This window comes from Corylus avellana, chromosome 6, assembly GCF_965113065.1.
Source record: "Corylus avellana chromosome 6, dhCorAvel1.hap1.2, whole genome shotgun sequence".
NCBI classification, from domain to species: Eukaryota; Viridiplantae; Streptophyta; class Magnoliopsida; order Fagales; family Betulaceae; genus Corylus; species Corylus avellana.
Genome location: NC_142495.1, coordinates 15,979,421 through 16,051,509, shown reverse-complemented (window position 1 = coordinate 16,051,509; position 72,089 = coordinate 15,979,421). Strand labels below are relative to the sequence as shown.

At 37.0% G+C, this 72,089-nt stretch overlaps 3 protein-coding genes and 1 pseudogene across 3 annotated transcripts; 3 read left to right on the top strand and 1 right to left on the bottom strand.

The window, feature by feature from the left end:
• Positions 1 to 14,026: 14,026 nt before the first annotated feature.
• On the top strand, positions 14,027 to 14,817 carry LOC148584939 (uncharacterized). The gene is made up of 2 exons (XM_088517093.1): positions 14,027 to 14,495; positions 14,780 to 14,817. Exons 1-2 carry the CDS (start codon positions 14,027 to 14,029, stop codon positions 14,815 to 14,817), a joined length of 507 nt encoding a protein of 168 aa, XP_088373219.1.
• A 10,200-nt stretch (positions 14,818 to 25,017) lies between these two features.
• MNS1 (alpha-mannosidase 1) lies at positions 25,018 to 48,540 on the bottom strand. The gene is made up of 14 exons (XM_059600735.2): positions 48,016 to 48,540; positions 42,884 to 42,931; positions 42,381 to 42,536; positions 34,757 to 34,869; positions 34,605 to 34,670; positions 34,285 to 34,456; positions 33,530 to 33,619; positions 33,007 to 33,131; positions 32,779 to 32,844; positions 32,542 to 32,650; positions 32,301 to 32,399; positions 29,598 to 29,678; positions 29,354 to 29,524; positions 25,018 to 25,742 (listed from the first exon to the last, which is right to left on the bottom strand). The coding sequence occupies exons 1-14, from the start codon at positions 48,175 to 48,177 to the stop codon at positions 25,503 to 25,505; spliced, it is 1,698 nt and encodes a 565-aa protein (XP_059456718.1). The 5' UTR covers positions 48,178 to 48,540; the 3' UTR covers positions 25,018 to 25,502.
• Positions 48,541 to 50,159: 1,619 nt separating this feature from the next.
• On the top strand, positions 50,160 to 50,696 carry LOC148584938 (protein FAR1-RELATED SEQUENCE 5-like). Its single transcript, XM_088517600.1, has one exon. The coding sequence runs from the start codon at positions 50,160 to 50,162 to the stop codon at positions 50,694 to 50,696; it is 537 nt and encodes a 178-aa protein (XP_088373726.1).
• A 20,071-nt stretch (positions 50,697 to 70,767) lies between these two features.
• The window catches only part of LOC132185016 (uncharacterized), a 2,760-nt pseudogene continuing 1,438 nt past the window's right edge, over positions 70,768 to 72,089 (top strand).

Below are 72,089 nucleotides of genomic sequence, written 5' to 3'. Positions count from 1 at the left end.
GTTTGCTAAGAAGTTTAGGAAATTCTTTAGACCCAAGAATGGAAATTTCAGAAATAGCAATTCACAATTTTCTAAGAAATCAAAAATTGAGAATGTTGAGAAAGATAAGTCACCTAGAGGTCGCAAGTGTCATGAATGTGGAGGGCATGGGCACATTTGTGCTGACTGTGCTAACTTGAGAAAGTCAAATGGCAAGGCATTTAACGTGACTTAAAGTGATGAGTCAGACAAGGATGATGCTGAACACGGAGTTAATTACTCAGCATTTAGGGTTAGTTATGAGAGTGAGCATGAGGCTAGTGAGTCTAATTCTCAAAACAAACAAGATGTGTCCGATAATGAATTGGAAGAGGAAGATGATATGCAAAATGCTTATAATAATCTCTTTGTGGAATGCACTAAACTGAAAAAGTTGAATAAGTAGCACTTGAAGAAACTCAAAGAGGTTAATCTTGAAAATGATCAACTTTATGTTTCCTTAACTGATTCTCTTGCTACTCATAATACTATGATGTTTGAAAATCACAAGCTAATTGCCAAAGTGAAATCCTAAGAGAATGATCTAAATGAATCAAGAAATTTTTTTAAAAAAAAAAATAGTGAAAAGCTAAATCAAATGCTACATAATTAGAAACATTCATTTGATAGAACTGGATTAGGTTTTGATAAATCTGCTTTTTTTTTTCCTACTAATATTGCTTCTTCTTCAAAGATGGAGGCTGGCTGAAAAGAAGGCAATTTCTCCTCCAATTTCCAGAGGTGAGAAAGGAAAGGGAACTTTAACTGATTCCTATGTGTCTCGTTCTAAGTTGAGAAGTGTGCATATGTTAAGGAACCAACCGTCTCAAAGGTTTATTCCTACCTATCATAATTGTGGTAAAATTGGACATATCCGTCCTAAGTATTTTCAGTTGAATAGTCATGAGCCTAAAAGAGAATATTTCCATTCTAGAAATAGTTATGAGAAATTATTCAACATGATGAGGGGAGTAGTAACACGGTTAGATGTCTTGGACAAGAGTCACACATTTGTCCCTGATGTGAAGAAAGTTTGGGTCAAGAAGATTAATACCATTCACCCGTTGAGGGGAAGTGGTAGTGGACTCACCTAGATTAAGTGGGCACATGACATGCCTAGAATTCATGCATATTTCATTACTCTTTGGTATTCTAGGGCTTTTTTATTTATTTATTTATTGTTTTTGTGTGTCTTTGGTGTGATTTTTTTTTTTTTTTTTCCTTTTTCTCTTTTCCTTGTTCAATGTTCATTGTCTCGTGTATTGTTAATAAATGCATATCCTGCATGTGTGTGGGGTCAACACTTCTGCAACTTACATATGATGATTCATATGTTTATGATCTGCCTTGTTCTTTTGGATACTATTGAGGGAGTAAGAGTCATTCTACTCATGATCGAATTTGTGCACTCTATGCGCCTATGAAGTTTGTATTTTTGATATGTTTTTGGGAGTTCTAATAAGACATTTTTGTTAAGGAAGATAGGCAGTGTCAGTTCAATCAACTTGATCAACTCGTTAGGTGAACCTAGCTCCTAAACATTCCAGCATTTTCTCATATGTGCTAAAAGCATAAATATGCGCATTCAATAATAAAAAAAAAAAAAATTTCAAGATGCTAAAAGCATAAATGTGATCAATGACTTATGTTTGCTTCAGTGTGTCCCTATAGAAAGAATTAGTTAGGGATGAAAAGGCGGTTGCGGTTAGCAATTTGTGGCTAAAACCACTAATCACAACTGCCTAAGTGGTTAGTAAATTTTACTAATCGCCTCCGCTAACCGCTAGGCAATTAACCGCCCGGTTAGCGGTTAGCAGATAAATAATTGCCTCCACTTTTAATATAATAATAATAATAATAATAATAATAATAATAATAATAATAATACTGAAACCCAGCTTGCGCACCTATGACGCGCCAAAAAAAAAAAATTGCACTAAAACCCCGCTTGTGCACCTACGGCGCGCCAGACTTGGGCTTGGCCAAGCTTCCTTGGTCTTAGTGAGGTTGGTCTTAGCCAGGTAGTGAAGGGCTGCTTTATATAGATGAGTGAAAGTGGAATAAGTTGGTTTGTTTTCGATGTGGGACAAACAAGAAGAGTCTGAAGAGAGGTAGACTTGAAAACATAAAGTCTACCAACTACCACAGTTGTCGGTGTGGGACAAGTGTGGACAAAAAAAAAAATATAAACCATATGCCCTTGTGGACAATATATATATATATATATATATATATATATATATATATATATATATATATATATATATTATCTAACATACAAACAATATATTTATATTAGAATCAAAAGACTAAGGGGGGAGTTGGTATTATTATTATTATTATTATTATTATTCTTATATATGTAAAATTATAATTTATAACATATATTGGAACTAAGTCTCTAGGTACATAATTAATAATTATTGTATTAGTATGAATTTGTATACTTATGTCATGTTATATATGTATAATTTGTTATTATCTAACCATATGATTTAATGATCAATTGATCATGTGATTAAGTATTTGAACTATCATTGAATCACATGATTAAATATTGATCTTATACATTTATATTATTCAATATGCATATATGTATAATTATAATTTATAATATATTAACATACGTTGGATTATCATACATGTATCATTTGTTATTATATAATCATATGATTTAATCATCAATTGATCATGTGATATAATCATATAAATTATAGTAATAATACATTAATACTTAAATTGTGATTTAATGATCAATTGATCATGTTATAAGTATAAATATTATTATTATTATATAAATATATATATTTAAGAAAAGCGGTTAGCTGTTAACAAACCGGTTAGCGGTTCTAGATTTTCAACCCTAGAATCAGTGACCAAGTCATTGAGGAAACAGATGGTCACTAAAGGACATGGTGAAAAGCAAATGATATGTCTCAAGGGGAGTGTATCGAATGAAGGAATCTAGGCCCAAGCATGATAATGTTTGACTATGATTAATTCAGACTGTTTGTCTTTCCTATACAAATTGTTTGTCTATACTCTTTTCAATTGATGAAATCTTATTTAATGGGAGTTCTCACGCACTACACCCTTCTCATGAGTTTACTTAGTTCTTGCTTACTTTGCTGCATTCGCGAAACAGGTTGCTTCATACATGTGTTGAATCTTTGGTGTTTGTGTAGTATGTTGATCACTCCATTTTGCTAGGGTGTTCATAAGGACACGCATGAGGTGTTAGGCATCTATACAAGTTTTTATGTTCAATTTTTTTGTCTTTTTTCAAATTTTTTTTAAATTTAATTTTTTTTTGTTTTTGGTTTTAGTTTGAGGGGGGGGGGGGGGGGTACGTGGCATGTCCGAACACGTCACTTAGCTGTCCAGACAAGCGTGTTTCAGCAGCCTCTTCGCAAGTTTTTTTTTTTTTAAAAAAAAAAAACCCTCATTTTTTTCCCTTCTCACACCGATAGTCTTTCTTCTCTTCCAATATTTTTTTTGTGTGTCATTTTGATTGTTGGTGCCGTGTGGTGTTTTGATTTCTTGGCAAGTGATTCTCTCAACCTCAAGGTATGTTCTCTAAGCTTCAATCTTCCCTCTTGTTGTATTTTCTAGAAGACTTGAAACCTAGGTTTTCAAGGTTGGGCTTGTGTTTTTGGTTCAAAATTTATGCATTTTTTTGTCAGAATGATACCCATTTGTTGTTGTTATGCCTTAGCTACTGTCTGGGTTGTACTTAGGCAAGGTATTTCCATTGTTCATGAAGTATTTTTCCCAAGTCTATATTCAATGCATACCACATGTTCGATAAATTGCCTAAATGAAGTTTTTGCACTTGTTTTTCAATTATCCTCTTGAAATGATTCATTTGTGGTGTTTTTATGCTTTAGCCTTTCTTTATGGTGTATGTAAGCATGCTTGTTCTTTAGCCTCATCTCATTGTTAACATGCTTCATTTTCATATCCTCCATGTGTTTGACAAAATGCCTAGTCCAGTTTAACTCTTGTTCTTGTTTGGCAATTTATTATGTCTTAATCATTGGGGTTTGATGATCATCTGTGCACGCATATATGTTGTTCTTCTTGATGAGTGCAGATCATGGTATATCCAATTTTGGAGTCCACACTTCGAAGGAAGTGCACTCGCGAGGAAAAATCTATTTTGCAAGACAAAATTCAGACTCGCAACATTGTGATTAAGCGTGGAGTGATGCAGATTGATCTTTGATAAGTGCCAAATATTGCATATTTGGACCCTTTTATTAACATTAATTAATCATTTAGTTGTGTCGTTATTTAATGTTTTGTGTTAGTTTTGTATTTTTCGTATTTTGTTGGTCGTTGAAGAAAAACTACAGCTTTAAAGGAAAAAAAATGCAAAGTTTGGAAAAAAGCATACTTTGAGAAGACCTATAGATGATGTGGTTAAGTTTAACTAAATCCAAGAAAAATGTTAAATTGGATTAAAGATCAGATTGGATTAAATTTCAGATTGAATAAGATTTCGGATTGGATTCACATTCAGATTTTGTATATGTCTCAGTATTTGGACTATAACTTTCCGCTCAAATATCAGCTTGAAGTGATTCAAGCGGCATTGGAAAGCTAATTCAAAATAATACAATTCATTGGGAAATAGGATTTTCCTAATTCAGACGGTTACTATGCCAAAATCGCCCCGCAATAAAAGGACACAAATCTAGACGAATCCTAATCCGATTTTAGACTTCTATTTTAACTGGGAGACAGACCTCCGAATTATCTAGGTTTAATAGGGCTAATAGGACTTCCCTAAGCCTATAAATAGACATCTTTGCATTCAAGAAAAGATATATAATTTTAGAGACTAGTTTTGGGATACAATTTTGGAGATAAAATGTAATCCACAGCTTTTCTTTTAGTTTAGTTTTTCTTTAGGTTTAGGTTTAGGTTTTAGTTTCGTAGTCATATGGAGCTAAATTATCAACTAAGGTTGGGGATAAAGTCTCACCGATGAAGAACAACATCGCTTTATTGTAAGTTTTTATTATTTCGATTTTATTGATTTATTATTTCAATTATTTTATTTCTTCTCAATATGTGGCATGATGTTTGGATATCTTGTTGTGATTCAAGGATACACTTGATGATTTAGGATAATTTCACATAATTGATTGCTTGGTTTTTAACTCATAAAAATTAGATATCCCTTATGATTTGTTCTACGGATACATTTGGTGTTTCAATTAAATTTGGATTCCTTTTGTGATTTGGTTAATGAATGGATACATGAGATGATTTTGATTAATTCTTTGAAGGATAGTAAAACATACATAAGATTTAAATTGTGAGAACTTCGGATTAATATTGATGAATATAAAATATGTTGTTATGATTTGGTGAGTATAGATTCCACATCCTTAGTGCATTTATCTATTGATTTACTTAGTTTATTTAGTTTATGTTTTGTCTTTTAATTTTCAAAATCAAAATCAAAACCCTTTCTGAACTAGGTTAGGGTAAAATTAGTTTAGATATAAGTTGATCTTTTAAAAAAACAATTCTCTGTGGGTTCGACCTTGCACTTGCAATCCATTAAACTACAATCGATTCGTGCACTTGCGAGTTAAATAAATTTGCACAACAAGTTTTTGGTGCCGTTGCTGGGAATTGTTCAATTTTTTAAACTAATTTATTTCTAAATTAGTTTTATTTTTCTACTAGTTATTATTAGGATTTTATTTTTCTGCAATTTGTTTTGTTTTATTCATGTTACTAATAAAAATAAAAAAGATTTTTCTTGTTGTTTTTTGTTTTGTTTTGTTTTGTTTTGGCTTGTTTTACAGTTCTGCCACAGCACCGTCCACACACCCCTGTTAGCGCGATCGATCGCAGCTCTACTACGATCGAGCACACTCGGGGCCAAGATAGCAAGCTCAAGCACACCTGCGCTCGTTAACTGCCGCGCAATCAGGCGCACATCAGCGTGATCGAGCGCACTCACAGCAAAGGTAGCAACTGCAGCAGTTCCGTAGATTTTCGCCAAAAATTTATTTTTGGTCATTTTTGTGAGTTTCTAAATTTTAGTTTTATTTTATTTTTTGTTAGTTAGTCATTTTTTTTTTTTAGTTTTTATTTTATTTTAAAAATATATAAAAAAAAAATGGTTAATGTTTTATGTAGGATATTTGCATGCTAAAAAATGAGGGGGGAGCATGAATTTTCATTTTAATGATTTTAATGCATCTCCTAGTTATAGGACACCAGCTCCTACTAACTACCCTTAAAATTTTTACCCACATAAGCCATGATCATACTACTCTAATCCTTATCATCATTATAGTGATTGTCCATCATTGGGACAAGTTTTTAATTTTCCATATGAGCAAATGAACACCAGTTTCTCCAGTCCAGGGTTTGATTCAAATTCCAATTATTACAACCCGAACTGGAGCAACCAATCTAATTTCTCATGGTCAGCTCAGGCTACAGGAAATTATGCTCACCAATTTGATGAAGTACACCACTCAGACTATATGCAGTTCGATCATCAAACTCAACCTCCTGCTTATCAATTTACCACTCAAGTGCCACAGCTTGCACCACAATCATCACTGGAAGACATGATGAAAACATTAATAGAAAAAGTCGACCAGTCCAACATGGCTAAAAACAGAGCTATACAAGAGCTCAAAGATGAACTGCATCAATTCAATCAAGAGCTCAAAGATGCCAATGCTCAAGCTACCGCAGGGATGGAAGAATGGATTGGCAAGAGTGATAATGAACATCCATTTGAACATCAACCTGACCCAATGACTCAATATTGCGACAACGAGAGCATAGATGATAACAATGAGGAAGAAGAGCTTCAAGGTCAGCTAATGGCTAAAGGACACTACATAATTGATGAGGATGAGTCCGAAAATTCTTATCATGAGCATGTCCAAGCCACTTCCAACTTTGAAAGAGAGGAAAGTGTTATAAGAAATTATCTTCCTAAAGATGAGGTATTTCAATTTTGTCCAACTGCTCACATTGATGATTTAAAAAGGAGAATAGCGGAACTCAAGGCAGTTAGGTCGGCCTATATCATAACTATAAATAAGTGGGGACAATCTCTATTTTGTGAATATTGTTATAATCCTACTCACCACCAAAGCGAATGTCCATTCATTTTACACTACATGGTTGATAAGAAGGAAATTGTGGATAACAAAGACGAGCACGCAGAGCAAGTTGAGCATGCTCAAGTCACCACCACACTTGAGAGTGAGAAAATTGTTGATAACATTGAGGAGGAAGAAAAAGAAGAAGAAGATGAGCACCTTGAGCAAGTTGAGCACCATGAGAACAGTGAGCCCCCCAACAAATCATGATCTGCCCAGTGACATGGAAATGAGTACTGAAGCCGATGCCAGCATCACTGTCCCTCTTGAGACACATCAAGAATCCACAGCTTCATCGCCTGAATGTCTCAAAGAGCCATCTTATGTCAAGATACCCAAGGACTTGTGCACACAAGCACACAAATCTAGGAACCACTTTCCTAAGAAGATCCTTCGAAGCAAGCAATTCTACATAAGATGGCGAAATATCCTTCTAGAGGGGTATGAAGTTTTGAAGAAGAATGGGTGAAAGGGATTGGTTGGACATCCACATGATCGGGGAAAGCGTTGTAAAGTTTTCTCCTCAAGTTTATTTTCTACACTTCACTCCACAAATTATTTCTTTCCTTTTTCATTACATTTTATTTTTATTTGTTTTTGTTTCTAACAACAATTAATCCTTTGAGTTTCGTTTCTATAAAAAATAAATAAATAAATAAAAATTGCTGTTAGTTTTGATGACAGGTGTTTTGGTGTTTGAGTTTGGAGGATGCCCTGCCCATTTTCACACCTTGATGTTTCCTTACTTCCTGTAATGTATTTCTATAATACATATTGAGAGCAATGTGTAATTCAAGTTTGAGGGTACGGAAAAACACTTTGTCTATTTATTTTTATTTTTATTTGTTTATTTAAAAAAAAAAATTGTGCTATGTTGTTGTCATGTTAAAGTTAAACTGTAATTGTGATTTGCATTTCATTAGCTTGCTTAAAGGGTTGAACACATCATTATGTCATTAAGAGTCTGTGTCCTTTGACTTATTTTTGGGTAAAAGAGATTTCACTTGTTTTGAGATAAATTTTTTCAAGCACATTAGCATGTTTTGTGTGAGGTATGATGTTTTTGAGCTTAAGCTTGTTTTCTTTGAGATTTGTTGGATGACCTATTGATGAATAACCATTGGCTTGCAAGATATAATAAAAAAAAAAAAAAAAAAAAAAAAAAAAAAAAAAAAGAGAAGGAAAAAGAACAGAAAGAACATGTTCAGTTTTTCGCTGAGTAACCAGACCTTTTGCCTCATTAAGCATTGAGTGTTCGCATCAAAATGTGTGAAATTCAGTGTTAATTTAAGATATGGCTAGTCTGGCTTCGTAGCCTTTTTGAATTGAGTTACTAAGCCCTTAGGGATGTTCTACATCTAATGCCCAAAAGCCACCTGGCTTGGGAGTCATTGGCCTAACACTTGTTACATGGGTCAATTAGAAAGCTTAAGGGAGTTAGACATTGTAGAGCCTGTAAAAAAAAATGCATATCTTGCCTTGGTTGTTTCATTTGATAGAGATTTTTACAAATTTTATGGAACTTGTCTTGAGTTTAAACTGAAAGCTTCATGATTGTATGCTAATTACACTTTACACTTTTCAGAACATATGAGGTCTAAATTGTCCATTTATGAGTGAATTGATTTTGGATTTCCTATTGACTATGATGAAGGTGTTTGTCTTTTTAAGCTTGCTCATAAATAAGAACCATGGTTTGCATGAAAATTCTTTCTTGTTAACAACATAGTGCACAATATTTGTGGGTATCATTCCTGTTAAGCCCTCACGAGACTTCACTCGTCCACTAAGGATGCGTAGGGGTTTAAAAGGCTTGTTGCATATGCTAAATGCAATCGTCTCTCCCACAAAAGAGGATTTAGGTTTCTTGCTTTCATTGTATTTTTTGTTTTGTTTTGCTAAAGGACAAGCAAAATGTAAGTTTGGGGGTGTTTGATAAGTGTCAAATATTGCATCTTTGAACCCCCTTTATTTACATTAATTAATCCTTTAGTTGTGTCGTTATTTAATGTTTTGTGTTAGTTTTGTATTTTTAGTATTTTGTATGTCGTTGAAGAAAAATTACAGCTTTAAAGGAAAAATGCAAAGTTTGGAAGAAAGTATATTTTGAGAAGACCTAGATGATGTGGTTAAGTCTAACAAAATCCAAGAAAAATGTTAAATTAGATTAAAGATCAGATTGGATTAAATTTCAGATTGGATAAGATTTCGAATTGGATTCAAATTCAGATTCTGTACACGTCTAAATTTTTTGACCATAACTTTCTGCTCAAATATCGGATTGAATTGATTCAAGTGGCATTGGAAAGCTAACTCAAAATACTACAATTTGTTATGAAATAGTATTTTCCTAATTAGGACGGTTACTATGACAAAATCGCCCCACAATAAAAGGACACAAATGTGGACGAATTCTATTCCGATTTCATACTTTTATTTTGACTAGGAGACAGACCTCTAAATTATCTAGGTTTAATAGGGCCTCTAGGACTTTCCTAAGCCTATAAATAGACCTCTTTGCATTCAAGAAAAGATATAGAATTTCAGAGACTAGTTTTGGGATACAATTTTCGAGACAGAATGTAATCAATAGTGTTGTGCAAAAATATATCTAAATTAATAGGTAAATAATTGTACGTTTTACCTGCAAGTGCACAAGGTCAACATGGTAGTATAGGGTGCAAGTACAAGATCATTCCCACGAGGATTGCTGAATTTATGTTTAAAAATAGATTCCTTAAGCAAAAGCAAGTTAAAGATTGATTGTTGATGTGATGATAACAAAGGGTAGGGCTTTGATATCCACCACTAATTATGTTAAACTAGTATATCAATATGCCAATGCTTTGATCAAGTTATGGATATTTAATGTTTGCCAACCTAAGGGTTAAACTCTAACTCCTTAAGCTATTGATTTCCCTAAGCAACGAGTTAGGTATGGGTGTATACTCTAACTCTTTTCTTTCCTAAAGGATTTAGCATGGTATATACTAAGTTGTTCTTTAGAAAAGCATATGTTCTATGGAAATTGACAAACACACAGGGCCTAGGGCATGGGTACATACTCCTAATTCCCTATGTTGATTAACCCAAGAATCGCGGTGTTGATTCTTTTACTACTTAAGTTAAACCCAGGACTCGGCCATCCAAATTGATCTAACTAACAAGTTCATACCACATGCACATGTTGATCAGGCATACACATATGAGGAATTCATGCAAGCAGGTATTAATCAAGTTAAATAGCACAACATGATCATCACAAGGCGCCAATATTGAAATATTAATTTAACATAACTAGGGCTTCAATCTAGCCCTACTAAATAAATTAGCTACACATAGAGTTGATGTTAAACATCTTCATAAAATAAAAGAAAAGAAAGAAGAAACCCGAGACTTGAACTTGAGAGCTCCTATCCCTCTCCCTTCTCCAAGCTTACCTATTCTAAAGGCTTAGGAGTCTATTTATAGGCTTTAGAAGTCCTTGGAAAAGTAGTAAACACTAGGGTTTTCGCAGGGTTTCAGTCCTATTACAATTTGGAGTTTGAAAAACCCTAATATGGAAATAGGGACATTGTAGCCGCCACTTGGAATGCCTCCTGCGCACGGGTGAGCTCGATCGCAGCCCGTGTGCGCTCGATCACATGTCTGCGATCGATCCTTCTTTTGCCTGCGCTCGATCGCTCCTGGCCTGGCTCGTGCAACATCTTCTCTGGTATTGCGCTCGATCGCAGGTACCCTGCGATTGATCGCAGTACCAGGGAGCTCCAATTTTTTCATATTCTCTTTTTGAGCCTAAATTACCCAGTTTTATTTCACTTTCTTCCAAAAGCTTGTAAAAACATCAAAAACACAAAAAGAAATTAAAATGGCCTAATTAATTACAACCAAAGGATTAAAACATGTAAGATAAGGGCTGAAAATATGAATATTTTAGCGCTTATCAAATAGCTTTTCTTTTAGTTTAGTTTTTCTTTAGGTTTAGGTTTAGGTTTTAGTTTCATAGTCATGTGGAGCTAAATTCTCAACGAAGGTTGGGGATGAAGCCTCACCAATGAAGAACAACATCGCGTTACTGTAAGTTTTTATTATTCCGATTTTATTGGTTTATGATTTCAATTGTTTTACTTCTTTACAATCTGTGGCATGATTCTTGGATATCTTGTTGTGATTCAATGATACACTTGATGATTTAGGATAATTTCATATAATTGATTGCTTGGTTTTTAACTCATAAAAGTTGGATATCCCTTGTGATTTGTTCTACGGATACATCTGGTGTTTCAATTAAATTTGGATTCCGCTTATGATTTGGTCAATGAATGGATACATGGGATGATTTTGATTAATTCTTTAAAGCATAGTAAAACATACATAAGATTTAAATTGTGAGAACTTCGGATTAATATTGATGAATATAAAATATGTTGTTATGATTTGGTGAATGTAGATTCCACATCCTTAGTGCCTTTACCTATTGATTTACTTAGTTTATTTAGTTTATGTTTAGTCTTTTAATTTTCAAAATCAAAATCAAAACCCTTTTGGAACTAGGTTAGGGTAAAATTAGTTTAGATATAAGTTGATATTTCAAAAATACAATTCTCTGTGGGTTTGACCTCGCACTTCCAATCCATTAAACTACAATCGATTCGTGCACTTACGAGTTAAATAAATTTGCACAACAATCTTCTCGTTGAACCTTTCCGGTTCATTTATGAAATCTTCTGCGACAACCAATGGACATCATTGTTCACACCTTTGAATGCATACACTCGGTTAGTTCGGGAATTTTATTACGACATTAAGAATATTCATTTGGTTGGTGCTCCGTCGTTCAAGACCAAGGTTATAAGGAAAACTCTTACCATCACTCCAAGGTTGATAAGTGAAGTCACTGGGATTCCCTTAACGAATGGAATTCCCTTAATGAGTGGAAAGCCAACTCCATTTCTGGAAACGGAGCCACAACCATCTATAGCTGACATTATGGCAGTTCTTAATCCTGGTTGGGAGCTCAAATGGGATGACAACAAGACAAAAATTCTTATTGGCTATGTGCAGGAGCTAATGTGCGGGCTCCAGAGCGGCTGTTGACTCGGATTGTGCTGCAATAAAATATCTGGCCCATCTCTCGCAACAGTCATGTGACCCATGACCGAGCTATCATGATTTATGGCATCATTCGGTGTGTTCAATTTTGCTTGTGTACTCATATGTTGCTGACCATGCTTGAGCTTCATGAGGATCATTCTATTGCATTACCATATGGTGGCCTCATTGTCAGTCAGATACGTCTATATATATCATTATACATTTAGCCATAATTAGTCTTTCTAGTTATGGCATGTTCTTGTATTATAGCTATAGTATATTGTAATTAATAGGTAGATTTTAGTTACCTTATTTGTTTCCCTAGATTGCTCTAATCGCTGAGATACAGCCTGTAATTACCTAGACAATTTCTATATAATACGAGCAACCCTCACATTGAGAGGTATTTAATACAATTGACATGGTATCAGAGCCATCATCTAAATTAGGGTTGCTTTTAGTTACCTGTTGAGGGGCGTAGGAATTGTCAAGCTTGGGGTGGGACTGGGTTGTTGTTTTTTGTGGCAGTAGATAACTTCAGGGGAGTTGTCGATAATTCTGGTGGGTTATAAATTGCTATTCGGCAGTTTTTTGGTTTGTGGAGAATCCTTGGAGGCTGTCGACAAGGTCTGTGGTGGTTGTCGGCAGGGTCTGTGCAGTCTTGGAGGGTTCCCGGCGATCTATGGTGGTTGTCGGTAGATTCTGTGCAGACGTGGGCTTTCGGTAATCTGTGGAGTTAACGGCGTGGTGCGGTGAGCGTGGATTTTCCGGCGAGTTGGGCTTTCGGCAATCTGTGGTGTTATCGGCGTGGTGCTGTCAGCGTGGTGTTTCCGGCGAGTTGGGCTATCGGCGATTTAGGTTGTCGGCGTGGTACAGTCAGTATGGTGTTCTCGGCGATTTGGGCTGTCGGGATTTCTGTTTGTGGTGTTGTTGGTTTGGGTTGCTGAAATTGTGCAATTTGGGTTGTCGGGTTTTCTGTTTGTGGTGCTGTTGGTTTGGGTTGATGTTTGGTTTGGGTTGCTGAAATTGTGTTTTTGGGCTTGGGCTTTGTTGGACTTGGACTTGCTGGGCTGGCTAGTTTGAACTTGCTGTTTGGGGTTGCTGATTGCTGTTTGCTGGGCTTGGACTTGCTGAGTTGCTGGTAACTTTGGGCTTGCTGGGCTTGGGCTTTGTTGCTGTTTGGGGTTGCTAATTGGTGTTTGACTTGTGTGGACTTGGGCTTGCTGTCCAACAGATCTGGTGGCCTGTTACTCCTTTATCAGGTGTTTTAATTTTTAATTTTCTTATTTCATTACGTCTTCTAGCGAGGCTTTTGGGGTTCGTTTTACTGGAAAAAATTATTCTGCTTGGGAATTCCAGTTTCAATTATTTGTTACGTGAAAAGAGTTGTGGGGCCATATTGACGGTAGTGATCCAGCTCCTACGGAAACTACGGAGTTGGCTAAGTGGAAGGTCAAGGATGCACGTGTGATGTCTTGGATCATAGGGTCTGTTGATCCTCTTATTGTGCTCAATCTGAGGCCCTATAAGACTGCGAAGACTATGTGGGAGTATTTGTTGAAAGTTTATCATTAGGACAATACCGCACGCCATTTTCAGCTAGAATATGAGATCGCTAGTTACACTCAAGGCAATCTCTCCATTCCGAAGTATTTTTCTGGTTTTCAAAATTTGTGGGGAGAATTTTCTGATATGGTTTATGCGAAGGTACCTGTTGCATCTCTCTCTGCTGTTCAGGCGGTTCATGAGCAAAGCAAGAGAAATTCCTAATGAAATTGCGCTCTGAATTTGAGGTTATTCGCTCAAATTTAATGAATCGGGATCCTTCTCCATCTTTCAATGTTTGTTTTGGAGAGTTACTTCGTGAGGAGCAGCGTCTTCTCACACAGGCTACGTTCCAGCAAGATTCCAACCCGAATCTAGTAGCCTATGCAGCCCATGGGAAAGGGAAGGGTAAGGATATGCGCAAGGTCCAGTGTTTCAGCTGCAAGGAGTATGGTCATATTGTTGCCAACTGTGCAAAGAAATCTTGCAACTACTGTAAGAAACAGGGCCACTTTATCAAAGAATGTCCCATTGGACCTGATAATCGTCAAGCTACTGCCTATCAGGCTGCAATGAACACCTCTTCTGCTCCAGTGATGTCCTCAGCTTCTTCTGGGGCCGGATCAGTTGTTCTTACTCCTGAAATGGTCCAGCAAATGATTATGTCAGCCTTTTCAGCCTTAGGGCTCCAAGGTAATGGTACTATTTTTTCTAAGTATTGGCTTATTGATTCTGCTGCATCCAATCATATGAACAGATCGTCCGATACTCTTTGCAATGTTCATCCATATCATGGTTCATCCCATATTCAAGTAGCTAATGGGAGTCATTTAGCTATTACTGAAGTAGGAGATATCAATCCTTCATTCAGAGATATTTATGTATCTCCTAGACTTTCTAGTAGTCTTATTTCAGTTGGCCAGTTAGTTGAAAAAAACTGTGATGTCCATTTCTCTCGTGATGGTTGTCTTGGGCAGGATCAGGTGTCGGGGAAGATACTCGCGAAAGGGCCTAAAGTTGGCAGACTATTTCCACTGCACTTTTCAATTCCTAGTTGTTTATCTTTGGCTTGTATGATAGTTAACACTCCGAATGAAGTATGGCACAAACGTTTGGGTCATCCAAACTCTGTTATTCTGTCTCATATGTTAAATTCTGGTTTGTTAGGCAATAAAGAACGTGTTTCTAAAAATTTGTCATTTGACTGTTCTATATGCAAACTTGGTAAGAGTAAAACTCTTTCGTTTTCTTCTCATGGTAGTCGTGCTGCAAAATGCTTTGATATTGTGCATAGTGATGTATGGGGCATTTCTACTGTAATTTCTCATGCTCGATATAAATATTTTGTGACATTCATAGATGATTTCAGTCGGTATACTTGGGTCTATTTTCTTCGGGCCAAATCTGAGGTCCTGTCTGTTTTTCAGACCTTTGTAGCGTATATTGAGAACCAATTTTCTACAGGTATTAAGATTTTGAGGTCTGATTCTGGTGGAGAATACATGTCTCGCGAGTTTCATGATTTCTTACACCACAAAGGAATTGTCTCTCAGCGCTCTTGTACTTATACTCCGCAGCAAAATGGGGTGGCGGAACGAAAGAACCGACATCTCTTGGACATTGTTTGCACCTTATTGCTTGAGTCCTCTGTTCCTTTTAAATTCTTGGTTAAGGCATTATCTACCGCAGTTTACTTAATTAATAGACTGCCCTCTCAGGTCTTGAATTTTGATTCTCCTTATTATCAATTGCATCGTCAGCATCCTAGCTATCTTAATTTGCATACTTTTGGATGTGTTTATTTTGTTCATTTACCTCCTCATGAACGTCACAAACTTTCTGCTCAGTCTGTTAAATGTGCCTCTATGGGTTATAGTATTTCTCACAAAGGTTATGTTTGCTATGATCCTTGTTCTAACAAAATTCGTATATCTCGTAATGTTGTTTTCTTTGAGAATCAATGTTTCTTTTCTACACATGTTGAATCATTGCCTGAGATTAGTATTCTACCTTGTTTTGATGAATTGCCGCTTTTGCCTGAGCGGTTCAAACCTAAAATTGTGTATACTCAACGTCTACCAACTTTGCCCCTTCCCGAGACTGACCCTTCATCTGAAATTGTTCCGACAACTCCTCCAATTGACACGCCATCTGAGACAGTTCCTGAGTCTGGTCCTCGACACTCTACTAGGGTATCACGTCCTTCTGATAGGTATGGTTTTTCCCACACTTCCTTTAATGCTACTTTAGGTATGGCTGTTACATATGAATGTTGGCGGAAAGCGATGGATGAGGAACTTCGGGCTCTCCAGGACAATCATACATGGGATGTGGTTCCTTGCCCTTCTCATGTTAAAGCCATTGGTTGTAAATGGGTTTACTTGATTAAGCTTCGCTCTGATGGGACTCTGGATCGGTATAAGGCCCTAGTTGCTCTTGGGAACAAGAAAGAATATGGGGTGGACTACGAGGAGACATTTGCTCCGGTCGCGAAGATGACCACAGTACGTACAATAATTTCTATTGCCGCCTCCCAAGGCTGGCCACTTCACCAGATGGATGTCAAAAATGCTTTTCTTCATGGTGATCTCAAAAAGGATATTTACATGACTCCTCCTCCGGGTTTGTTTTCTTCTCCATCTGCCGTTGTGTGTAAGTTAAAGCGGTTTCTCTATGGCTTAAAACAGGCTCCCCAAGAATGGTTTGAAAAATTCAGGTCTACTCTGCTTCGCTTGTCCTTTGTCCAAAGCCAATATGATTCTTCTTTGTTCCTTTGCAAGACTCCGACTGGTCTCGTTCTTTTACTTGTGTATGTGGATGATATTGTCATTACGGGCACCGACTCTAGTTTGATTGCACATCTCAAGCGGAATCTTCAAGACTCTTTTCATATGAAAGACCTTGGTCCTCTTACGTATTTTTTGGGGTTGGACGTGCACACTGATTCTTCTTGTATATTCTTGAATCAACACAAATATACCCAGGACTTGATTAGCCTGGCTGGTCTTCAGGATTCTTCTTCGGTGGATACTCCTATGGAGGTTAATGTGAAATATCAAAGTGAGGAGGGTGATCTTCTCTCTAATCCTACTGTGTTCTGACAGTTGGTAGGCAGCTTGAACTATTTGACTATTACTCGGCCCGATATTTCCTTCGCTGTCTAGCAGGTTAGCCAGTTCATGCAAACTCCACGCTATCTTCATTTAGCTACTGTTCGACGTATCATTCGATATCTTCAGGGGTCCCCTGGCCGTGGGTTGTTCGTTCCAACCGGCTCTCCTCTTCGCCTTGTTGCTTATAGTGATGCGGATTGGGCAAGATGTCCTGACACTCGGCGGTTTGTCACAGGTTGGTGCATGTTTCTTGGTGATTCTTTGATTTCTTGGAAGAGTAAGAAGCAAGCTCGCGTTTCTAAATCATCTACTGAATCCGAATACAGGGCAATGTCTGCTGCTTGTTCTGAGATTGTCTGGCTTTGTGGGCTTTTGGCTGAGCTTGGTTTTTCTCAAACTGATTCTACTCCTCTTCATGCTGATAATACTAGTGCCATTCAAATAGCTACTAATCCTGTTTACCATGAACGTACGAAGCATATTGAGGTAGACTGTCATTCTATTCGGGAAGCCTTAGACACTCGTGTTATCTCTCTTCCTCATGTTTCCACAGATCTCCAAATAGCTAATGTCTTCACGAAGGCTATGACACGACAGCGTCATCAGTTCCTTGTGGGCAAATTGACGCTTCTTGATCGACCAGCATCAATTTGAGGGGGGATGTCAGTCAGATACGTCTATATATATCATTATATATTTAGCCATAATTAGTCTTTCTAGTTATGACATGTTCTTGTATTATAGCTATAGTATATTGTAATCAATAGGTAGATTTTAGTTACCTTATTTGTTTCCCTAGATTGTTGTAATCGCTAAGATACAGCCTGTAATTACCTAGACAATTTCTATATAATACGAGCAACCCTCACATTGAGAGGTACTCAGTACAATTGACACTCATCACTAAGATATTGAAAGCTACGGTGTCTAACATCGCTACAAATGAACATGTGGAATTTCCTGAAGGAAATTTTGGCAAAGGAACGGTAATGAAATCAAATGCTCAACTTCAAAGGTTCCAACCTCAAGGAGATCCTACTCCTCTAGTTATTCCCAACCCACAAGTAGCGTCTTCCTCGGGGTCATCAGATGTTTCAAGTCAATTGAATATAATCATTGGGTTACTTCAATCTCAAGGCCTTAGTAGCAAAGTTATCAACAAACGGCTTGGGGACATGGAGAAAGATGTAGAGCAAGTTAAGATCAATGTCGGGATTGCACTCCACCACATTCTTCCTGAAGATCAACGGGATTTGCTTCCGTGATTTTTTTTCTCCTTTATTAACTCTACTTATTTAGGGTTTATGGGTTGTTTATTTTTTGAACTCTAGATTCAGGTGAATTATTTTGTGCTTCCTTTTGTCCTTCTATGACAAAAGGGGGAGTTTATGTCTGTCTCATTTTCATGTTATGTTTTGTCCCCAAATGGCCAAAGAGGGAGTTTGTTAGTTTATTTTTTGGCACATTCGTTGGTTTACATGTAATCAGAAGAAAATGAGTATCCTGTTCAGATAGCCAGAAGCAGTGTCTGGACAGCCTGAAGCCATGTCCGGACATCATTTCCAGAAAGTTTATTTCGAAGACCTATCCGGACAGCCATAAGCTATGTCCGAACAACATTTATAGAAAGTTCAACTGTTCACTTCGAAGACATGTCCAGACACTGGGTTTGGCTGTCCAGACATTGAGAGTTTACGCATATGTAATCCTAGCCACGTACGGACACGACCGCTTAATTGTTGTGCGAATTTCTTTTTAAACGAGATATATGCACATTCTTATGTATGTATTCAGAGAGCGAATACAGTGAGCTAAGAGAGAGTGATAGAGATATCGAACTGGAGCGTTTAGATCTCTTTTAGAGTAAAGGTGAGAAATCTCATCCGCGTTTCTATGATCAACACTTGAAGTCAATCGGAGTTACGGTGAAGGAAATCACATAGAAGAAACCCCGAGAGGTTCTAGAAGAACTACTGCCGTAGTGGACAAGTGGATCATTTGTCTAGTACACTGGATTGTCACGATCAAAGGCTTTGTAAGTTGACATTGTGTAATTTCTTGTTTCTTTTATACTTGAGTTCTCTAAATAATTTCCTCTTCGTAACCAGATACTTGTGTTCTTTATTGTTCATTACATGTTTGTATTTGGTTGATTATTTTGTGTTAGGTTTGATCTATTTCTGCACAATATTTTTGTAAAACACCTATACAATCTGAATAGGTATTAATTGGAGTCAATTAGGTTTTTTCATTCTAGTTAGTTGCTCCGTGTCTTTAATTTGAGGATTTACTTGTCCCTATAATGATTGATAGACTTCTCAAATTTGTTTCACCTTTCTATGCATTAGCTCTGATGATGCTTAGAGGGGCGATTCCCCATTTAGCCACCAATTGGTTAAACTGGGGTAATTGCCAGTAATCCTGCCAGGCCAGTCAAGGCCAATTTTTGGGGGCATTACAACCAGGTTTGATTAGATTGACTATGTTAATTAGTAGCTTCAAGTCTGTGCTCGATGTAAATACATGTACACATTATGATTATTAGACATCTAAAATCTATCATTTTCACCTTTTACTACATTTACTTTGAGTATGCTAGATGGACAATTCCTTCAGTTAGTTATTAATTAACTCAATTAGATGAATTGGCAATAACCCTACCATAATGGTCAAGGCCAATTTTGGGGGCGTTACATTTATGGCCAGCACCAGTAGTCCAACAGTGGTATCTAGTACATGGAAAACGCATCGAAGATTCACCAAATTTTTAGGAGAAGAACGAGAACTCCACATACTACCGCCAAAATGAGCAATGTCAAAAAAAAGGGTTAAAGCTTTAAGAAGGAATGTGAACTATCAACAAAAAATCAAAAAAAAAAAAAAAAAAAAAATCAAAGCTTTAAGCACAAAAGGAGCGAAACTTTGAGGAAGAACCAAAGCTTTAGCCCCTTAATTTATGTATATTAATCCTTTAGTTGTTCTATTTCATCTTGTTTTATTTCCTTTTTATGTTTTTGTTTGTTTTTAGGTATTTGAAGGAAAATGAAGCGTTTCTAGACAGTTTCAAGCATAAAGGACAAATTTGGGAAATCTGGAGCATGGGATCAATCGCACCAAAAGCAAGCTTGAGCACATCAGCGCTCGAGTGCAAAAGAGCTAGGATTGAGCGTAGGCTTGCGCTCGAGTGCACAACCTTAGGATCAAGCGCACTTGCACGGCCCAAAAACGGAAAGACCTCTTTTCCAAGTTAACCTAGGTTCTAGAAGTCCTAATTGGACTAGGAGGCTATCATACAATTTTATTAGGTTTTCTAGAGGCTCTAGGGTTTTCCTAGGCCTATAAATAAGACCTTTTAGCCTTTTAGAAAAATACACAATTCCAAAGAGAGAAATTGGAGGATACTTCAAGAAGCGATTTCCGGTTTCTTCTTTCCCTTTTCTTTTTAGTTTTAGTTTAATTATGTGTAACTAAACTATTTGTTAGGACTAGATTGAAGCCCTAATCATGTCTTTTTAATTTAATACTAGTGTCTTGTTTCAATCATATTGTGGTTTATTTTAATTGATTATGTCTATGTGATTGCATTCCTTATATTTTATGGTATGGATTTGTTAATTAAGTCAATTTAGATGACCGAATCTTGGGCTTAATAAAGTGACAAAAGAACCTCATCATGGGTTCTTTGCTTAATCAACATGGGAACTAGGAGTAGATACCATGCCCTAGAACTCATGTGTTTGTCGATCTCCATAGAATTATGTTTCCCTAAAGAACAACTTAGTAGATACCATGCTAAATCCTTTAGGGAAGAAACAAATTAGAGTTGAGACCATGCTTAATTCATTACTTAGGGAGATCAATAACTTAAGGTGTAGATACCATGCTTAATTCATTACTTAGGGAGATCAATAACTTAAGGTGTAGATACCATACTCTTAGGTTGACAAACATTAATTATACCACATGATTGGAATATTGGCCTAGTATTTTCTTAATTAGTCGTATTAGTGGTGGATATCAAAACCCTAACCTTTTCATTGTCTTTATCTATTTTCAACATTGCAAATTTGTGTCAATTTAGCAATTTAATTTGAAAATCAATTCTAAGTAAAAACAACATTCCTCGTGGGAATGATCTCGTACTTGCACTCTATACTCACGTTTTGATCTCGTGCACTTGCGAATAAAACGTACCAAGTTTTGCCTATTAATTTAGGTGGGTATTTGGCACAACAAGCAGTAGTTTTGACCAAGAAAAATAAAAACTTTTGTGTAGTTGTACGAACAATCACCATTGGAGACCAAAAGACCAAAACTTTAGGCGCTATGAAGAATGAAAACAGAAGAAATCTCTAAAGAAACGATGCGACGCCAAAGGTAGCAACTAGTAACTGAAATAAGAAAAGGTAATTGTCATATGCAGCAACTACGAGAAGTGCTAAGCGGGAAGAACTAGAAGCAGAAGAAAGAGAAAGCTAAAGCCTTACTAAAAAAACCCCATTGTAATTTTAAAAGACCACCCAAACTCCCCTTCGCATTCAATAACTTCATACCACGTTGCCTACCTGCTAATACGCACATTCAATACTACCATAAAATATCCAGCCATCTATCATATCCCCAAAGATGAATGTTTGGAAAGCCTCTCGAAGGCACATATGCCAAGGACAAATAGCCGACGATTCTTACTTATAAGGAATAAACCCTTAGGATCAGTGAAAAAAACTCTTCAAATTCCAATAATTTGATCAGCACACTTATCAACTAAAGGAATCAAATGACTATAGACGGCCCAACTACCAACAACTCCCTACCTCCAAAAGATGCTCCACTGGGATCAATGAAGAACATTTTAGATTCCTATGGTTTGATTAGCATACAAATCAACCAAAGGAATTGAGGTCCCAACTACCGAAGGCTCCTTACCTTCGAAAGATGTCCACTGGGATCAATGAGCAACACTTTCAGATTCCTGTGAATTGATTAGAACACTAATCAACCAAAGGAATCGAGGGACTACTGGAGGGCTCAATTACCAACAGCCCTTTAGAAAAGGTCGTCCACTAGAACAGATCGAAAGCCCATCAGCCTATGTGCAATAGTTTTACGGGCGGCAACCCATGATCAAAATCCAGAAGGCCTGCACCCAACAAGTCTTCAAGGGTGGCCCTTGATAAGTGTTAAAATGGTCATATTTTAACCCCTTAATTTACACTTGTTAATTTCTTAGTCTTGTTATTTTGTACTATGTTATTTCCTTTTTATGTTTTTTGTGTTTTTGTAGGTCATGGAAGAAAAGGAAACATTTCTGAAAATCTCTGGCTTAAAGGGCAATTTGGGAAAAAGCTAGAAGTTTAGGATCAAGCACAAGCATCTAGGTGCAGTGCGATCGAGCGCAAGAAGAAGACTCGAGTGTATATGCGCTCGAGCGCCCAACACAGAAGATCGGCCGCACAACTGCAATCGAGCGCCCAACCCTACGATCGAGCGCACTCGAGGAGCCCAAATGTGGCCAGACTCCTTTTTCACCCCAAAATTAGGTTTTTCCTAATCCTATTTGGACTAGGAAAGTTAGACCTCTGATTTTACTAGGTTTACTAGGGTTTTTAGGTCTTTCCTACCTATAAATAGACCTCTAAGCCACACAATTCCAAACAACACAATTCCAGAGACAATTTCGGAGAGAGGAATTGGAGGCTACTTTCTAGGAGTCATTTTCGGTTCTTTCTTTTCTTTTTATTTTAATTATGTGTAACTAACTCTTTAGCTAGGGGCTAGATTGAAGCCCTAATCATGTCTTTTTAAGATTTCAATATTGGCACCTTTGTTACAATCATATTTTGGTATTTTTAAATTGATTATTTTCTGGTTAATTGAATTCCTCATATGAATGTGTCTGATCAATATATGCATTGGGTATAGATTTGTTATTTAAGTCAATTTGGATGATCGAGTCATGGGCTTAATAAAGTGACAAAAGAATCTCTTCTAGAAATCACCAAGAAATGCCAACAGCCCATGAGCCGAAAGGCTATTACGTCCAACTATCGACGGTTCCTTACCTCCAGAAGATGCTCCACCGAGATCAGTGAAGAACACTTTGGATTAATCAACCAAAGAAATCAAGCCACTATTGGAGGGCCCAACTACCAACAATCCCTTTAGAAGGGGCTGTCCACCAAAACAGACCGAAAGGCCAGCGTCCTATGGAGCAATAGTCTTGATGGCTAGTGGCCCATGATCAAAATATAGAAGGCCCGCGCCCAACAAGCCTTAAGGGCAAGCCTTCCATCGAAAATCATCAAGAAAAGTCAGCGACTCACGAGCCAAAGGCCTGCCAAGTCGTGGCCTGTAGTCAGATTGTGAGGAGGGCCTACATGACCCAATCAAAATATGTTATATAGGTTTCTGAAGATGAAAGCTTGTAATTCTTATTTGAATTTGTAGGATGTGATTATTTTTTCGGTATTCTCTTTGACAGTATGTTTTGAATCATTTAAATGCGCAGGTGGGGGATTAGGAGTCTTGATATATTTCATGCTGCAACGGTGAAATGCCATTTGGGTCATGGAGAGAAAGTGGACTTGATTCATTTGCCAAGTTTGCTAGCCCTGAAGCTATTGATCTCACCAAGGTATCACTGGGACTATTTAGTCATTTCCTTTTTTTCTTTTCCACTCTTAATTAAATTTTTTTTTCACTTGCTTGGTTCTGACAAATAATTTGTTCAATTACTTGAAGTTAATCAAAATACAAGACTTGGAGTTATATATATATATATATATATATATATATATATGAAGGATCTAATCAGGTCATATTATGGAGCCGCTATTGCCTATTAGATTCTACTTGGGGAAGTTGTGGTAGTTGTTGTCTTTTTTTCTATTCCTAAAGAGAAGATCATTTGAATTTTATGTATTGCCTAATCTTGCTTAGGCAATATTGCCTAATATATGCTGCTTTACATTGAATATATGTACAGCTTTGTTTGTTCTAGGGTCAATGATGATAATTTAGTGTATTGTTGTCTACTTGAAATGGTGATAGGTGCCAATTTTGTTGGTAACGTTTTTGTTCTTATGATTTTTTACTAGACAAAAACAATTCAGTGTTTGCTACCATACTGAATATTTGATTATTTTAATGACATCTTATGCAAATATGATTTTAAGAGTTCGGCTGAACTTAGTCTTAAAAATCGACTTCAAAAAAAGGGTGCTATATATACACATGATTAAAATTGCAAGTAAATCATATGCAACACTTAGGATTGTAATGTACAGCCACTCTTTGCAATCGACGTCCATGCCCACTCTATCTTATAGGTCACCCTTTCGTGATTCAAACAAATGACGTAATTTTTGACTCTGATACCAAATGATACAAGCCTCAAGTAGAAATCACCATTGAAAACCAACTTGTAAGAGGAGCATTTTCAAAAGCTTATATACGCATAGTTAAGATTGCATAAAATCTTCATTTGAGGCCTTATTCTTTGGTAGCGTGTTTTGAAGGTAAATCAATTAATTAAAATGGGCTGTTATGAGAGAGAGAATCTATAGGCGCTTCTTACTTGAAACTAAACTGGTTGTGCAGGGAAAAGATAAAGGGGGTGTTACATACAACTATCTCATTCTTTGCCCACTGGAATGGATGAAGTTGTGGACTAAATGGAAGCAGTTGAGAGGGACTGGTCGGTTAATGTTTTAGAAAAAAAATATTATATGTTGGAGTCGGTGAATTTAATCAACACCCTTCCAAGAGGTTAGTGGGCAAAACTCCATATCTTTTCAACTTTGAAAGACGAGAATTTAGGAAACAAACAGAACATAACAAGGGGGAGAAACTGTACTTGGAATCTGAAATATTTTTTTTTTCTTCAAACAAAAAAAAAAACCCTTCCTATATTCAAAGTATTTAAGGGCCTTCAAAAATTCAATTCTAAATACATTTGACCTAAATTAGACAACTATGAGTGCTCAATTTTTTTAATTTTATTACACTCCTTGTCTATAACTAATAATATAGAAACAAACCGATCCAAGAAAGGAAAGCAAACCAATCTTCAAAACAGAAAGAAAAAAAGTGTGGCAAAATAATGAATCAGGTAAAAAGAGAATTCTTAAAGCTCTTGAATCATTCTAATATGGATCTGACACATGTAGCTATGTTTTACCCATCTGCCTCAAAATGAGACCAACAACTTAATCCCGCAAATATCACCAAATGACTTATTCAGAAAAGCAAGGAAAAGGACAGTAAAGATGTCTTCTAAAAGTTACAAATGGCTATCCATCAAAAAGACATCCCCCCTATTCATCAAACATATTACAGTAACTGTAGACAATGACCTATTTCCTATGTTACAAATCCATCATTCTACAAAGGCGGCCCCAAATCTTACTATAGAATACAACTACCAACAAGTGGAAATTGTTGAGCTGCACTTTTCTTTGTAGGAGGAACAGCTGACATCCAATGTCAATAGACATTGAATGAACTCTTTAGCTCTCCATCTCCTTAGAGGCTGAAATTACAGAAAGGGTTCGACCAAAACTAATAAAGAGTTACTTATTCGTAATAATTAATCGGATCGACCTTCTTTCCTGCCACGTATTCTACCCATTGGTCTAGGTTTCCCATCTGATTTTCCAAAACTTTCCCCATCATCTCGGGTCACAATTCTCAAAGGATGAGCTTCTGTGTTGAAAACCCATTCATCTAATGAGATGACTGAAGGGGGTGAAAAAAGAAGATAGAGATATTTGAGAGTCTCTGCAAGAAAGAAGGTTTGCATCTTATTGTCCTTGACACCAGTATTAACCTGAGAACACCACCAGCCAGCAGTAAACGAACAGTCACATAGTTATCAAGTAAGGAAAATATCCAATTCAACATTTAGCAGTTATCAGTTTAGTTTTGTCTAAGCATGGATATTTCAATATTAGTGGGCGTATCTGGAAAACCATAAAACTGATTCAGTTTGGTCTAAAACAATTCCAGATAAAAAGTAGTTCAACTTGAACTGTTTCTGTTTTATAAGCATTTTCTCTAAACCATAAAGTAATCTCATTTCAACCTTTTATGGAAACATGTATATTGTGAATGAAAAGAAATTATGAACTAGTTCTATGTTTCACCAAGTTTGGGAAACAATAATCTCGAACATAAAGGTGAAAACTATTTTGAGAAGCGTTTTCTGGTGGGGTCCACATTTGAAAAAAAAGTTTTCTATAGAGTATACCTACTTATTTTGAGAGACCCAAAAAGATCTAAAGCTCTACTTGTAAAAAAAATTAAAAAATTAAAAAGAGGAAGAAAAAGGTTGGCCGCCTCGGACACATCGGGGTGGTCACGTAGGCACCCTAGGGTGGCCACACAGCTTTTTTCCTAATTTTTTAAATAAGAAGTGTGCTCTTACTTTTCCAAAAATTAAACATCTGTTTTGTGAAAATATTCTTGCAATGAGGGAATAATACATCCGAGAACAAAAAACCAAGGACATAAAAAAATAACAAAAAAGGACACTCTTTCAACTAGTTCAAACTTTGTAGAACAATAACAGTAAACTTTATTTAGACAAAATCAAGAGTCAAGACAAAGTCTAGTGTATATTAACTGGAAATCTACACCAAGACCAAAACATGATGAAAACAGAAAAAGAAAGCATCACCAAGTGAGATCTTAAAACAACATCAAGCAAAGTGATCAACATCATATACTCGAAACCCCGAGGGGTAGTACTATTGATAGAAATCATGACTCACAAAGTACAGGTTGCTAGTTCAAATCTCCAACATCCCCTCCCATTAGAGCCAAACACACTAATCCAAAAAAAAAAAAAAGCAGAAAAGAAATGACATTCACAATTTTTCCATGAGAAAAAGACAACTTTTTTTTTTATTATTATTTTTTTTTCCCGAAAGGCAACATAATTTACTAAGATTATATTTGGATGAAGAATCTGACAAATTCTTAGACCTTTTAAACTAATAGAATTTAATTTGATGGCATTTTCAGTCCCATCAACTTAAATTTCCATTGTTCACGAGTTTATTTAAAAATTGAAGTATTGTATTAGTCATAATGATGATGGCATTGGTTGTGACAATGATATGATGATGGCAATAGTATCGTGTCATGGTGTTGGTTATAGCATTAATGGAAGATGATGAGGCGGTGTGGTAAGAGGTGGAGGAATCCGGCTTCTGTGCGGTAGTGAAAACTACCGCACAGATGCTGTTGCCCAAAACAGTACCATTTTGGGCAAAACGATACTGTTTTGGGCAGTGAAAAAGTAGAAATAAAAAATTTATTAAAATTTAAAAATTATAAAAAAAATTATAATAATTAAAAAACTAAAAATATTAAAAAAAATTAAAACTAAAACAAAAAAATAAATAAAAATGGGGCGGGGTGGCCGGCCACCCAGAAAAAAAAAAAAAAAAAAAAAAAAAAAAAAAAATTTGAGGGTTTGGTTTTTGGTGGTGGCCGGACCACCCAAAAACCAATGTTCGGAAACATCCCACCACCTAAATCATTTGGTTCCATCAGTCAAAGGCTGTTCTCTTTCGGAGACAAAAACACAAACACCCAGGTGAGAAAATTGTCACCACCTACTGGTTGAGGAAAACATTCAGGAAAGTAGAAGTGAAATCATACCCCAACAATTGAATAGATTAATTTGAAGAAAACCCAGAAAATGAAACTGCCCAAAGCGCTAAAATCCGAAAGATTGGAATCCAATTGTCACATCTAAAGCTGCCCAGAACTATAAAACAGCCTTCTTGAACTTTTTGCAAATACAGATGCCACGAGAGAGAGAGAGAGAGAGAGAGAGAGGGAAAAGGTGAAGATGCTCAGATGCATTAAATTGAGTCAAGGGATAGAAAAAGACACAGACATATATACAAAGAGCGGAGCAGCCGGTTTTGGATTGGTAGGTTTTGTTTGGGCTGACAGAAAACTGCCCATGGCTTTGCTTCTTCCTGCTTTGTATTGAGAAACCCACAGGTATGGGGTTGCTCAGCCACCCCCATAGCCCTTGGAGGTGGTCTGGCCACCCCCAAAACCAAATCCTCAAACTTTTTTTTGTTCTTTTGGCCTTTTTGGGTGGCCACCCCACCCCATTTTTTTTATTTTTTTTTGTTTTAGTTTTTTTTTTTTTTGGTTTTAATTTTTTAATTTTTTTAGTTTTTTAATTATTATTATTTTTTTTTAATTTTTATGTTTTAATGAATTTTTTATTATTTATTTTTTGTTCCTCCTTTTTAACTGCTCAAAATGGTACCGTTTTTCTCAAAACAGTACCATTTTGGGCAACAACATCTGTGTGGTAGTTTTTCACTACCGCACAGAAGCCGGATCCAAAGGATTGGAGTATGGTGGTGGCAGTACTGGCAACAAAAGTAATAGTACCGATGCAAAGAGTAATACTAATGGTGGTATGAGAATGGTAATGCAGATAAAATTTGTATGGCACATTTCCCATAGAATTTGAACTAGGGATTTGGAAAAACTCTATGGTTAACCCAAAAAAAGTAATTAACATAGCAAATTCCTTAATTACAACTTCAAAATCCCACTTCATAAAGGAGAAAAATAAAATTATACTTTGCACCAACTTCAGAACATTAAAGAAAACTAAGCCATTTGTTCCAAAAAACGTTAACAAACTTAGACTTCTTAAACTCAAAGATGATGTATATGAGTCAGCACTGAAATGATCCACTAAATTTTGAGTAATCTACATGAATCAATTACCATTCAGGAATAGAAACCAAGATAAATTTCGAGTAATCTATGAGTCAATTAAGTTGTGTGTAATGTAATCTAAATCAATCAATTAAAATTCAGGAATAAAAAACAAGTTAAATTTAGAGTAATCTACACGAGTCAATTAAAATTCAAATATAGAAACCAAGTAGCATGGGCTTGAGCTTAAAGTTCTCAAGATCACTGATCAATTTTGAATTGCACAATGACCAAAAAATTCCACTAGTTTATGTCAATGGTAATTTGCCACCATGGACTGCTAGAAAGTGTTTTTTTTTTTTTTTTTTTTTTTTTTTTTTTTTTTTTTTTTATAATATACAGTGGACTGCAAGCTGTGCTTCTATATACAATTGTTTTATGTTATTCCATGGGGGCTGTTATGCAGAATTACAACGGAAGCCCTTCTACCCTGAGGATATTACCATATTCTTCACAATACACATATGGAAGCAATCTTGAGACAATAATAGAAAGCGCAGTACAGATGTCTTATTCATTAGCCAAAGGAATCTTTAGTTAACTAAGCCCCCACCTTTATTAAAAAAAAAAACATATCCGATATAGTAATTCTAATATTTATTATAAGATAATCTGAAATAAATGCATAACAAAAGTTGGCACAAATGCATAAGTTTAGCTGTGGATTTGAGGAAGGCTTACATCTTTCAGTCCGACATATCCAGACTCTATGCGGGAATTCTTCTCAAAGGCTTGAAATATATTCCAACCCCACTCTTGGTATGTCTTGTTCCCAGTAACACGCCAGAGGTAAAAGAGTGATTCAACCGTCTCAGGTCTCAAAATGTTCCATGATGTACCCACACTCATGTCCTAAAAGAGCCATTTATGGAAATTCTGTAAGATAATGGAAATAATGTATCTCACAAGAATAAGGACAACTCACCCCCCCAGGATGAAAGAAATAATTCTCTCCAGCCAATTTTGTTGGCGTTGACTGATAGAAGTTGTAGCAGGTCCAGGCCAGCTGCGAAACAAGACATTGCATAAACCAGTCAAAGAAAGAGGCATAGCTGTTACAAAACGAACTATTGGAACAAATGGGATCAACAAGTGCAAGGAAATACAATCCCTATCCCCCCTTACCCCCCCAATCAGAAAAAGAATAAATGTATATCACGTATTGAACTCTTGCCCCTTTATCAAAGCACATAAGACAATCTAGAATCTTGGAATCTCCAAAATAAGTAATAGATTTAAAAGCCATGCTGATAAACCAAATTGAAAGACGCATTAAAAATGTTCTGATCCCCAAATCCAATTCTGTTTGTTAAAAAATCCTGCTTATTTATGGAATGGAAGTGTAAGGAAATATTCGTCTGCCAAGTTTGCACCAGTCTATTATTGCTCCTTTGATCTAGGGTCAAAACAGAAAGAAACGAAAAATCTTTTCCAATATACACCTCAAACAAATTATACAAGAAAACCAAAAGCATCGGCTTGAAGTACCAGTATGCAAAAATCATAGAAGATTTCTAGATCACTGATTAAAAAAAAAAAAAAAAAAAAAGGAAGGATATTAGTTTGGTTTTCAACCAGAGATGAAGTGCAGAGAAATAGACATTTGGCGATATCAGAAACCAAGAAATGATATATAAGATACAATTTATCGTATAATCTTATTGTAAAATTGCTTGTGAAGAAAAACGTCTCATGGAAAATATGTTTTTTTTTTTAAATAGCAGATTATGACTAACAAGTATTTCTACTGTGCAGGTCCGTCGAGCTTAAATATTTTAATACCCATCCTCAAAAGTGGCCCCACCTAATTCCGGTGATATACATCCTCTCTCTTGTCTCTCACAACTACAGAAAGCTTTAGATATGTGAAGTGTTCACAAAGTCCATCAAAACTCCATGTAGGTAATGTTTTTAACATATTTGTGTGTATTTACAATATATTATACTAAAGTCATTCATAAAGAAAATAATCAAGTTCGGGATTAGTAAATACATTTATGAGCTACACAATTTTGAATCATGAAACATGTTAGGGAATGTTTATAAGGTTTGGCGTTCAGAGTGTTGCATTCACAATTTCAAATAAGCATCCATATTTTGTTGAAAACATGTTATTTTTTATATTAGTAGCCAACTTCTCCAAAAGTGCCTCTCAGAAATCCCCTGCCAGTTGTAGGAGTTTAAGTAATGCTACACACATCGATTAATAATTTTAACTATAAGTCTAAAATGAATTGAGCGGATCTTCAGATGCTCCTCGTCAAATGGGTCACCTATTGGGTCATTGATAAAACACGGCCCAATTCAGGTTTTGACTCAAAGTACTTGGTGAACATTTCCAGACCATAATTAGGCTCCATCTGTGGTCCAACCGGTCAGACCAACCAGTCTAGTCAGGTTTCTAAAAACTCAGTTGTTTGAATTTTGGTTCGGTGTTTGTTCATGTTTTCGTTCTGCATGTGCAAGGTCAGCATTTGCAACAGTCTTACTAGACTGATGGAATTTTGAGACTCATGGCGTACACACCATTTGAGCGCATTAGCAGCAATACCCTCAATCATTTTGAGAAATAGGAGCCTTTTAGCTCTCAATTTGTTCTCTTCTTCCCCACTATCTCTCACTCTGAAAAACCTGGTTCTTACCCATCTCTCATCTCCTTATCCTACATTTCTCCTCCTCCAGAGTTTCACCTGAAAAATGTTGAATGCTGGAGGTTGCCATAGCTTCTGGTAGAGTCTTGTGAAAAAGTGTAGGTTGTGGCTTGGATGATGCTCCAGGCACAAGGCAGTAATAGAAAGTAATGGTAGCTGCGGGTCCAGTCAACACTGATAATCAAGGAGTGATGTTGGGTAATACTCTTGTTATTTGGACCTGGAGTCCACAAATGTTGATAGCAGTTAGTTTGGAAATTATGATTGCTGTATGCAGCGTCCATGGCTAGGGCTTGTGAGTGGTAACTGAAAACTCACGGCAACAGACTTCAGCCACTTCAGTGACAATTGGAAGGTGAAGAGAAAGAAAATGATGGAGAGCGCGACAAGGAGGAAACCAGTGGTCGATGTTATTGAAGTGTTAGAAAGGAAATTGACAAATCACAAAGAGAAATGCTAAGCCTCATTCTCCCAACCATCTCCTAACCATCTTTTTTTCAAATGGATTCAAATCCACCATTGGATTTATAGGATTACATGTGGGTCCAATATATTCAATGGTAGATTTTAAAAAAATATATGTATGGAGATGGTTGAGAGATGGTTAGGAGAATGAGGCCTAGCATTTCTCAATCACAAATGCCCTCAGATTCAAGAGTTATGAAAAACAAATTAAGTACTTGTTTAGCACAAACAATTGTAGGTACAGTATGGGTTTTAGCACAACCCTTGCATATTACATGACGATTCTTTCCTGTGGTTTTAACAAAAAGTGAATGCAGAGAACACAATATCTAATTTTTCAGTCATTTTAGTTCATCCCCTACCCTCAAAAAATTTCACCCTGGGAAAATTTGAAAAAACCCATGGCTCCCCCACAAATAATAAACCATGTCCAAATTGATCTTGAATTTTGACAACGGCCATGATAAATCACAGTTCACAAATTATAAAAATGTTATGAGGAATTAATATACCTCTTCTGCAAGTGATAAGAATTTTTTAGATTCATCTGGACCATAACCAGACGATCCTAAAGCTAGCATTCCTGGAGCAAAGCAGGCTAATTCATCCATCTGCACATAAATTAGACAAAAAAAAAAAAAAAAAAAACCCGAAGCATCAGATAATAATTATTAATTTGATACTCCCCCTTCCCCTTCGCCTTTGCATTGCTCAGGAAAAAAAATTATTATTATACCGCTCCCAATAATTTACCTTGTCTGACAGAGAATCGCCATTCTTCTCACAAATATATGCAAATGATGATGGTGTTGTTCTCCTAATCAAGCTTAACAGACCTTTCATTGATTTCTCCCACATTTCTCTGCTTCCAAGATTCCACAAGAAGTCTTGACATCAAGAAGAAAATTTAACGAACAAAGAATACTGATGTATATAAAACTGGATATTCAGTCTTATATACATATAGATGAAATGGCGAAGGCTTCTCACCTATAATGCTTCACAGCTGAAGTTCTATTCCCCTGTATCCAGACTTTGAGTAAGTATTCATAAAAGCTGCAATCAAATTTTTGAGTTAAGCACAAACCCAACTGAAGTAAAACATACAAGACTGTTTATGGGACGTAGACCAAGTAAAAGTGAAATCATCACAATTAATTAAATCTGAAACTCATAGCAGTTAGTGTAAATCACAACAAAATTTCGAATGGTGAGTACCTATCGCCCATAGCACCAAAGGTTATAGTTGAGTACGACGAAGTTCCTCTGTGAGGATTAACATAGATAGGAAGCAAACCATCAGCAGGAAAAGATTGATTAAGCTGTACTATAACGTTCTCCACCTGAAACATGAATATGCAAGCCATTCAATTCACTGGCAGCACACCAGCACCAGGAAATATTCCTTTTTATCAAGTGAAAAACATTTGGGAGTACCAAACCCTTAGAATAGCTCCTTAACAGAAAATGCTTACCTATACAACTATTCAAGCCAGGTTTTCTATGCAGAAAAAATAGGTCGATGATTGTTAAAATTTCATCAGATATCATTTAAGCACATTTAATACAAGTGAAAAATGAATAATAAACCATATCTGTTGTTCCATAAGATTGGAGCCAACCCAATCGCACCCTTTCCTGCTTCAGTCAAAGTCCAATGAAACAGCAACTATGTTCCAGAAAATATGTATGTGGCCAACCCCTAAACAAGAATCTTCTGCATATGAGCATGATCAAATACCTTCTGCTGATACTTCGGATCTCCTGTCCTTTGAGATAGAGCAATAAACTCCAGCTGCTCTGTCCCAGAATCTGCCAGGATACTTTCGCCCTAGGAACAAGAATATTTTAAGATATCAAATATCAAGAATAATTTAATAAATTACAAAATACTAGTTGTGAATGTTTGACAAAATATCTCAGTGCGATCTACAAAATCAAGGTTTATGCATAAGATAGAATTATAGATTCAATAAATTAATGAAGTGTAACAGGAGAAAATCTAAGATGAGACATTCGGCAATCAGGACCCTTCCAGGCTATTAAATATCCTTCATGGGAGATAAAATGACAGTCAAACAAATCTTAATATGTAAAAGAAATGGTGAAAGCAAAAGATTTAAATTAAAGTAGTGAAACAGGAGAAAATCTAAGATGAGACGTTCCGCAATCAGGACCCTTCCAGGCTACTAAATATCATTCATGGGAGATAAAATGACAGTCAAACAAATCTTAATATGTAAAAGAAATGGTGAAAGCAAAAGATTTTTTTTAAAAAAAAAAAAGTAGCAATGACATGTTGGTCCAATGGTAATTGGCTCGCTTCACAAGGATCCTCAGGGTGAGAGTTTCGGAGTTAAACTCACCCTGAAGAGATTCCAAAATAGAAACAGCCTTCAACAATATGGCCCCACAGCCATAGTTAAAAATCAACTCATGAAAATGTAACCCAAACTATATGGGATAATGAACTCTGCGTATAGAAAATTAACTTACCCCGGTCCATCCAGGGTTGTGTGCCCTTCCATGTGCCAAGTTGATTATGTTATAAGGGACCCCAGAAGGTGTATCCCATGCAGGCAGCAATCTATCTGCAATGTCTCTAGCCTTATTGAGGAAGACTTGGTCTTTTGAAAGATCATATGCACTAAGAAGTCCACCTACAACTCTGAATTTCAGGAAAGTAGACAGGATTTAGCGGATGCAACATGGCTCTCACTCTATGTTGCTTTTAAAACCACATGATGTCATAGCCCACAACAGTTCATGTTAACAAGGAACAAGACAATTCAACTACATAAACCTTATAACACAACCTTATGGTTGTCTCAAAAACGCTAGCATCATAATCCTTGTTAAAATCCAATGAATTTGCAATCCACCTGCCAAGAAAAATGGGGAATGATATACTAGGATTGTAAATTAAGGCCCATGAGAATGACAAACAAAACATGAAAGTTAAGCTTACTCTCTAGCTTTCTGGAATTGCTCATCAAGACCCATGATGTATAACGTATCAAGTGAGTCTACTAGAGTGGCTCCAAGACCACCAAAGCTATTTACACCACTCTTTGACTGTGGCTGGTAGCAAAATGAGAAAGGGTATTAGTCGTGAAAGTTGTGTGCATAAACTAAATAACATTGATATAGCAAGGAAAGTGAAAAACAAAAATGCCATCAATCTAAAACTTTCAGGCTAGACATATAATTTATGAATCATCCCGTCTCCCTCTGCAATTGTAACTAGACAGACCATAATGCTCCATTAGATTGTTGAGCACGAAAAGGAAAATAAATATAGGTGTATTAGGACTGATATGAAGACTAACTCCGCAGCAAGAAGCAACTAAAAGATTCATAGTATGACGGTGATTCAAGTGCTAGTACTTGATCCATACGGAATCTTATTGTTCCCATATCTTTCTCGGCCAAGCATAAAAGTAGCATTTGGACTGATATTTTTCCTCAATAGATCTTTTCTACCTCCCTATGACTGCTGGCATTTCTTTTCCATCATCAACTGCTTTACAAAGCCTAGGTGTCCTATACACTACAATGGTTAGATAAAGACACGATAACCTCTAGAGGCAGATTACCTGTTGAAGGACAATGTAGGACAGAATTGGAAAAATATGTGTGTGTTTTATAGAACGGATATCTCAGGATTTGTATGTAAACTTAGGTTTGGAAAAGATAGGGTTAAAGAATGAATGGACTGTTTCTTGAAGCGAACAGCTTGCAGGGATTTTTCTGGCAGAAGGTTGTGCTTTTAAGGATGTTTCAAGGGACGATTTGCAATCTGAAAGGTTAAAAAAAAAAAAAAAAAACTATGGCAGTGTGCCTTAATAGTAAAAAAAAACTCAATATACCATTAATCAAGGTAAGGACTCTTCCTTAACCTTTTTTTTTTTTTTTGATAAGTAAACAGCAGACTTTATTAAAAGTAGGCGCCCCAAAGTACACTGGGAGTATACAAAGAAGATCACCTAACTAGAAGGGAAAAAACGTACAAGGAAATCATCAAAGCTAAACGACACTGGAAAGACAAACGCTACAGTCCAAAGATACAAAGTATGGAAACAATAGGATAAAATGTCCTCAAAGGACCTCTCCAAGTCCTCGAAACACCTATTATTTCTCTCTCTCCGTAAGCACAAAAAAAAAACAAGTAGGCACCATCTTCCAGACCGCAGCACTCCCCCCCCTACCTGAAGACCACCAACAAGCCAGCAACTCGACAACCCTACCAGGCATCACCCACGATAACCCAAAGCGACCAAAAAAGGCACTCCACAGAGCAGACGCAACCTCACAATGCAGAAGAAGATGATCCACCGTCTCCTCGCTCTTCTTGCACATACAACATCTGTTCACAACAATCACATGTCGCTTCCTGAGGTTATCTAAAGTCAAAATTTGCCCCAAGCCGCTGACCATGCAAAGAAAGCTGCCCTTGGAGGAGCCTGTGTCCGCCACACACTCTTCCATGGAAATCTCCTCCCTTCCGAACAAGCCAATGAGAAAAAGAGAGACTTGACCGTGAAAAAACCTCTTTTGGAGGGTGTCCACCATAATCTATCTTCAGACCCTCGACTCACCCTAGCTGCATGCAGCATCTGGAAGAAAGAGGTAAAGACATCCACCTCCCAGTCATGAGCCTCTCTAGAAAAACTTACATTCCACTGATTGGACCCACCTATCATCTCCAAGTTATCCGCAACTGAGGCCTCCTTTACACAAGCAATACCAAAAAGAATCGGGAAAGCTATCCTGAGGGCTGTGTCTCCACACCACCAATCATGCCAAAAGCTAACCCTAGTCCCATCCCCCACTACAAATCTCGTAAAGCCTTTGAAAGTATCTCACCCTTTCCTAATATTCTTCCATAGCCCCACCCCAAATGCTCTTCCAGGCTCAACAGAACACCACCCTCCCCATAAGCTTCCATACTTCGAATCTACCACCATTCTCCACCAAGCATCTCTCTCCGTCCCATATCGCCATATCCATTTCCCTAAACGAGCGCGATTGAACACCAATAAATTCCTAATTCCCAACCCTCCTTCCTTGATCGGAGTGCAAACCTGCGACCACTTCACCAAGTGGTACTTAAACTCCTCACCTATCCCACCCCATAAGAAATTGCGTTGAAGCTTCTCAATGCGCTTGGCAACACTCACCGGAATAGGGAATAAAGACAAGTAATAAGTGGGCAAGTTAGCGAGAGTGCTCTTGATAAGGGTGACCCTACCCCCCTTCGACAAATACACCCTTTTCCAACTGGCCAACCGATGTTCGATCTTCTCGATAACTCCATCCCAAATCTGCTTGGACTTATAAGAGCCTCCCAACGGGAGACCAAGATACTTCACTGGCAAAGTACCGGCCTCACACCCTAAAGTACCAGCTAACAACTCCACTTGCTCCACATTCCCCACCGGAATTAGCATCGACTTAGCCAAATTAACCTTCAAACCGGATGCAGCTTCAAACCACAAAAACACACTCCTCAAATAGCGTAACTGGGCGGGCCTAGCATTGCAGAAAATCAAGGTATCATCGGCAAATAAAAGATGAGAGACAATAGAATTGCCGACTTTGAAGCCTTCTACCAACCCCCCCTGAACCACCGCAGAAATCATCCTACTCAAAGCCTCCATCACAAAAACAAACAACAAAGGAGAGAGGGGATCCCCTTGTCTCAAACCCCTGGAGCTGCTAAAACCGGATCCTTAACCTACTATGACTATATTAGCACACAATTTCAAACAATATGCAATAAAAGACCTAACTGGGATTCAATGAAAATAAACCCACGGGCCACGACAGATATAAACTTGTAGAAAACTCTAACTTGAATCTACTACCAAAATACCCTCAATTTGCAGGGGTTGAGAAAACTACAGAGCTGACAATAGCTCATGAAATAAAAACCTAATTCCAAACAGATTTAACCCTAGACTCTAATGACTTGACCTTCATAACCATACAAAACTCTTTTCATTTTAATGCTACACATGAATGCATCACATGAAAAGCTTCAAGTTACTAACACCAAAGTCGCTCTAAAGACAGCAAGTTGACTCTTATTCCATGGCTGCATCAGCCCAAGAAAGAGAATTACGGGGCAAGTACCTCACATTACAGACAAGTCTCTTACACTTGAAAAACATAAAGCATAGCCTAAGGAAATGATCACTCTCTCTCCACAGCATCTTTGGAAGCTCGGTCTTCCTTTTGGATTGTGCAATGGGGTATTCAAGTAGATTTTATGTGGAAGCCAAGCCTTTTGAGCTCATCTGTGAGGAAGGGGTATCAGTTGCTCGAGTTTTTGAAAGAAGCATGGTCTCATGCGTTCTGTTTCTCTAGGTTGTGTTAGTGTAAAATGGATGCTAGAGACCATGGAAGAGGAATTATATAGATCATCTAGGATGGGTGCTCCAAAGCCTATATCACCCAGTGTTGCTCGAATTTTCGCAAACGATTTTTAGTTGTTGCAGAATACACCGGTGGTGGCCGGAGGGATTTTGTGGTTGTACAGAAGGTAAAGGAAGTAGGGCTTGGTCGGGGCTTGCTCTCAAGTTCTGGAACATTCTAGAAGTTTTCTAGCTATCCGACGACATTGTTCATAAATCCTCTCGTTCTGGGGTCTCAAAGTGGGAACCTTCTTCTAGCATGTTTGTACGCCGTTTGGCGCCACAGTTGCATGATCCAAACTTTTTGTGTGATTTGAGGAGAGATGTTGATATCAGTAGCGCTCTTCATGCTTTGAGATGCCAATCGGATCGCTTGAGTGGGGATGAGGACCAGCTTATTGTGAGATTGGGCGTGGACCTGGACTCGAGCCGAGAGACAGTTGAGTTGGTTAGTAAACAACATGTTCGGGCCATTGGTAAAAATCTAGTTGGGTCTATGAGCAAAGTTAGCCCAGGCCAGGCTGCTACTATTGCGTGAAGCCTAGTCAATAAGGGAGGGTTGTCCTTCCCATAAGCATCAATTGGGACTAGAGACCCAAAGCAGTTAAGTCGAGTTTATGGTGCATTAATAGGAGCAAAGGCCCAATTATCTCACAAGTGAGACATTGGCTCAAATTTAAACCAACTCTTAAGTGGGTTAAGAAAACGCAAGCGGGGTCAAAGCCTTCTTAGGGTAAGGATTTGGGTGTTGGTATGGGTCCTTCGGGTGAGCGCTTAGGTGTCACCCAGCATGATGGATCTCCGTTTGTCCCAATGCTTAGCCTTGCCGTCCGTGTGGGAGTTGATCAGATGGGGAAAAAGAGCGTTGTGGGGGGCGTAATCAGGGGGAATCCTCTCATAGGCAATTCTCCGTCCACTGTGTCACCGCTGAACACTCAAAAGCAACTTTTCTCGCAATCTTCATACTTAGATTTTGTCGAGGAGGAGGATTCGATGGTTGTTATCAGCTAGGCTTCCTAAGTTGGGTGATTTTGGCATCACCCTCAATTCTTTTTTTTTTTTTTTTAAGAGTAATGTGAACATTATTGAAAAAGCACAGAGGGGCGCAACCCTAATGCAAAAATATATACAATAAAAACCCCTATGGAATATACAGAGAGCACATATTCAAGAACTCATCTATAGTCAGGACAACACTACGATGATGAGCCAACGCCCACAAGTGTAGCATACAGTTCATATTCTTCCTCATCCCATCCACCGAATAGTACTTATCCTCAAACGTTCGGGCATTCCTCTCCCGCCAAATACACCATGTGATGCACAAAGGAACCATCCCCCAAATGACTTTAGAGATAACCCCCAATTCTAGAGGGTTGACTTGTTGTGTTCGGCAAATTGGATGTAGCACTAGCAATGATGCGGTATCTAAACTTGTGCGTTGTGATGGTATAGTAACAGAGGTTCTGTTATCAGAGCAACATGTTGCTCCTAGTCTGAGACTCTTATCTATTAGGCAACTTTTGAGGTTTTCAAGTTGGGCTATTGTAGATATCAAAGGGAAGGGGGGCAGTGAAGCAGGTTCCTCCACCGAGGTTCTCTCCTTCCCCCATGCCTTACCACTATGAGTAGATGGGGGAGAAGTGTCAGTGTTGTTAAGGGGGACAGCTTGGAATCCATAGTTGTGGGAGGTTTTGAGGTGGTTTGTGAAGAAGGGCTCAATATCCTTGAAAGCATGTCTCCGCCACTCAGATGTGAATTTTTTAAAGGAGCCAATCTTTTTTTTTGATAGATAATATCAATTTATAAAAAACGAAAAGGGGCGCAACCCATGTACACAGAAAGTATACAATAGAGCCCACAAATGCAAATAGCTATTAAGCTGAAAATGAAGCACATAAGTCTAAAAATTCTGCAAGCGTTATATACAAACGATTATGCATGATTCTCACTCTCGTCCCAGCGGTGCGTGAGGAATAGGGACGGAGCGTGGGTGAATTCTGATCGGTGTTCCGGTAGTGTAGATTGAGGACCATCGAATTTTGATTGGAAAAATGGGTTATCTAGGGTATTTCTATGTAGAAACTAAATCTTTTGAGATTAGATCGAATGTGCAAGGCGGAGTCCAATTGGCGGAGAAGAGTCGGGGAAAAACACGAGACATGATCATGGCATGGCCAACCATCTTCTGGTTAGTGAGTGCATGGGACTATTTGACAAATATTGAGATCGTTCATGACACTTGGAGGACTTTTCGCTTTGGTAGTTTTTTGTACGTGATGCAGCGAAAAAATAATTCCCACGGCAATTATCTGGAGTTATCGTAATATGGTGGGAAGGGACGGAGGAGCTTTGTGATTATACCGGAGGGGCATGAAGGGAAGGGATGGAAAGATTGCCGTTCGCAATTGCAGCGACTAAAGTTGCATTTTGAGAAGAATAAAGAAGGGGTGATCAATGGGGAGGAGTCGGAGGGAAAGAGACAAACCAGCAGGGCTCCAAAAGAGACCAAAGAGATGCAACCGACGAGCGGAGGGACCAAAGAGATGCCACCGGCAAGGCCCCAAAATCAGCAAAAGGAACTTCAGAATCGGCGTTCATATGCGGAGGTGGTGGTTGGGGAAAATAGCACGACCGGCACCTCCTGTACACAGGCAGCCGGTGAGGGGGGGTCGAACCTTCGTAAGGAAGGTGCACAAATTCTGGAGTTTACGCCCTGCACCAAAAGGAAAGTTTGGCGACACACACGCTGGAGAATCTCATGAGCATTAAGGAAATTCCGCTTTCCTTACAAAAACAGATATCCAGCTGTCTAGAAAAGCTGGAGCAGGGCGGTGGGAATAAGGGGCTGGAGATGGGCAGGAGGAATAAGGAGATGGAGATGGGCTGGGGTAATAAGGGGAAGGAGAATCAAATGAGCCAAAGCAAAATGGGGAATGGGCCCCAAACGGGGTGAATGAGAATGGGCCTGAGCAAACTAAAATGGTTGTAGAGCTAGTAGATAAGCCCACAAGGTTGCAGATTATCAACAGGTACCGCAAGATATACGTTCGCCGGTATCCCACTAGAAACAGGCGATGGCGTCCAAAACCGGTGAGTGCAGTATCGCTGGTTGCTGACTAGAGTGTGACGCCGGAGCAAGAAAAGGAGGATATTGACACAGAACACGCCGATGCAAGTGACCACATCTATCTACCGACAATTACAGGTTCGCCGGAGACTGATCGAAGCGGAATGCTTGAGCAACTTACGGAACTTCTTGGCACAGAACACGCCAATGAGAAGGATGGACCATCTGGGCAGGCTGAAAACAAGATAGAGCTGGCCGAAGAAGGGGCTAGAGACGGTCTAGACGCTGCCGGCGTCGTTTCCATGGTACCAGCAACGGCAACTAGAGGTACAGCGGCATCAGGGGTGGCGGAGCAAGGGGAGACCATCTCAGACAGGGCCGAAGAGGGGAGCACAGAAACATTGGGAGTCTCTGAAGTTGTGGGTCAGCCCGTGGATCAGACATTATATGCCCATTAACCACTAGGAACTCCACCGAATTATTTCTTCTATAACAATTTGCCAAATGATGAAAAAATTTAGTATTAGTCTCCCCCTCTCAACCAAAATGCCCTCGACTTTTGTCTCAAACTCACTTCTTCAAGAAAGATACTCCTCTCCAACTCTCTAGAAAAAGCTTCTTTCTTCAATTTTTCATGTTCAGTTAATGTTCCTCCGCAATCAAATCCAGCTCACAAAGACCCTCCACCATCTCCTTCCTCCGCTTCCCTACATTATCAAAGACCTCCTGATTCCATTTCTTCAAATCATATTTCAATACTTTCAATTTGTGTGCCAACACATAACTCGGAAAACCCTGATAAGTATACGAACCCCACCCAGTTTTTACTTGCTCTACAAAATCCTCCGATTGCAGCCACATTCTCAAACTTAAAATTCCTACTACCCCTACTCCCCACACCACAACCCAACATCAATGGAAAATGATTAGACAATATTCTAGGAAAGCGTCTTTGAGAAACATCTAAAAAATATTCCTCCCACTCTAGAGATAGCAAGAATCTATCAATTATCTGACCATGCCTCAACATCTCGATTATTAGATGCCCAATGTAAAATTCAAACCAGATGGAACAGATAACATACAAAACAAAAGGTTTAGAGTACCTGAAGTTCATCTTGGCCCCATGCATATTTCTCATATGAACTCCAGGCATGGAGCATTGCTTCTTTAACTTTCTCTCTTCGCTGAATGTCAATTGGATCATCTGGAACAACCTCTTTCTTGGAAACCTGACCATGTGTATTATCTAGCTCTTCCAACTGAAAGTAAAATTTACTAATTAGTCCAACATGTCTGGCACTTTACAAAAGAATAACGGATTACTGTGGACTAAGAGTTATTGCATACTATACTACAGTTCTGTCCACACTTGAAGTACTTGAGCAATATGAATTTAGAAAACCATGGAAAGAACAATAGACCATTTTTTTAAAAAATAAAAAATAAAAAGGAAGCCAGAAACTTGGCTGTTTAATTCACAAATAAAAAGTTACTAGGCTATTTTGTGACTACATAACTCTATTTTGAGAATATGTTCAAAACAGATTTTCCTAGGATAAGCATAAATTTGACCATAAGTCTAGGATTAGCATTCTAAATTTCTTACCAAATTCTGCAAACGGATCATTTCTTCATTTAACTTGACAACTTCTAGCTGCAAATCAGAAAGAAGTTTGTCAGACAGCCAAGAAAGAAATAAAGTCTGAGAAAAATTCTGCACTATAATTTAACTTTTTAGAGAAAAACTCACATGAAAGAAAAATATACTCTTTATAAATCCACATTTGAAGAAAAAGGTTATTCACAACTAGTAGTCTGACATATATTTTCTAATTATGAAGTGCAACCCTATCAGAAACAGGTTATACCGACATAACCCTGTTCTTTAATTTGTTGTACTCCCACAAATTGAGACAGGGCGGCAAAGACAAGCTTTGTTAGGTTCCTTCCAAGAGAGGGTTGTTCAATGTCAGATGTTACTACAATCTCCTTGTTCGCCATGATACCACTCCTTTCCCTTTGAGGAGTATTGGGCGGAATAAGGCTCATTTGAGAGTAATGTGGTTGACTGGTGTTGTATGTGTAAGAAGAGTGGAGAGTCAATGGGCCACCTTTCCTCCATTGTGAGATAGCTAGTGCCCTATGGAATACCATTTTCAGCATTGTAGGGTTGGCTTGGGTTATGCCTAATCGAGTAGTAAACCTTTTCGCTTGCTGGAAACATCAATGTGGTCAATTTCGGGATACTACTATGTGGAAGTTGGTTCTGTTGTGCTTTATGTGGAAGTTGGCTCTTTACGACTCTTTACCTCTGGTCAACTACCTTTGACTCAAATATTTCTAGTTTTCATGTTTTCCTTGAGCTTTTTTCATCTACTTATGTGTATCTCTTGTATACTTTTTGCATACTTGGGTTACGCCTTCCGCGCTTTTAAATAAATTACATTTACATTTTTTTATAAGTAATAATCATTAAAAGCATAAGACGCCTTTTAGTGCACAGGAAGTATACAAGAGAAAAAACATCTAGCTAGGAGCAAAGAGAATAAGAAAATCATAATAATTGATCACCACCACAAGTCAACAAGCAAGAGATCATTTCCAGTTTCCAGATGCAAGAATTGCGACCGATTAAAGTGATAGAGGCCTATAGAGGCTTACTAGTAAAGGGACTGGTTGGAGCGACTGATAGAAGAAAGAAAAGCGGGAAAGGATATATTTTAAAAAAAGGCCTTTTTAACATGGACTGATTCCGACTAATTATTGGACAGATGACCCTTTGCCATAGACCAATTGCAAGCGATTCACTAGCATAAAGCATAAAGAGATACAAAGTATGGAAGAATAAAGACTAAATCTCCTCTAAAGTCCTCAAAACTTATGTTCTAAATCTCCCTTAAAGTCCTCAAAACTTATGTTGTTCCTTTCCTTCCATAGACACCATAAAAGGCACAAAGGCATCATCTTCCAATGGTGCTTATAAAAAATAAGCCTTTAAAAACTTATCAAAAAATTAATATAGTTCTGTCCCCAAGGAGTAGTTCAATCAACTAGAGACCACACCTTATGAAACGAAGGTTACTAGATCGAATCCCCCCCCCCCCCCCCTCTTGTTTGGACATATCAAAAAAACCAAAAAACAAAAAAAAAAAAAAAAAATTAATCTAGTTCTGAATTTTTAAAATGCAACCCCCCCAAAAAAAAGGAAAGGAGAGAAAAGAGCAAACCAAAGGCACTTCTTGAACTTATGAATGAGTTGTAGCTAAAATGGGCATTCCATCCTTCATAAAGAAGAATTCAAAACCTATTAGATGCCTATGTAACTTAAATAAAAAACACAAGGTCCCATCTTTGACATAATATCCCAAATTTACCAATTGGTTGACATTCACTTTTAGATTCATCAGGATTGTCAATGTATGACATTAAAGTTGCATTTGGATATGTCAAAGCTAGGCCAAATTTGGGGGCCCAACAGATTATAGGCTCATTTTTGGTAAGTTCACATTTGAGACATATCAAAACAATTTCAAAATTGTAGGACGGACTTCAAAACGGCACTTGAGGGCTCCAAATAATTGCTAGAATTTTCACCTCCAGGCTCATTTTTGGTAAGTTCACATTTGAGACATATCACAAAGCAATTTCAAAATTGTATGATGGACTTCAAACCGGCACTAGAGGGCTCCAAATAATTTAAATAATTGCTAGAATTTTCACCTCCAAGCTCATTTTTGGTAAGTTCACATTTGAGACATACTTCACCTCCCTCCCTCCCTCCAGGCTCATTTTTGGTAAGTTCACATTTGAGACATATTTCACCTCCCTCCCTCCCACCTCCAGGCTCATTTTTGGTAAGTTCATACCTCCCACCTCCAGGCTCATTTTTGGTAAGTCCACATTTGAGACATACTTCACCTCCCTCCCTCCAGGCTCATTTTTGGTAAGTTCACATTTGAGACATATTTCACCTCCCTCCCTCCCTCCATCACATGAAAGATGCCTTTGTGAATGGAAAAGTTGGGCCAAATTTTGGGGTTGAGCAAGTGTTTAGGTTTGTTTATGCTAATTTCCTATTTGGGACATAAAACAAGTCAATTTTAAAATTCTAGGACAAATTTCAACCCAGCACATGAGGGCTCTAAAAACTTGGTAGAAAATCCATCTCTCTCTTAATGCTTGTCAATCTAAGACAAGAAAGCAGCATTTGGATATGGAAAAGCTGGGCCAAATTTAGAGGAAGAGTAAGATTTTAGTTTCATTTATGCCAAGTTTACATTTGGGACATAACACCGGGTAATTTTAAAATTCTAGGACGTTGAGTTGACATTTAAGGGCTATATATACTTGCTAAAAATTCCACCACTCAATGCTTACCACCAATCTATGACATTGAAGATACATTTAGATATGGAAAAGGTAGGCCAATCTTGGGGGTTGAGTAGAACTTCAGGATCATGCTAAGTTCACCTTTGGGACATAAAACAATGAAACTTTAAAATTATAGGACAAATTTCAACCGAATACTTGAGGCCCTGAGGGCTCTAAATACTTACTAGAAACTCCACCTCTCTCATCTAAAGATCTCAGCAGATTTGCATGTGGCAAGGGCCACTCAAGGCCACAAAACCATTTATGGTGCCCATCTAAGTCACCATAAAATTGTGCAAAGACACAAGATCTGATGTGCTCGCAAATCACATATGGCATTGAATTACATTGGGAGGTGGACGACATGCTAACAACAACATCAGCAGTTTAGAGGATTATTTCAAATGAGATCGCAAAATAGGATAAGGAGTGGGAGGATGGTGTCTATCACTCTAGCTAGCTGAGGAAGATGAAGGGTGTCAGTAAAGAAAATGTAGTGGATCTACAAGCAAGCCTATGACATTCTTGGGAGTAGTTTAGTGGATTATTTCAAATGAGATTGTGAAATAGGATAAGGTGTGGAAGGATTATCGAATAATGTCTAACGCTCTAGCAGCAGAGAAAAGGCTTAGTGATGTAAGCACAGTGGGTCTACATGCAGGCTTCATGGCATTTTGGGGATTAATGTAGATATTTAGGTGTAGAAACTGAATATGACTACCGGGGCCTCTAACATCAATAAACAGTTAGATCTACACTGTACTATAAGACTATACGGCAGTATTACCATTGGTGGTGAATCAAGTGACAAGTTGTAGTTGAGCATGCCCGAGAATATCCAAACATGCAGGTGAAGTTCTAACACCTGATTATTTCTATAGCTTCACTTAACTCCAAATACAGAATTCAAATAAAATATTTAGAAAGCTAACAGGATTCCCAAACTCATTCACTCAAAAACCCTTTTTAAAATAGTTCCTAGAATTTCTTATATTCTCATTCCAAACACAAACAATGAGCTCTAGCTCAAATAGCACCTCCTAACACTACGAAAAAGGGATAGAAAGTGGATTCAAGACTAGCTGAGTGTGTGTTCAATTTACCAAAAAGGAGGGAGAGAGAGAGAGAGAGAGAGAGAGAGTCTCTATCCTAACTGATGTCATTCTTGCTTCTTACAACACTGAACCTAAAGTTTTTAGTCCCGAATTATGGAAACAAAAAAGTGATTATGAATGGAAACAGTTATTTCGTTAAAGATCCTGATAGTTCCTCCCCACCTCGATTCTGCTCAGTTTCAATGAGACAACTTCACCATTATCATTCTTGATAATCTTACATCTTCTTCACTTCTAGTAGGTTCCTCTGTTTTAAGATTGTTGGCATGATTAAATGTACTTTCTTTTTTATTCTCTTTGCAAAACAAAGCCTTTACATAATAAACAAGCTTGGGCATTAAGCATTAATGAGCTACAGTGCAAGCCTGAAGCTCCTCTTTGACTCGTGACAGATTAGTTTCTATTCCGCTCCAGTCCAGTCGGCTATCTTCACATTCTCTCACCCTCTCCCATCCCCTTAGTTATATCACTAGGACCATGGATTGCTACTTCTAGAAAAAAAGAAGTGGAATAGGCCACTATGATATGATAGTTACTCCCAAACATTGCAGGATGAGCGAAAGGTAATTTAGAATTTTAGATCACCCAGTTGAAATTATACAAGCCAAGAATGAGTATCTCTTCTTCTTAATCTCATCCTACAAGAAAAGTAGCAAACCGTAGCTTCAACTCTCACATTCAATATTTGACTTAAGAGATGCCCAATAATGATCTACCATGTCATTTTGGTTCCTACGTAAGACAAACAAATAACCGTCGAAATTATGTGGTTCTTATCATTGGACCAAAGGACCTCTCGCACGAATGAGTCTATCAATTTTCAAGTGCATCCATATTATACGGCGTCCTCAATTTCGAAAACTGATCGTATAGCAAAACCTTTGAACAAAATCAAACCCTATATAGTATGCCAAACCCTCCCATGTAACACCCCCCGAGAAAGACCAAAAACAGAATTTCCTAATTCTCCGATCAGGATCAAATAATATCCAAATCCAGAGACTAAAAACCAGATCGCATTTCACAAGTAGACAAAACAAACAATAACCCTTCATTCAAATGCAAAAATATTAAACAACGGAACAGAAATGAAAATTGACGTTGATTTCACTTACAAATATTCTCAGGTACTAGAAATTGTAAAACCCAAGATTCAATTTTCGTTTTCACGGACTTCCTCAGCAATCAAACAGAGAATATATCTATCGACCTAACCCAAAACGCAATTTTTTATTTTTTTTTTCTGTTTTACCTCGTGTTCTCTGATCATAGTCTGGCGATCCCAAACGATGAGACTGCAACAAACGAATCCAATGAAGAGCAAAGCCAAGCGTTTCGGTCTCTTCAGGTAATACGACGGGTGACAGTACCTCCATTTGCTGCTTGCAGACGACGATCTGCTACTCCTCGCCATTTCTTTTCTTCCTTAAAAGCTTTTCGGTTTTTTTCTTTTAGACCTCTTTCATTTTCAGATTCAGAACCATTTCCTTGACTTTTGTGCTGTATTGGCCGATCTAAAATCTGTCCCAGCAGGAGGAAAATTGAAACGTTTCGATGGGATAATGGTAAAGGTCAGTGCGAATCCTCTATTCTTATTTCTTGAGGAAAATAGAAAAACAGAAGCAGAAAAAGAGAAGAAATGTTTCCGTTTGCGGCCTCCCGTTTCGTGAGATGTGCGTTTCTGGTGTGGGAGAAGAGAAACGGGAGAGGACGAGGAGGTTGGTTGAGAGAATTCGGGCAGAGAAAAGTGAAAAACTCTGTGGAATTTGATATTTGGTCAAAGTATGGTGGGTTTACCATACCTCGTCAACTACGTTAGTGGACCAATCAAATACTGCCATCTAACGTAATTTAACAATCGACAAGACGGACCAGGATCCCCTCCAATTGAGATTAATTGGAGAATCTCATGTTGAGGGATCCTGGTCATTGATGGAATCTAATGGTGTAAGAATTTTTATGTAATCGAGGTGCAATAACTTTTGACAAGAGCTTTTTGTTTTATCGATCCTCAAACTTTTTTTACACACTTTCCCTCGTTTCAAAAATAATAATAATAATAATAAAAACTTCTTTCTTCCCAACCCTATACTGTTTTTAATTATTATTTCATTTTCCCTCCAAAAACAAAAGAGAGCTCATTCCTCAAACTTCTTCTACAAGCTTCTTCTTCATTTGAAAAGAAAAAAAAAAAAACCTTCTTCTTCCTCACCACACCACACCATGAAAGCTTGAAGCTTCTTCTTCACACCGGAAAAAAGCTTCATTCTTATTAGTGTTGAATTTCTGCCCCCAAACAAACAAAAAAAGAGCTCTAGAACAATGTAAGTACTATTCTCATGTCTTTCTATCTTCTATAATCTGTTGAAAGAAAACCTAGAGTATAATATATATTTCTATGTGTGTACAAATAGAAAAATGTGTATGCACATATATATCTTAGCATGGTTGGGTGGTAAAAGTGTTTTATGTTGATGTTGTTGAAGAGAGATATCAAGTTCGAAGGGGCTTGAGGTCTGTGATCAGAGATTAATGAAAAGTCAATAGAAGCATAAAAGGCCAAAGGGGAAAGGTATAATAATCAATTGCTTAGTTATTTGTATTGAGTTTTTTTTCTTTATTTTTTTTCAAGTGAAAAAGGTTGCAACTTGCGATTCCTTATGCTTACTTTTTTATTTAAAGTTATAGATTCGAAATGTGGTACTCTATATACAATTAGTTTTGCATTAAAAAGATAAATTATCCACATAAAATATGTAATCTTATTAGTTTATATATATATATATATATATATATATATATATTAGATTGAACTTTATAAATTATTCTTAAAAAATATAATAATTTTTTATGTAATAACACAAATGTAAAAGATCTGAATTTTGTTTTATATAAATGAAATTCTCACTAAAACACCAAACCAAGCACATACCAATTTTGGCAGAAAACAGAAAATACAGAAGGATAGAAGGGGTAAGTAAAGATTCCCCAGACCCTGGTCGTACAATATGTGATTCCTTAAGCTTACTTGTGAAAAAGGTTGCAACTTGTGATTCCTTATGCTTACTTTTTTATTTAAAGTTCAAAAGTTGCAACTGGGTGTTGAACAAAGAAATTTGATTGACTCAAACTTTTGCAAATTGCAAATCTATGTGGACTTTTGTATTATGTTGCAAATCTCTATCTTTAGCTTTGTGTAATTGTTATTTTATCTTTAACTTCATGTAATCCTTTTATCAATAGCTTATACGGTACTATAAGATGGAAGGAAATAGTTCATATGCAGCAATTATTTTGTGATGTTCTTTTGGCATATTTTAATTTTGATTTATTAATTGCTAATGACAGAGATATAATTTTACATAAAAAAAAAAAAAAAAGAAAAAAAAAAAAGGAATGGATGACATTGTGGGCGATTCCTCCCAAAATGTGAATTCTCAGACATATTGGACACCTGAGGTTGATATGGAATTTGACACTCCAGAGGATGCATGGAATCATTGGGGAAATTATGGAAAGCAAATGGGTTTTGGTGTGAGAAAACAATTTGAAAATAAAAGTAAGTCAGATGGAAAAATAACAACAAAGAGATTTGTTTGTTGTAAGGACGGTGCTCGAAAAGAAGACAAGCGAAATCATCTTTACACTCATCATCGAGATGAAACAAGGACTAGTTGTTCTGTAGGATTGTCGATTTCATTAATACGAGAGACTGGAAAGTACAAGGTTTATGATTTTGTAGCTGAACATAATCATATTCTGCATCTTGAAGAAACCACTTATATGATGAGATCGCATCGTAAAATGTCAGAAGTTCAAGCATCTGAAATTAGTTTGTCATGTGCTTCTGGAATCTCTCCTAAGGCAACACATGCATTGATGAGTAGAGAGGCTGGTGGGAGGGCAAATCTTGGATATACTGAGCTCGATTAAAAAAATTATCTTCGATCAAGACGGCAAAGCAACTTAATATATGGTGAAGCATGTAGCTTATTAAACTACTTCCAGGAACAACTTAATAAAGATCCATTATTTCATTATGCAGTCCAATTAGATACCAAAGTTACGAATATTTTTTGGGCTGATGCAAGAATGATCGTTGACTATGTCTATTTTGGTGACATGATGACTTTTGATACTACATATGGCACTAATAAAGAATTCAGACCCCTGGCTGTATTTATTGGTTTTAATCACCATAGAGGGGTTGTGATTTTTTGGGCTGCACTTCTATATGATGAGACAGTAGAGTCATTCAACTGGCTTTTTTAAAGTTTCTTGGATGCACATACAAGTAAAAAGCCTCGATCAATCTTTACAGATCAAGATGCTGCAATGGCAAAGGCATTAACTGAGGTAATGCCAGAAACTTGACATGGATTATGTACTTGGCACATAATGCAAAATGGCATCAAGCATTTGGGGAATTTCATGAAAGATGGTTCTTATTTTCTATGAGACTTTAAATCTTGTATGTTTGAATATAATGATGAGGCTGAATTTAAAAATGCTTGGGACAAAATGATTTAGAAGTACAATGTCGGGTTAGTTAGTTGGTTGGATGGTATATACAAATTGAAGACAAAATGGGCTAGATGTCACATGAAGAATGCATTTACTCTTGGAGTGCGAAGTACTCAACTTAGTGAGTGCTTGAATAGTGACTTGAAAGCGTACTTAAAATCAAATTTGAGCATAACGGAATTTTTTCAACATTTTGAGCGGGTGGCAGAGCAAAAGCGACATAAGGAATTGGAAGCTGAATTTAGGTAGCGTTTGGCAACGGCCTTGGGAGAGACCTCAACACTGTGTTTGGCGTTTTCTGAAAAGTTCTTTACACTTTTGCCCCTGAATATGTTTTTACACGTTTGCTGAGTGGTTTTTCCCAAAACCATCCGAAATCAGCGTCTGGTTGAAGCTTCCGCATCTCAAACTCCTTCAGCCCACTCTCCATCTCTTTGGCTCTTCTCTTGAACACGTGAATCACCCATCCCCCTCCCAAAATACCGGCTGCCATTTCACCACCCACCGCTCCCGAAAGTACAGCCTCAGTTGTTCCCGTTTCACCGTGGCTTCAGCGTATGTTCTGTTTCGAGCAGGGGGAAAATCGCGCGTCCACAAGGTAAGAGCTTCAATTTCCTTTTATTTTTCTCCCCTTGTGTCGTTCTTTGTTGAATTCCTTTCGGTTTGGTTGGTTTTTCCTCAGAATTTAGGGCCATTTTCTGGCATTTCAGTGGCTGTTTGGTGTGTTGTGAGTGTTCAAACATTTTAGGGCTTATTTTTTAGGGTTTCCATCGTAGTTTAACGGGGTTAGACCCATTGGGTGAGGGTTTTGTTTAGAAATGTCAAATGTGTTGTTTTTTGTTAATTTTGGGTTCAAATTCTTGTGATTGGTTGTAGTGATTTTCGGTTGTTTAGTGCTATATTGTACCCACATTGAGTTTTTATGATATGATTTGTAGTTGTTGATTTTTGGTTCAAATTCTTGTGATTGGTTGTAGTGATTTTCGGTTGTTTAGTGCTATATTGTACCGACATTGAGTTTTATGATATGATTTGTAGTTGTTGATTTTCGGTTCAAATTGGTGTGGGTTTACTTGCGATTTTGGGTGTTAGGAGCCGTGTTGATGGCTGAGAATGGGTCAAGAAAAACGACCCAAAACAAAATTCCACCGGTTAGCACCCAAGGAATTATACCCTTATGTAAGAGATATAGTTGAATTTAAAGAAGGTTCTCAATTAAAGGTTATTTAGTGAGTGGCTGCATATACAGTAAGCTAAATTGGATCATATATATCCGTTTTTCATTTAATTCTTTGGCCTAACAAGTTTTATTCTATATGTTGTTTTGATCATGTGTTCCTTTTTTGCTTTTGATCGATTATGCAAATGAAGTTGTAAGAAAATGAAAAAGGTGATGGTTAAAATGGTAGATTTGGTGGGTGGAGAATAATGACAAGACAGACACCAAGAAGGAGAGAATAATAATTTTTAGGAGGGAAAAATCCCACCAATCATTGAAATGAGATCTTTACCTTGCAAAGAAGTTGTCCTTTTCATGTCTCCTTCTTTTTCTGTCTTGAGCCTGCAATTTTAGCAAGATGTTAAAAGGGAGAAAGAGTGTTGGAGAAAAGATTAACCCTTTATTCCTCTGCCACACCCAAGTGAGATGAGAGAGAGAGAGAGACAGAGATTTTTGTGATTCATTCTCTCTCTCTCTCTCATTTTCTTTTTGTCAATGTGTGGTCACGTATACTACTTTGTTAAAAGAGTAAAAAGCTGAGGGATTTCAGTATGTAGAGTGGGACCAGAATATGTATATATGTTCTCTATACCTAGCACTGATTGTGATTCTTTTTTCCTTTCACTGTCCCTATGTTGATAAGAATCCCACCCTGGACGATGATCAATTCATTTTGTATCATAAATGATACATATACTTTTAAGTTTTTATTCTTTGTTGTGGTAGTGAAAATTACTATTGATTTTTGATTCTTTAAGTACTCATTTCTTGATTTAATTAGTAGTAAAAATCACCATCGAATTTTTGATGAGCGGGTCAATCTATATATTTTCTAGAAGAAACTTCACTTAATCCCTTTAACTTCCATAACTTTTGCAACTACCCTCAAAGTTAAAAAACTTAGTGTATCGAACTTCTAACTTTTTGCAATGTCATCCCTTCGTTAAGTTTTTCCGTTAAATTCCGTCAAAATTTCCCCGAATTGGTGAATTAGGCGGGATTTTTTTTTACATTTTTGTTTTACATAATCTTTTTTTTATTATAATAAAAAAAAATTGCAATGATTCAAACTTGGGTATTTTTACAAATTCCGTTAAATCCCAAATCTTTGCAATTCTTTTTTTTTTTTTTTTTTTTTTTTAAAAAAAAAAGAAAGATAAGAGGTATTTTGGTAATTTTGACAGCAATGTATTGGCAGCATATATGATCCAATTTAGCTTAATATATTGGCAGCATCATTTTGTACGAAAGGTTGTGATTGGGGATGTTTTGTGAGACTGTGGTATTGGTTTGTGGAAGGTGTTAGCTTGGGGTGGAATTTGTTTCTGACTGATTGTTTTCTACTAAGAGGTTGTTGAGCATCCAAGTTCTTTGGTTTAGCACCACCAGATCTTTTTCTGTTGTTACATCTTTGTTTTCTTCACAATATGACAGGGTTGAGTATGTTTGCAAATAGTGATGCATCGAGTGGCCGTCCATTATGTCGCTGTGGAGTTGTAGCGTTCGTAAGGTATTCCTGGACAAATGATAACTACAGCAGAAAGTGATATGGGTGCGAAAAGTATAAGGTATTGAATGACATTTATTTTCCATGTTTGCATTTTTTGACCAGTTTTATTTGGTTTAGGGTATATTATTGACTTTTTTCCAAATTTTGTATGTTGTAGCAAGTTGGTGATTGTGGCTTCTTTCTTTGGGCTGACAACGAGATGACAGCTTACGAAAAAAGCATCATGCAACGCTTGAAGGATATAGAAGAGCAAACCCGGGCAGAAATTGGTAGACTTGAAAAATTGTTGGCTGCCGAACAAGCACAGTATAGAACACACCTAGAAAACATGTTTCAGTTTAGGGATGAGATGTGAAAATCCCTGGTAGCGAATAACCAGTCTAGAACGGTCAAGTTCCAATTTAAACAAATGACGTATCAAGCAGTGTTAGCTTTGCTTGTCTTGCTAGTGTTCCTTTATGTTGGCGGTTACAATGCATCTAGTGGTAGCAAGTTGATGTTAAAATGAACTATTTCATACTAAATTGTAGATACTTAACCGTTGTAATTTATATTTTTTGTTGTTTTGTATTAATTGTGCTACTCCTTTTAAGCAATCATTGTAATTTATATCCGCTTATTCTTGATATACAACGTATCGACCTTATTTGTGCAGAGCTGGGACAGATACTCTTTTTTTCCAGAGTAATTCCAATATTAACATAAAATACTTTTTTAATTTTAATTTAGATTATTTATAGTTTATTTAATTAATAAATTATTAATTTTTAAATATAAGTATAAGAAATATAAGTATAAGAAGCTGTTAATGCACATCCAATGATACGTAAACAATGCATTCCTGGTCCTTTATAGGGAATAATGAAGATAATATAGATCATATATATATTTGTAATCTGTCATTTATCACTTCACTCAGGGTAAGAACAATCGGGTGTCATTTCTATAAAATATAGATTATTGAAAGAATAAAACATGTATTTGGATATTTTCCTTCAATCCCATAAAATTGTATTATTTATTTGACATTAATGGTTGAAGTGAATTACAATCCGAAGAGCAAATGGATTATAGGAGTTCCTCGAGGTCATATATTTTTGATAGCACTGTCTACTTAGATGCAGAGGTACACATATGATCCTATGCTTATCGATTTGGATTAAATAAGCGAGATCGGTTAAGATTCCGATTAGATAGTCCTAACCTTCAAAAATTTTATATATGGCAATTTTGACATTACTTGTATTTTTCTTTGTTAACAATGGAGAAGCCATACAAAATAACATTAATTACTCTTCATTCGCGGTTTCCCACATGTGAGAGGTCATTGCCTCTCGGACTATAATCATCATTTCCTTGCTTTCACGGGTTCGGTTTGGTGGTGCTCCATGCGCGACGTATGGAACAGGTGTCATGGTAGGCAATTGCGAGACGTCGATCCAATGTTGCCCATCATGCGTCGTTAGGGCAGCACAAAATAGTGGATCATCAGCACCGCAGTCTTTGCGAATGAAGTTGTGTACCGCGCAGCATGCGACCACAAATAGTCGTTGGTTCTCAATCGGGTATGGATGCATATTGTCGAAGATAGGGAATCGGGCTTTCCAAACTCCAAAAGTTCTTTCCACAGCTGATCGTAATGAGGAATGCCTATAATTAAACAATTCTACTGCATTCTTCGGACGACGTCGACCACGGCGGAAATCTTGCAAATGGTATTGCTCATTGCGATGCGGGGGTAAAAATCCCTTGTAGCATCCATAGGCCGAGTCAACCAAGTAAAAGTAATCTGAACATAATAAGGTAAAACATTATATCACATAGGGTTCCAACATAACAAAGGAATTGTAAACGTATTACAAATCAATAGAACCTGACACAAAGCCATGTCTCTGTACAGTACCTTCGACCGGCATGGGGAAAAGAGCGGTGGGATCCTCGATGCACTCCTGAAAAATCCGCGAGTCATGAGTGCTGCCCTCCCATCCAGCATAAACGTATGTGAAGCAAAGGTCAAAGCCAACGACGCACATGACATTCTGTGTTATTGTGAACTTCCTGCTTCTGTAGGGCACAATGTTCTCACCTTGAACGCACGCTTTAACATGAGTGCCGTCAATCGCTCCAATGCATTTCTGGTTACAACAGTATTACCGAAAGTAAATTAGATATAGGACACAAAAGACAATAGATATATGCCATTGGTGCTTGTGAAGTAATGCGATATGTTATGCTATGGCGTACCGCGAACTATAGATAGTAGCGGCCATTGCGTGCAACGTATGGGTGAGGCAACTCCATCGCAGCTGGACGTATAATATTTTTCCTAAGCCTGCACAGCGCTTTAACTGTCCGATTAACGTAAACGCTTACCGTGTGCAATGAGCGCTGTAGCCTATCCGCTACCGTCCGCTGCGTGTGGCACTGTGCCATCACTAGGCAAAATGCCGCAACTTGTTCTGTAATCTTTACATACCGACTGCTTTGTAAAAAACCATTGTGTTTCAGTGTGTTGCACAATTTTAAGAAAGTCTTGGGCAACATACGAAATTGCTCATAGCATGTAGTTGGGTTCGGATTGGTAAGCACCCAGTGTACCCACATTGCGCCTGTCAGCTTGGAAGTCCTCTGTGGAATGCAAACCCTTACGCATGGGTGCATAAAATGATGGTAACATTCTTCCACGATCATTGCCATGCGCACTAGTAAATTTTCTAGCTCGAATCGTATTCCCTCAAAATTACACTCATCATCGTCGTCTGTGTCGGATGCATCTGAGTCGGGCAATTCATCGATACTGTCCGTCCAATGACGTCCATTACCAATGTTACCATTAGACGAGCCAGCTGCGTACATGTCAACAGGCCTACATTTAAATGAGATGAATAACGTCACATTTTAGTTATAACATGCGTAAACGTCGTCAGGCTATATTTAGTCTATATTAATAACATGCGACCGGATAATTAAGATTGGAAAGTAAAACTCGGTTAATAACATTAATCATTAGTGTTAAAATTGTTCTCCTACTCCATAATAAGCATCCATACTATAGCATAACTTAGGAGTCTCTAATATTCCAGTCAAACTAACTTAAGCCCTACAAAATGGAAAATAGTTAATGGAAACACAAAAAATACAACATAAAATATTAACATAAAACATAAGCTTCAATTGTCTTTGTCTGGATCAATATCGTTTAGCCACTGACGTAGACCGTCGTCATTCATTTTCAACAGTATCCTTGCCCTAGTTAGATCGCCAACCTTGTCGCATGCTTTGACATATTTTTTCGTGGGCAATGACATTTCAGCTGCCAACACATTGATACGGTCCATGATGGCTTCCTCAGGATACTGGTTGGGAGGGAGCTTATAAGAACCACAATCGCCGGGTGAAGTGCCATCGCTAAGCTTGCACCTCTGTAAATAGTCGGATCGCAAGAGATCATACTCGCTTCGCAACTCGGAGAAAATTTGCTCACCCTTGGATGAACGCTTGCTAGAGTTCGATCCCTGCAAGTGCGAACCTTCCCTCTTCAACTTCCCTTTCCCTTTTCCTTTTGCCTTGTGAGATGATGCACATTGGGGCTCCGTGAGGTCTATGATCACCGCGGGGCCGTTGAGATCGATGTCATTCTCTTCACAATCGCTGCCCAGGGGTGATTGTGTGCTGGCATACCTCAACTTTCCAGTGGATGTTGAGCCCTCAAAGATGTAGCATAGGTACTTGAAGTTCGCCTGGGGGCCATTTCGGAATTTGTAGTACTTCTTGAGGTTCGTTGTCTGAAAAGGAAGAGCAAATAAACGAAAAAAACACAAGATAAAACACAAAATGTCAGTAAGTACGGCAAATCTTATAATTAAGGAAATATTAAACTTAATATTAGTGGCGTACCAGTCGAATGTGTTCCCATTGTTCCGGAGTTCCCATGACAGTCCCCAAATCATCATCCCACCCATAGTCCGTGCCGGCCTTATCTCGGACAAATTCCGAGAAGCGCACCCAAAGCTCCCTAAGATGCTTAATTTTGTCGCTCACCTGTTTTTGTGTGTAGGCGGTGCCATCCTTCAGCCGCCTGTTTAATTTTTTCGTGATGTTCGGCATATACTTCCCAAAGGGATGGCGAACTCCGTCATCTTGGCAGTTACAGAGAATATGCACCAAGATATTGTCGTGCTCTTCTTCCCATTTCACATTTGCCAGTGGGATGGGAACTTCTGGTGGGGATGGGGACGGGGTTTGCATCCCATGCTTTCGAGGGGATTTACGGGGAGTGGTAAAGAACGACATCTACGCATAAGTATATAAAACAACAAACGAACGTGCATAAATCATGTATGATACTTATCTACCAATATATACGATTACGTAGACACTCGAACTAATATATACGATTACGTTAAATGTGATATGACATATTTACAATAAGCAGTAAAATAGGTTAGGCACAAACAATTTAGAAATGAAGCAAGCTTTGATATAAAATAAGAAACCTACCTTGAAGTTGTTAGATTGTCGTTGGCGCAAGTTATACCCGCCGAACTGAAAATTAAACAAGGCCAACATTAATGCCAACTAAGCAGAAAGTGGTGGCATATTAAGCATAATTGATGAAATACCCTAATACCAAACACAACACACAGATACACATATTTAGCATAATTATTGCAAATTTTTTCATGGCCAATAAGGTGAACTAGCAAAACCATATGAATGCCAATACAAGTTAATGTGAAATCCAAATGCTGTGAAATCCAAATACAAGGTATATATATATATATATATATATATATATATATATATATATATATATATATATATATAAATATATATATATATATATATTCTAAATCCGGTTTGGTATGAATTGAATCGTAGATCTGTGGGCTTTTTTGAAATTTTATGTCAATGCCCAATTGTGCTCAATTTCATTGCTGAAATAGTGGTAATAAAACAAAGCATAAACAAAGCATAACCAGTGGTAATAAAACAAAGCATAATCATATAAGCATTTTTATTATTTCTGGTAACCTTCTTTAACCATTTAGTTTACATTTTTCAATATTTCTTGGAACCGAAGAAAGCTTGTGTATATATATATATGCAAAATTTTGTTGGGAGCTAAGGAATAAAAGCGTGACTTTTTTTTTTAGTAAAACCGTGGACAGCAGTAATTTGTTTCAACTCTCCCTTTCTCAGCCGCTGAAAAAACCAAAAGAAAAATACCACTAGACATTGCTTTAACAAATATAACTCTGTATCCAAATACAAATCTGGAATTTTTCAAGTCAAATGCCTAAAAAGGGACACAAAAAAGGTGCATAAAAAAGCCCTACAAAATGAGTATATAACTCAATATCCTTATACACATCTAGAATTAGAAGACAATTGAACCAAACAAAAATGCATATACACTTGGAAAACAGGAAACCAACCCAAAGACACAACCAAACAAAGCATAGTATCAATAATAATTTGCAAGATTTTCGGACCCCTGTTAAAACAAAACATAATCATATAAGCATTAGATTTTTACACTTTTTTTTTTTTTGTTTTTAGTTGGTATGCTACTTGTTATGTCTTCACTTAGTGTATGATATTTTCTTTTACCATGACAAAATAGGAACCCTTTTCAATAAGGTCAAGAAATTTTTTTAGAACAGAATATATGAAGCTGACTAAAGGTAGATAGCTAGGTAGAAGTAAAGATCTTGGAGCTAGCTTAATTTGTTGTTATCATATAATTCAGAGGATATCATTTCCATTCTTTATACGTTCAACTATGCAATTTGTTAAAATCCTCGCAAATTGTGCTTGGTTTAACCATATATAGAAGGTCATTAAGTGCAATCATGTTGAGAATTATACAAAGTAAAGATATCAACATCTTGATACTTTTGATTAGTAATCAATCAATTATAGAAGTCAACTTTGATTAACCAAATCATGAAAAAGGCTAATTGCATGTATTTGTCCATATTATTAGAATCATTGCTATTGAGAAAGAAAATTCTGATCAAGGCCTCACGGATCTTTAGATAATGTTGAAGAATATGGTGTCTAGCTACGTACTCCATTAAATTAAACAAAGTGGACAGGAAAAATCTTCTCTGATGTTGATTTGAGGGCCAGGTTTCAAAGTAGCCAGTTAACCCAGGTTCAATCTACCTGGCCACTGAGCTCATTGGACACATGTCAGCGTTGCGTGGAATCAAGACATGACCAAAAGAACAAGGACAAAATTTTGGAAGAGAAGATGGGTGCTAGGGGACAAGAGAAATATAACTCTGTATCCAAATACAAAAGAAAAATACCCCTAGACATTGCTTTAACAAATATAACTCTGTATCCAAATACAAATCTGAAATTTTTCAAGTCAAATGCCTAAAAAGGGACACAAAAAAAGGTGCATAAAAAAGCCCTACAAAATGAGTATATAACTCAATATCCTTATACACATCTAGAATTAGAAGACAATTGAACCAAACAAAAATGCATATACACTTGGAAAACAGGAACCAACCCAAAGACACAACCCAAATACCAACCCAAATTTTGTTACGAGATGTTGTGGTGTCTAATTTTCCTCTTTCTCAATGGGGCATGCATAAACCGGTGTTTCAAGCAATTTATTGTGATTCTGCCAACATTTATAAAGAAAACCCAAAAAATAAAATGCTACACAAGATAAGCAAAACGAAACTAACAAAATAACATTCAACAAAACCATAACAAAAAGCTACGTGCAATACCTTCGACTGTGAGCGTGTGCGTGGAGCCGTGGCTAGAGCTCTTCTCCACCGAGACTGGCGCCTGGCTTCACTGGCAGATGAGTTTCTAAATGGGTGCTTTGGATTATTGGGGGGCAAAGCGTCTAATATAGCCGAGGAACACAGCTGACCAGGTCCAAGCATTGTGGGGGGACCTGATACGCATGGGCTGGACGCGTGTTAAGGGGCGAAATTCTGCAAACAAAGCGCAGGGGGGGCTGGGTGCGAGAGAAATCCCTGGGTTTCCTGGCCTGCTTCGGACGCGTGGTAGGGGGGGGAATTTTTCTTTGTTAACAAATCACAGGGGGGGGGGGGCGACAAATCAAAACTGGGTTTCCTTACCCAGCTGCAGACGCGTGTGAGGGGGGGGGGGGGGAATTTTTCAGACAAATCGCAGGGGGTTGGGGGGGGGGGGGAATCAGAAATGGCTTCCCTTAGGCAACTTCGGACGCGTGTAAGGGGGACTGTGTTGGGGAGATGACGGCCTGTTCCTTTGTTCAGCGTGGAAAACTCACGGGAGAAGGCCTGTTTCAACTGTGGAAGAGAGAGGGGCAAGAAATCAGAACTGTGTTTCCTTACCCAGCTGTAGACGCGTGTGAGGGGGGGGGGATTTTCAGACAGAGCGCAGGGGGGGCGAGGGGGGGGGGGGAGAGAAATCGCAAATGACGCGTGTGAGGGGGACTGTGTTGGGGACGCTGGCCTGTTTCAGTTGTTCAGCGTGGGACACTGAGCAAAATAAGGCCTCTTGTAATGTTGGAAGAGAGAAGGGCAAAATGGGGAAAATGGGGTGTTTTTTTACCCCAAAAGCAGGCGTTTGACCCAGTGTCTGGGTCAAGGCCGTTCCCAAACAACGCCTTAATCTTGAGAAAAATTGCCTACTTTGGGATTAAAGAATTCTCCTTTGTTGAAGCAGGCAAGCCAAACATATACTCGTGTGATATTTAAAAAATTTCATGATGAGTATGATTATGCATCAGCAGCGATAGTAAAATACCGCAATGATAGCTAGGTAGTGCATGAATATATTGTTGGGTTTGTCAATGACAGTAAAGAGAGTACAAAGTAGTTTATGACCATGCCAATAAGATAATTTCATGTAGTTGTAGGAAGTTCGAAACATTTGGAATTTTGTGTTGTCATGCTTTGAAAATTTTTGACGTACTTAATATAAAGACAATTCCCGACACATATATTTTGAAGAGGTGGACAAGAGAAGCAAAGAGTGAAGACATCTTAAATACTACAACAATGAATGTGCAAGAGGAGGTGAATTTAAATGCTACACAACGATATAGAATATTGTGTCCAATGCTAGTGGGAGTAGCCACTGAAGCAGCTGACAATGAAGAGGCATTTTCTTTCGTAAAGAAGATGGTAAAACAAATGCAAAATGGAGTTCGAAATATTAAAAAAGGTTCGAGTGCTACTCTTGATAATGAAGCTCAACTGTCATTGTTAGACGGCAATAAAATTGCAAATCATATCCAATCTGTTGAAACATTATTTGAAACAGTAAAAGGGATAAAGAAGAAGGATGGTCGGAAGGGTGAAAAACAATTAAAAGGTTGGGTTGAGACACAACCAAAGAAGACAAAAAAAATTATAGCAAAAAAACATATTGAAAAAAAGTCTTCTCAGGTAATATTCTAGCTCTATAAATTCACATTAATCACATATAATTTATTAGATTTAATACCATTTGACTAATTGAATTTTATTCTTACTTACAGGAAATTAATTGTTCTCTTAACCTTTGGGATGATGACTCTAACTCGCATTTAGAATGTTACTCTCATCAAGTGAGTATTATTTGAGTTTATAATGTTTGGCTATATTTCATGATATGTCTAAATGCACTTAGAAAAAAAGAAAAAGGAAAAATGAATAGCTTAAAATAACTTGAATCGTATGATGTCTAAATGCATTATCCATTTGTAGCTTGTGTTGATGAGATTTTATTTTGTTTTGTTATATAGCAAAATGACCAAGTGCCTTATTCAGTACCAATGATAACATTTGAAGAATCGTTTCAACATAGATGCGAAACCAGTTTCATTAACTTTTTATCGGTACATTTACACATTCTACTCTTACGATTATATAGTGACCATTTTACTCGTGCCCTAACACTATTTTACTTTTTTTATATAATTGATGTGGTTATGTAGGAACCATTTGATAAAAGTTCATTGCCCTTATCTTCTCAAGTATCAAATCATGCGTACATTACTCAGGTAAAAATATACATTTTATTCATATTTGAAAACATTAATGCATCTCATATTAGGTTGACAAGTTAAATGATATTCTTATTTTTTAGGAAACCAATGGGTTCCATCTTACACCAACATCAATTGTTGATAGCACAAATGCAAATATAGATCTCATTAATTTTCTTGGTAAGTAGCAAACTTACTAATAGAGAAATCTTTTAGTATTTTCTTATTCATTTGAAAAAATAACTTTGATTTTGAAACATGTTCAGGACATTGAAGGGTGATGCGAGATTGAAAAGGGGTGTTGATTGCGATTTTTTGTTGTTTTGGTGGGTTGGTGACTTGGTGTTGTGATTAGAACATTTTTTGTGTTGGAAACTATTTTACTTTTGTATTTAGTTGATGCAAAAGAACATTGTAAGGAACTAGAGGAAAATCAGTGTTGTTTATTCAAATGAATGGTTATCAATTTGTTTGCATTTGTATCCAAATTTGAATGGCAGTGTTATTGATATAATTTTGAAGAGTATTATCCCGACAATCACAGCAAATAAAATCTTCTTTATAATGTTGTTGGCGTGAATTGGAGTATGAGCAAATACATCAATTCTAGGAAAATCATACAACAAAATTCAAGAAACATAACTAAGAATTACTAATTATAGATATATACACTTCTGAGGGAGCAAACTATTTACATTTTTCTGAAATCTACTGGGACTTTTCCATAAAGACTTTATGAGGCTACAAAACTTCTTGAACCAATTACAAAATGATGGATGTACACAAATTTTTTCCTCTGCCCAAGCCTATGCGCACGTGATATAGCTTGCCTTTCCACTGATGGAGTCCATACCACATCCAGCAAAACAACCCTAGTTGGATCATTGAAAAAGTTAATTGAGAATCGGTGTATCTGCATACTGAAACAAGATATGCAGCTGTGTATTTGCATATTGAAACAGATATAAAGAAAATGATGCAGCTAGCCATAGGAAACATAAAGTCATTTTTTTTTCTTTTGTTTGTTTTCTTGATGAAAACCCAATGTAATTAATTAGTACAAAGAGATTCATGACTGCACATGTAAATTGATAAATTACAAAAGTTGATCATTTACTATTCTGCGAAGCAAAATCAAAGCAAGGAGCAAAATAAACCCAACCCCCAAACTTGCTCATTTGGCCATGGCAAAAACTAAAAAGAATAGAATGTTTTCTCCACATGCCCAATCGGTGCTCAACCAAAATAGAAAGGAAAAATAAAACCATAACTAACTAAAATTTCATACCCATTTTCAATTTAGCAAACAACCCAAAGAAAACCCATTCCGTTCTTAAAAAAAAAGGGGAAAATCCACTTTACCCCCCTGAAGTTTCAGGAGTTTTTCAATTTGAACCCCAAAGTTTCAAAATTTGCAATGTACCCCCCTAAAGTTACAAAATTTGTCAATTTAAACCTTCTGTTAGTATCTGTCGTCAAAGTGGATGGAAAACGTCTCACGTGCATATCACGTGATCTTTTTCAGCCTGCTCTTCCAAGTTTGCCCTCAATAACACCTAAAGCCCTTTTCTTTTTCTTTTTTCACTCTAACCTTAGTCAACCCATTTTTCACCATCCTTCACGGCCTCACGCAGCTCTCTCCCCCTTTTTCACTCCAATAACCACACCGAAGTCATACGGCTGAAGACGACAAGAAGAAACCTAGTGCCCTTGTGAGTACTGAAAGCGATTTTGGTGGTCCCCGTGTGTTTCTACCCCACCCACACGACAAGAGGAAGACGACAATTGGTGAATTCGTTCGTGGTCCCCTTGTGCTTGGAGAAAGGGGACAGCACACTACCCTCTTACATAAATTTGATTAAATTACAAGGTATGCCCCAAATTTGCTGATACTGATGAAGTTTTGTGTAATATTGGGGGAATAATTAGGGTTTGCAGTTTTGTGTAATATTGGGGGATTTGGGGGAATTTTTAGGGTTTAGGGTTGTTGTCGATTGAGATTAATAGGTTGGTTAAATGGTTGGAAATGAGTTTGGCTATGGATTTGTTTAGGGTTTAGGGAAAACGATTAAATATTAATTGTGTTTAGGGTTGAACAGTGGTGTATTTTGTAGTATGAATTAGAGAAAATTAAGAGAGGCTGAATTTTGTATTGCTTGTGTTATGGGCTTGTTCCTAGCATAATTGAGATTTGGATATTTTTCATTACCACTGAAGTTGTCATTTCTGATTTGAGATAAATGAGACAAAATAATGAGTTACTAACAAAGTTGTGAAGCACATAAAAGAAAGATTTAAATATATTTAGCAGGTTGTCTATTATCATGAAATTTTGAATGATAAGGCTCAATCGATCATCTGTTATTGTAATATTTTAAGTAATTTAATAACCAAATTGGAACTTCTTAAATATCAAACACCAAATATCTAAACTTCCAGTAAGGATAAAGGGCTAAAATACTTAATATAAAATACTTGAAAAAGAAGGTGTTCAATCATTCATATTTGTTTATATGAAATTCTCCATAAACATTTTCTGTTTCCCCTTCAACTTTTTCTTTGTTTTGCTATTGATTGGCTTCTGAAAAATAAGGTGTTCGTATTCATAACATAGTGCACGGAATTCTCCATAACATTTTATGTTTCTCATTCACCTTTTTCTTCTTCTTCTTCTATTTCTAGAAAGAAAATATAATGGAAGCATATTATGGAAAATGTATACGTAGAAAATGTAACAATAAGTGTGCTAAAGAATACAATCTAATCAAGAAAATATAAGTATCTAGTAACCTACTATTTATTTAGAAGTCTACAACCTTTCTGTGACATGAGAGGCAACCTACTATTTATTTTCAACATGATCTCCTAGTTACTTGTAAGTTAATTATATGAATTAGAAAAATTCATGATTGATACAAAGACTTAATAAAATCTATTTAATAGTAGTTGTCTATTAGCATGACATTTTGACTCATAAGGCTCAATAGATCATCTGCTATTGTAACCCCCACCTCCCTGTGCCCAGCACCAAAAAGGAAAATTATACCAGTGGTGACTGTAGGGTTTCAGATTAAATTTGCCCAAATAATTTTTTTAGATTTAAAAACTATCATCTTCATAATGATATATTGAAATAATGAATAGAAGTTCATAGGTAAGAAACAAGGTTAAAAAGTATGAATACCATTCAAGCTATTGAAAAAAAACTGATGGCACAATTTTTAGATGTAACATATAAATTTCTAATTTCTATTTGATCACAATGATAATGTATTAATGCATTTACAATGGCAGTAGCAAGTATTGACCATGTTGACACCTTAAAATTTCAAGTATTGGCGTAAAGTTTAAAGAAGCGAAAATGTTTGCACTATAATTCTTAATGATCAGTAGTGATTTGATTCCACTCTTTTTGAAATAGCCCTATGGGATATTCAAAAAAATTATATCATCTGTCAACACCAAAGGGTTGATTACATGTTAAGCACAAACTAAATTAAGAATAATAACCGAACAACATATGTTTTAATCATCATAAATCATGAAACATTTCTAAATAGGGGTGTCAATGCGGGCGGTTAAAAACCGCCCGCTAACCGTTATAACCGCTAACCGCCTAACCGCTTAACCACATTAACCGCTAATCGCTTAACCGCTATAACCGCCTAGCGGTTAGCGGTTATTGGATCTACTAACCGTAACCGCTAACCGCCTTTTTATATAATATATTTTTATAATTATAATTATAAAAATATTTATACATATAACATAATCACTTGATCATTAAATCATAATTTTAAAAAAATAATAATTAAATCACAATTTGAGTATTAATATATTATCACTATAATTTATATGATTATATCACATGATCAATTGATCATTAAATCATTTGATTATATAATAATAAATTATACATATATAATATGACATAACTCATAAGTATACCAATTCATACTAATACAACAATTAAATATCTTGAGACTTATTTTCAATATATGCTATAAACTTATAAGTCTATATATGTTATAAGTCTATATATGCATATGAATAATATAAATGTATAATATCAATACTTAATCATATGATTCAATGACAATTCAAATACTTTATTCAAGACTTCAAGTTAATCATATTATTAATGCACAATGATGACATGATTCGTATAATATCAAATTAAGTAATTGGCATTGGATTAAACTATGACTAATGTGTTACTTATAAACACAATTTAAGTATTAATGTATTATCATTATAATTTTAGTAATTTATATATTATCACTATAATTGATATGATTATATCACATGATGATTTGATCATTAAATCATATGATTATATAATAATAAATAATACATATATAATATGACATAATTCATAAGTCATAAGTCTACAAGTTAATCATATGATTCATGTACAATGATAATCACAATTGATTCAATTGAATTAAACAATATATTACTTATAACTACAAGTCTACAATTTAATTAAAGCATTATTAGATACATTAGGAATTTAGGATTTAGGAGTTTGAACATTACCATTTACCATTAGATATTAAGTTCAATTCAAAGAAAAAAGATTATAAGTAAATATGATAAGAATTTAAATAATTAATCATATGAATCATATGATATAATTTAATAAGACTATATGATTATATAATATCAAATTAAGTAATTGACATTAAATTCAACAATGTGTTACTTATAATCACAATTGAAGTATTAATATATTTTTTGAACATTTTTTAGAAAAATAAATTTAACCATTTTTTGAAAAAAAAAAAAAAAAAAGAAAGAAAGAAAGAAAGAAAATTAACCATTTTTTGAACAATTTTGAATTTTTTGAACCATTTGTAACAATTTTTTTTAATATTGAATTATTGATAGTTAATAGTTTATTAGTTTTATCCTTTAACCTTTTTTTTTTTAAAAAAAAAAAAAATTATATAGAAGGCAAAACTACGTCGTTTTGCACCTGTATATATTCATCTCTTTCTTCCCAACCCTAAATCTCACGAAATCTCAAAATCACTCACAGTTGTTGAGCAGCCTCTCTCAAGTCTCAAACTCTCAGTCTCTCACTGTGAGTCTGTGACACCGTCTCAAGTCTCAACTCTCGTCTCTCAACTCTCTCAAACTCACCCCCTGCTCACGATCGGCTCAACGAAAATACTAGGTAGTTTCTTTCCCAAATTAGACAGCCAAGGTCATTGATTTTGGGTTCATTTTCTTGGAGTTTTTCCCGAGCTACTTTGATTTTTGATTTCCTACTATTTTACAATTCTTTCCAATGATTTTGAGTCGTTTATTGTGTATTTGTTGATTATTGGGGTATGATCGGAATGGGTTTTGGATTATATTGTGTATGGCAGCCGTATGGGGTATTGGGGGTGATTTGATATATATATATATATATAACTTTGTGTGTGCGTTGAAGACCATGGCAGCCGTAGGGGTTGATTTGGTTTTATATATATATATATATATATAGCTCTGTTCTGTGTGCGTTGAAGACTATCTACGGCTGATTTGTTTTTGTGTTTATATATTTTTTTATACGTTGTGACAGTTGTCTGAATTCTTAACTTTTTTTTGTATGTTGTGTTGATTTTATTTTATTTTATTTTATTTATTTATTTATTTTTTTTTTAAAGTTAACCGGTTATGATTTAATATTTAAGGAAATTTTTTTAAAGTATAAGTAAATGTAAATTTTGGGTCAAATATTTTTGATTTTTCAATATGGGCTCTTTTTATAGCAATTGGGCCCAAGAAGATATTAAAAATACAAGAAAAAAAAATGAGGGTAAAAAAAAGCCAAAAAAAAAGCCCAATTTTAAAAAAGCGGTTAGCGGGCGGTTATCTATTTCGCTAACCGTTAACCGGCGGTTAACCGTTAACCACTAACCGCTAGGCGGTTAGCGGTTGCGGTTAATAAAATCTACTAACCGCTAAGGCGGTTACGGTTAGCGGTTATTGCCACTAACCGCTAACCGTAACCGCCTTTGCACCCCTATTTCTAAAAGAATAATCTATTTATTCCGCTTCAACCAAAGAACTAAAGCATCACGTTGAATGATGAGGGATGTATGCTGTGATTTCAATGATCATATTATTTGGGGGGTGGTTTTATTTTCGACAAGGTGTTCATTCTTACGGTATAATAATGTTAGAGATATGAAACCAAGTCAAATAATTCCTTGCTTATAGTCATTATTGATGCAGGATACAAATTCCCATCAACTGCAAATTGTGGACCTTTCTTAACCCGCCCAATTGCCGGATTTAGAGTTATTCGATAGGTGGTTTATAATTTGTAAGTACTTGTCAAAACTTTTATTTGATAATGGCTATTTCATTCTACCATCTGCAATTTACAATTAACTGATTGTATCAATTTCGTTTATTTTTCTTGAGATGTTTTTTTATTACAAAATTTGATAAAAATATTTATTTTCACTTTGTAGGATGGCCAATTCAAGATTAGTGTTCGAGGTCCATTATGAGGGTAGATTCAATAGGACAGTTGGATGTGAGTATGTTGGGGGGGATGTTGCAGTCCATACAGAAGTGTTGACCCAGATGAATTGTCTTACTTTGAATTGGAAGCCATATGTCGACATTATGGGTATAACTCAGGGGATTTAATTTATTTTCAACAACCTGGTCACACTCTAGCTAATGGGTTGCATTTAATTACATCTGACCATGCTGTGCTATCTATGGTTGCCTCCCATACTGGTCATAACATAGTGCACTTATTTGTTGTTTCTTTCGGAGAGAGTGGACTTGGTGAAGAGGAATGTGAGGAAGATGATGAAGATGAGGATGGAGGGAGGGCTGATCTTAACGACCCTTGGTGGTTTGAAAAGCTTAGTGATGATGAAGATCTATTTGATGTAGATGTTGATGGGATTGATGATGGGGCTGGACCATCAAAAACACAACGTAATACGTCCAATGTAGCGGAGTGTGAGGATGAGGAACAAGATAGGGATGAAAGAGGTGTAGAAGAGGGTGATAAAGATGGAAGTGATCATCATGAAAATGATGAGGGAGAGGCTGTTGTTGATGAGCAAGATGAAGGGGATAATAGTAGGGGTAAGTTTAAGAAATCATTTGATGACGATGATGATGATGATGATGACAACTCCGACATGGGTAGGAGTGATATTCTTGTGTCACCAGTCCTTAGTGATGAAGATGGTGAAGCCGTATCTGCACCCACATTAGATTTTCATGCTATGGATCTAGGGGATCCAGCCATTCGGCTTCAGATGAAATTCCCAAATATTAATATGTTTAGGGAAGCTATTAGGGTGTATAACCTGAAGAGGGGGAAGGATGTCAGATTATAAAAAAAAAAAATGAAACAATGAGGTGTGTAGCGGTATGTAGAGATGCCAAATGTAAGTATCGAGTGTATGCAAGGAAGATGCCTGAGAAAGAATCATTTCAGATGAGATTTGTACACTCTAAGCACAGTTGTGGTCGGAAATACAGAAACACAATAGTCAACTCCACTTGGATTGCGAACAAGCTAATTGACAAGTTCAGGGTTCAGCCTAACATGCCTTTGGAAGTAATCCAACATGAAGTGAAAGACAAATGGCGTGTGGATGTAAATCCAACTATGATGTATAGAGCTAGGAGGAAGGCCAAGCAAAAGTTATATGGGATTCTTGAGGGCCAATATCGGAGGTTGTGGGACTATTGTGAAACATTGAGGCATACTAACAGTGGAAGCTGTGTTCTGATGAAAGTAGACAGATCAAACCCAAACTTGCCTCCAAGATTTGGAAGATTGTATGTTTCTCTAGCAGCCATGAAGAAGGGCTTTCTAGAGGGTTGCCGGCCTTTCATAGGGGTAGATGGGTGCTTCCTAAAAGGACCATTCAAGGGCCAACTCTTGTCTACAGTTGGAAGAGATGGGAACAACAACATGTATCCAATTGCTTTCGCAGTTGTCGAAGCTGAGATGAAAGACAGTTGGATTTGGTTCCTTGAAACACTCGTGTCTGATCTTGGTACCCATGCCAGGCATGCTAGGCCTACATTCATTTCAAATAGGTAGAAGGTAACATTTTAGTCACACTTTATAAAATATTCATGCACTTTGTTTGACTCTAGAAAAGGTAACATTTTATAATTTTCTTTTTTTTTGGCAGGGTCTTATGCCTGCTTTTGAGGTTGTTATGCCAATGGTTGATCACATGATATGTGTTAGGCATCTATATGCCAACTTTAGAGACATTGGGGGGCATCGAGGGTTGGCATTGAAAGAACAATTATGGGCTGCAGCGTCTTCATACACAGAATATGCTTTCAATGATCATATGGAAGAGTTGAAGAAAATGAACACAGACGCCTATGAGTATTTGAGTAATGTTGACCCTAGCGGGTGGTGTAGGGCATGGTTTAGTGACTACTCAAAATGTGACCTACTAGTGAACAACAACTGTGAGTGTTTCAACTCATACATTCTAAAGGCTCGTGACAAGCCCATATTGACGATGTTGGAGATGATAAGGAAGAAGCTGATGAGAAGATATCAAGCTAAGAGGGAAGGGATAGAGAAATTGATTGGGAAGTTATGCCCTAGGATTCCTGCAAAGTTGGAAGCAATTGGGTTGGAAGCAGTGGATTGCATTGCGCAGTATGTTGGTGATTTAATGTTTGAAGTTACTCGTCCAGATAATAGACAATTTGTGGTAGACCTCGGTAGAAGGAGGTGTGGTTGCAGGCAGTGAGAACTTACCGGAATCCCATGTCCCCATGCAGTGGCCGCTATACTTTATGATTGTGGGGATCCAGAGGATTATGTTGATGAATGCTTTACTATAGAGGTGTACAAGAAAGCATATGCTCCAATTATATACCCAATGCCTAGTGAGGAACAGTTGATCAAAACGAGTCATGATAAATTGGAGCCTCCAATAGGCCGAGTTGCTCCTAGTAGGCCAAAGAAGCAAAGGAAAAAGGGTCCGGATGAGAGTAGAGACCTGAAAAATCCAGACCAGATGAGAAAATTTGAAGTTAGAATGAAATGTGGGAAGTGTAATGGCGTTGGTCACAATA

What these genes read in the sequence shown, in the direction of transcription:
- LOC148584938 (XM_088517600.1), top strand. Translation starts at nt 50,160, where the DNA reads ATGGATGACATTGTGGGCGATTCCTCCCAAAATGTGAATTCTCAGACA.
- LOC148584939 (XM_088517093.1), top strand. Translation starts at nt 14,027, where the DNA reads ATGAAATTGCGCTCTGAATTTGAGGTTATTCGCTCAAATTTAATGAAT. An exon ending in TTCAGCCTTAGGGCTCCAAG is followed by an intron (nt 14,496 to 14,779) that starts GTAATGGTACTA and finishes TGTCTTGGGCAG; the next exon opens with GATCAGGTGTCGGGGAAGAT.
- MNS1 (XM_059600735.2), bottom strand. Translation starts at nt 48,177, where the DNA reads ATGGCGAGGAGTAGCAGATCGTCGTCTGCAAGCAGCAAATGGAGGTAC. An exon ending in ATCCGAAGTATCAGCAGAAG is followed by an intron (nt 33,132 to 33,529) that starts GTATTTGATCAT and finishes TTCATGTTTCAG; the next exon opens with GTGGAGAACGTTATAGTACA. An exon ending in ATTTCTTTCATCCTGGGGGG is followed by an intron (nt 29,525 to 29,597) that starts GTGAGTTGTCCT and finishes TGGCTCTTTTAG; the next exon opens with GACATGAGTGTGGGTACATC.